The sequence below is a fragment of the Gobio gobio genome, assembly GCF_949357685.1.
Source record: "Gobio gobio genome assembly, chromosome: 12".
Classification (NCBI taxonomy): Eukaryota; Metazoa; Chordata; class Actinopteri; order Cypriniformes; family Gobionidae; genus Gobio; species Gobio gobio.
In genome coordinates this window covers 46,666,247-46,738,335 of record NC_137105.1, presented here as the reverse complement: position 1 = coordinate 46,738,335, position 72,089 = coordinate 46,666,247, and the positions used below count along the sequence as shown (strand labels likewise).

The 72,089-nt window shown below is 39.4% G+C and overlaps 1 protein-coding gene across 4 annotated transcripts; it reads left to right on the top strand.

Moving 5' to 3' along the window:
• The first annotated feature begins 32,084 nt into the window (after positions 1-32,084).
• On the top strand, positions 32,085-65,141 carry map3k7 (mitogen-activated protein kinase kinase kinase 7). Of its 4 annotated transcripts, none has more exons than XM_079830608.1 (17): positions 32,092-32,844; positions 33,266-33,376; positions 33,450-33,515; positions 33,640-33,685; positions 36,974-37,112; positions 42,943-43,067; positions 45,694-45,822; positions 45,937-46,067; positions 46,158-46,239; positions 47,819-47,925; positions 48,010-48,160; positions 48,803-48,883; positions 57,000-57,067; positions 59,455-59,518; positions 60,100-60,161; positions 60,590-60,705; positions 63,323-65,141. In XM_079830608.1, the coding sequence occupies exons 1-17, from the start codon at positions 32,758-32,760 to the stop codon at positions 63,501-63,503; spliced, it is 1,746 nt and encodes a 581-aa protein (XP_079686734.1). In that variant the 5' UTR covers positions 32,092-32,757; the 3' UTR covers positions 63,504-65,141. The 4 variants fall into 4 exon arrangements, with proteins under 4 accessions (XP_079686736.1, XP_079686734.1, XP_079686735.1 ...); XM_079830609.1 differs by having other exon boundaries at positions 32,171-32,844; positions 42,943-43,071; positions 45,698-45,822; XM_079830610.1 differs by lacking the exon at positions 48,803-48,883 and having other exon boundaries at positions 32,085-32,844.
• The last annotated feature ends 6,948 nt before the right edge of the window (positions 65,142-72,089 follow it).

The following is a 72,089-nucleotide window of genomic DNA, read 5'->3' as shown; positions in this document are numbered from 1 at the left end:
GGTATAATGCAATTACGGTTAGACTGCAGTACTTCACATATTTTACTGCAATTATGGTTACTCTAATTATGAGCGTAATCACATTAACATAATTACAGAATTCTGTTTATACAAGCTTAATCGTAATACTGTCTTAATCGCATTATTAGTGTAAACGTATCTATACTATCAGGTGTGCTTTCCTCGTTAGATGATGTGTTTATGTATATTTCACAGATGCCCGTACATATGGCCGTGTGCTGTGCACCTGCATCGAGAAGCATCCGGTGTCATGCCTGCCTCCTCCGAGGGTTTTGTTAGCATCTGGTGTCAAACATGCTAACTGACTTTCATACTCAAACCGGGCGTGCATTTTAATCCAAACGCACCTGTTTACAAACAAACAAATAAACTAGCCCAAGATAAGTGTCCCTAGCATTAGCCTCTGGCATCCGACGAGAAAATGCAGCATGCGTGTGAGCGAGCGAGTGATAGAGAGAGAAAGAGACAGGAGGAGAATAACTTTATTTGAGATATGATGGCATGTGTCTCTCAAGCAAGCAGGCTGCTCATTACAGGCACTTTCTTTGACTGGCTGCTCAGATGTCAGCTGTCACAGTTCATCATGGTGTGCTGAGGTGAAGAAAAAACAAACAGCTGCCATCTCTCCCCTGGCAGGAACCATGCAGGTAAACACTGAATAATAGTCAATTCCCCTTCACCGGTGTGAGACTCCACAGATCCAAATATCTCCACACTGCACTGACTCCATTATTTTAAGAAATGAAATGCTTTTCAGAGAGGGGAAAATCAAGCGGTAAGCGGCCTCTCTGAATCCAAGCTTTTCTTCAAAATGGTGGACGACATTGCTGTGAGGAAATGAGGAATCCCTTTGCACCTACATTATACCACGTTCAAAAATACTATAGTAGGCTAGTATAGTAAAATTACTCTAGTAAATACTACAGTGTTTTTGAACCATACTATAGTAAATATACTACAGTAAATTGACTAAGTGTAGTAAATACTATAATATACTGTACTCCGTAGGGTAAAAGGCTCCTTTGATTTTATTTTCCTCTAAACCACTAGATGACACAAAAACTTGCCTCAGCACTTTCCAAAACAACGGCTTTTCAAGATGCACGTAAAAAAAAGCATAAGCTGCGTCCAAAATCGAATACTTCTCTAATATATAGTACGCGATATATAGTACATCAACAAAGCTATGTCCAAATTCATTCGAAAAATAGTAGGCGAAAAGTATCCGGATGACCTACAACTTCCGGCGAGATTCTGAAGTGCGCACACGATGGACACTTTACTGTCCCATGAGGCCACGGGAGACGATTTATGAATGGGGTTAATGGGCCGCAACTGACACTGGTAGGTCACGTGATCATGACAATATGGCGCATGTAGTACGTCCTGATTACATTCATACTATATTCATTCATACTATATAGAACGTACGCATATATAGAACGTATAATGGGCGTTAAGTTCGTTCAAATTCAAATGTAGTACCTACTCACATAGTATGCGATTTCAGAAGCAGCCATAGATTGTAAAAAAAAATATGGACGTAGTGTCCGTTACGTCAACTGTTCTTAAAGGGTTAGTTAACCCAAAAATGAAAATTGTCATTAATTACTCACCCTCATGTCGTTTGACACCTGTAAGACCTCCGTTCATCTTCGGAACACAAATGAAGATATTTTTGTTGAAAGCTGATGGCTGAGAAAGGCTTCAGATAGGCCGCCATTGGCATTCAGTACATTTACACTCCCAAGACCCATAAAAGGCACTTAAAACGTTGTTACAAAGTCCATCTCACCACAGTGGCTCTACAATAATTTTACGAAGCGACGACAATAGTTTTTGTGCGCAAAAAAAAAATCAAAATAACGACTTTATTCAACCTCTTCTTGTCTTCCGTGTGTGCCTCCATGACGCATGCGCGAGAATATGACGTAGCGCCGGGGTTCGGGAATCCATGAAATGCACACTTTAGCCCCATTTTGAGCACTACGCCGAGACCTAAAGCACGATCAATGTAGAATTCAACAGCTTAGATACCCGCGTCTTCCTCTGATTGTAAACAAATCGCTTCTGGATCATGTGTCCGAACCTGGATCTGCGTAATATTCTCGCGCATGCGTCGTGGAGGCACACACGGAAGACAAGAACAAGTTGGATAAAGGCGTTATTTTGATTTTTTTGCGCACAAAAACTAGTCGTCGCATCGTAAAATTATTGTAGAGCCACCGTTGTGAGATGGACTTTGTAACGACGTTTTAAGTGCCTTTTATGGGTCTTGTGAGTGTAAATGTACTGAATGCCAATGGAGGCCTATCTGAGGCCTTTCTTAGCCATCAGCTTTCAACAAAAATATCTTAATTTGTGTTCCGAAGATGAACGGAGGTCTTACGGGTGTCGAACGGGTGTCGCTTGGTGGAAATTTGTCTGATCTTTGACGCGATCACTGGCAGCAGCGCAAAGTTGATTCTGCGCTCATTTGATCTAAAAAAATTTGTAGATTTAAGTAGCAAATAAGAATCGTTAGAATTATTGAATACATTTTGAAACAAAGGTCTTGTTAATGTCAGGGGCAAAAGGCACCGTATTTAACATGATGATAAACAGCCGGCTGACTTTTCCCTTTGTTGACATGACATGGTTAGATTAAGACTGTAAATATCGTATATTAAGTTGGGTGTCCACCTTAGAGATAATCACCATATTTATAATGAAACCATCATATTTAAAAATGTGATATTAATCATATCATATAATTAAATATAATGTATTGTTACTACTGTAAATCTTTAAATTATTATGGGATCTCCTTCAATGCTCTCAGAATCTTTACTTTTTAAAATGATATTGTTTCTATATTTTTCAGATATATTTATATACAAAAAAAGTTGGGTTGAAAATGGACAAACCCAGCGATTGGGTTGTTTTAACCCAGCAATTGAGTTGTTTTAAGCAAACATTTAACCCATCCACTGGTTGTTTTTAACCCAGCACTTTTTAGAGTGTATTAACATTTTAATGACGGCACGTTTATTGATCAAAAATGAATTCTTTTATTAATCAAAATAAACAGAAAATAGTTCAAACTTTGCTAAAGTGATTGTTTTGAACAAATATTAACTTAGACATTATTTAAAACATATTATTTTAGCAAAATATTTTGTATCAATACTGTCTGCCTTTTGCCCCATGCTGGTGAGGCCCCCCCTCGTCACCTCATACATTTTTAAGATTTTTTAATAAAATAAACCACTTTTATGATTTATTTTCACACAAAATCTGTTGTTCCATAAATGTTTAATACAAACATTTATATACTTCTGTATATCATACGCAACCTGATCTCACCACAGAATTCCGTGAAATGAACACAGGCCCCTTAACTCAAAATCTGTGGCAGTTTCACGGAATCGCCGAAAATTCCATAATGGGTCCACGGAAGTGATGCCTATGTAAGTCAATGACAGTATACAGACGCGTTGGGCATGTTTGTTATCATCATGAAACTATGATTTTTGTCATTATGACATGGAGTGTGATTCTCGATTTAATCAGCCAGCATAATTTTATTTATAATTATTTAATTTTTTTATTTATTTACAGTATTTAGACACGTTTTGAACACGTAACCCAATCCCTTCCCTAAACCGACCCCATTTGTGTATTATAAAACACAGGATATAACAGGCAGATACGACTGCAGGCACAATTTATTCAAAAAGTACAAAAATATTCCAAGTGTTCCGAGGCCAAACGATTAATTTGTGTGAAGAAAATCCCCAAAAGCGATCAGCAGCGTCGAGTCCATCCGCCAAAGATCAAAAACACATTTCAAATTTTACCGCCGGAAGAAACGTTACGTCAGCTTTGACAGCATTGGCTGTCGTATGTCTCGTGACCAATTGCGTCATTATGTCGGCTTTGATTGTAAAATACCATTGGCTCTCGTGACAGATTGCGTCACGCTAAAGAGTCGTGTGTATTATTTGAATGAGATATGATATGAATAAGTGTGTTCATGGAGTGGCGAGATCATCATTTTAGCGATTAAAACATTAAGATCAACTCTGTTCTTTACATGAAGACATCGTGTGACTTCAGAAGACTTGGAATGCAACATGAGTTAATACTTTTATGCTGTTTTGTGTCAGTTTTTGCAATAAATACCTGTGACTGTACTTGTATTTTCCTGTTATGTGTTTTATATTGTTGAGAGTGGGTAGGTTTAGGGTAGGAGTGGAGTTAGTTGCTCCAAAATATAAAAGTAGCCTATAAATATTCATAAAATCATGTCTACTTTTTACTGTCATTGACTTACATAGGAATCACTTCCGTGGATCCATCACGGAATTTTCGGTGATTCCGTGAAACTGCCACGGATTTAAGGGGCCCGTGTTCATTTCACGGAATTCTGTGAGACCACTATAGGAGTAGAGAAAAGCACATTTTTCTTAAGGTGTGCCTTTAGCCCCGTTGTACTACAATTTAATGTAGTGTCTTACTATAGTATGGTTCAAAAAAACTATAGTAATTTTTTTTAAAGCGCCTCTCGCAGTTCTATAGTATTTACTGGAGTAATTTTAATATGTGACCCTGGACCACAAAACCAGTCATAAGTCACACAGGTATATTTGTGGTCATGGATGCACTTTTTTGGGCTTCACATTTTGGGCTGCCATTATAATGCCTGGATTAGCCAGGATATTTTTTAAAGGGGTGATGAATTGAGAAATCAACTTTCCCTTGAGCCTTTGATATATAAAAGTTAATCGTGATATAAGAATATCCTGTAAGTTTCAGAGCTGAAAAAATTTGCTTGTTAGTCAAAGAAAAGCTTTTATTGACACCAGGCCCAGAAAACGCTCAATCTCAGAATATGTCGACCGTTGACGTCATAGAATGCAGAAGCGCCGCCTAAACAGATAAATATGTATGCCTGATTCTGTAGCCCCGCCCACCGACTCGTGGAGCTAAACGGATCACGCAATAAACATGCCGGTTCCAGCTCACATGTGTAAGACATTGCGCGTTTGTACACTTCATTTCACCGCAGAACGGTGCACACACTTATGTGAGTAAAACATGTTTTTTATATGTGATAGTATTGAATTGTTACAGATCGTATTGATTATGTGTACGTGTCTAACTTAACATACCTTAGCACGCTGTCACAGGCTGGAGAATCCTTTATTTGGGGTGTTAGTGGTTCATTCGTGATCAGACTCGGACATGCTGGGCCAGTGCTCGCAAAGCCCAACATCCCGAGCCCATGTGTTTTTCAGATGGGCTACCAAAACGTAAGCCCGGCCTACCGATGGGTTATCTTACATAGTGAACTAACATTCCTTTCTTGCGCGTGTGTGTGTGTGTCTATACGGGTCGCGGTTATTCACAGATCGGGCCAGCCAAGTAATAAAAAAAATAACATTCCAATCAATCGCGGGTGGATCAGAGATGAATCATTGTGTTTGTTTGATAAAGATATTTTGCGATTCTCCACGCGCTTTCAAAACAATTGACCTATCGGTAAGCCCCGCCCCCCATAGTTACTGTTGCTAACTCGGATAAACAACCGGAGTTGCTATATCTTACAATGTACAGCTGCCAGTGTGAAAACCTTATCCCAAGATGTTTGTGGATCAGATTGTAGCGTATATCCCGTCCGAATGATGGCCAAACTTAACTGATGATTTATCAAGTTTATTGCATCGTTATTCACTCCAAAAAATCATCATAAGAGTTGAACAAACAAGCATAAGAAGTGCGCATTAACGTCTCATTCACAAACTCTCTCCGTTGCATTTCCATTAACATACACAGCAAATTACACAAAAACACTCAAACAACTAACAGTAAACAAACATATACAGACCGAATGCCTTTTCGAGGGTGCAGTTAATAACTGGTAAACTTTGTATCTGCAAAACAACTCCGATAAACTGTGTGCAAGCTCTTCCTTTCGTTACCCGGAGACTATAATACCCATCAAAATAGGAGTCCTCCTTAGTAGGACAGATAATGTAGACCTTAAACATATCTAAAGTGAAATTAATTTACATTTTAGAACCAGTTTAATATGGAGAGGCACTGAAATGTAGACCTTCATGTTTTTGACCTACAGTGTTACATGACGTGAGAACAGTTGGTAGGTTTTTATGTTAGCAGGGACTTTAATCGTAACTTAACGAGAATATGACAAACACAAAATCCTCTCAGGATACCTGGAATCAGTGTTACAGTACCCCAGGCACGACGTTTTAGCATTTTTGTAGCATAAACACCATCAAACCGATGAGAGCTTCGGATTTTCCAATGCATCTCTATGGCGCTGAAGCCTAAAGATGTCCGAGTTCCGGTCCCAGCGCAACTGATACTCAACTGCTATTGGCTCATCTGCGTATGAGGGGAGGGGCTTACCAATAGGTCAATTCCTCATGCACTGACAGGGGAGCAGAAGCTCATTAAATATGCAAATCTTATCCAATCCTAGCCGTGGGCGTTTACTTCCAAGTCTTCAGTGCAGCACGACCATAAAAACGAGTGTGTCTTGAGAGAGCCTCAAAACCAGGGCAGAAAATAGCCTATTACTTATTCATTATGAAGTTTTTGAATTTAAAAATCACGCGAACGTCATAAGTTGACCTCAGACCCAGTATACATTTTTGACCCCTTTAATATAACTCTGATTGAATGTCATGTACACCTAGGATGACTTGAGGGTGAGTAAATCATGGGATCATTTTCATTTTTGGGTGAACTAACCCTTTAAAAATACATTCACAAATCTATCATTTCTTATCAGGCACAAAATAAAGTTAAATAAACTCTACTCCAAGGTGTCCTTGGACTAAACACCTTTATTATTACATTTGTGTGCTCAACCAATAAAATAAAAAAAAAAGATAGACAGAAGTAGTCATAAATCAGAGCCTTTATTTAATGTCCCAGCTGACAATCTTAGAAACAACCTTCAAACTCTGACCGACAGAAATCATTCCCATTGGTCACGCCGAGGGCCAAGCTTTGCCTCCAATACGTTCAATTCAGTGCTGGTCAGCTGTATAGACTAAGTACTAACAGGGTGGCCCTAATCCCACAAATCCCCCAGTTTCAGGCACACCTGACCCAGTGGCATTGAAGAGAAATGAGCTGTTCTGTACTCCGAGCTGATGTCTTCAGCCATATCCTGCCCCACAGAAGGCTCCTCTTAAAATCTCCTTTGAGTCGTCTGCCTTTTTTATCACTCCATTCCTCTACAGAAAGTAGGAGAGGAGATAGCAGGAGGAATAATCACAAATAACAAGAATGTCCTTGATCCCTGTCTGTCTGGTGCAGCCGACAGCCTATGGAGTATGAGAGAGAGCTCTTCCCCTCTCTTTCCCTCATAGCGGGGGTTCTGCTGCAGATGCAGACATTAACCGACAGACTCTCCTTTATCCAGAGGAGCCAGACACGACTCTCCTCTCTTCTTCTTTTTATTGCAGTTTTTCTGCGGTGAGTGCTCTCACCCTCATTATGAATGCTGCTCTCTTCTCATCTCAGAAATGGACCTATGCCTGAATAAAGTGCCAGTGACCACAAAATCCGAGGCCTTGGCAGGAGGACGCATTTCAGGCCACTCTGACTCCAATGCGCCCGGGTTTGACGGACAGCATAATGAGGGAGTAAGAATGTCACAGAGGAAGGCAGAAAGTGACACATTAGTGCCTGGATTTTGTCTTCCATGTCTTCACACTGATAAATTTCACACGGGCACATATGGAGCCTGAAATAGCCTGAAAAACTGTTCGAAGATGTTTTGGGTGGGATTCGATAGTGTGTGACCAGTGTTTAAGGGATTGAGAGTCATGTCATCATTTATTCACTCTCATGTCGTTCCAACACAATAGAACAGTGGTTCTCAAACTTTTTATACCAAGTACAAAATATTTGGCTTTCCAAGTACCACCATAATGACCAACATTAAAATACAGTAACGTTGTAGGCCTAACTATTCAGCTACAGCTCTGCACAGTTAAAAAAACGAGGCAGTTTATTCCTAATAGGATTATTTTTTGTTGTCAACCACTTTAACATTGTAAATACACTGTTTGTACATTAACACTGCACTGTGCTTACATACAGGTAAATACAATAATACAATAATGATTACATTATTGTTTAGTTCACCCAAAAATGAAAATTCTGTCATTAATTACTCACCCTTATGTCGTTCGACACCCGTAAGACCTCTGTTCATATTCGGAACACAAATGAAGATATTTTTGTTGAAAGCTGGTGGGTGAGAAAGGCTTCAGATAGGCCTCCATTGGCATTCTGTACACTTATACTCCCAAGACCGATAAAAGGCACTTAAAATGTCGTTACAAAGTCCATCTCACCACAGTGACCCTACAATAATCTTACCATGCGACGACAATAGTATTTGTGCGAAAAAAAATCAAAATAACACCTTTATCCAGCTTGTTATTGCCTTCCGCGTGTGCCTCCACGACACATGCGCGAGAATATGACGTAGCGCCGGGGTTCGGGAATCCATGAAATGCACACTCTAACCCCATTTTGAGCACTACGCCGAGACCTAAAGCACGATCAATGTAGAATCCAACAGCTTAGATACGCGCGTCTTCCTCTGATTGTAAACAAATCGCTTCTGGGTCATCTGTCCGAACGCCGGATCTGCGTCATATTCTCGCGCATGCGTCGTGGAGGCACATACGGAAGGCAGTAACAAGTTGGAAAAAGGTGTTATTTTGATTTTTTTTGCGCACAAAAACTATTGTCGTCGCATCGTAAGATTATTGTAGAGTCACTGTGGTGAGATGGACTTTGTAACGACATTTTAAGTGCCTTTTATCGGTCTTGGGAGTATAAGTGTACAGAATGCCAATGGAGGCCTATCTGAAGCCTTTCTCAGCCATCAGCTTTCAACTAAAATATCTTCATTTGTGTTCCGAATATGAACGGAGGTCTTACGGGTCTCGAACGACATGAGGGTGAGTAATTAATGACAGAATTTTCATTTTTGGGTGAACTAACCCTTTAAAATGTGTTGTACACACAGAGAAAAAGGGTGCCAAAATTGTACCTTTAGGGGTACAACAGCTTGTCACTGGGGCAGTACCCTTAAAACGACATCTTTGTACCTTTTTTATTCCTAAAAGGTGCATATTAGTACCAAAGTACAAATACAAATACGTAAAATATGTACCTTAAGGTACTACCATGAACCTTTTTGTGGTAAAAAAAAAAGATATACAAAGATGTCCTTTTAAGGGTACTGCCCCAGTGACAAGCTGTTGTACCCCTAAAGGTACAATTTTGGCACCCTTTTTCTCTGTGTGTACAACACATTTTAATTTAATCATTATTGTATTATTTTATTTACCTGTATGTAAGCACAGTGCAGTGTTAATGTACAGACAGTGTATCTGTTAAAGGTACAATTTCGGCACCCTTTTTCTCTGTGTGTAAAGTTAAAATAAAACTGTACTGTACTTAAATGTAACAACAACAAAAAACTTTACTCAAATAAAGATTAAATTAAAATGTATGTGTTTTAACATTAATTTATTAAGTGATTTCTCTGAGTACCACTAGAGGCAGCCTGAGTACCACTAGTGGTACTCGTTAGCCTGGATGCCAGCCGAACTTAGCCCCGCCCACAACATTTTTACTCGGGCAGTTCGGTCTGGAATTGATCGGTAGAGAAGTAATTATGCCCGAACAGAAACTGTTCGGACCAATGAAATTGTCAGGGCGGGCTTTAGACGATGATGGACAGATGATAAACAGTAACGTAATCCTCCACGTCATCAAAAGCCGCTTGGGTTGAGTTTGTTCTAATCCTAAACGGAGAACTTGTTCGTATATGCATTCACCTTTACTATTTCTCTCAGAAATGATGATCGTGTTGGTAAGTACTCTGTGTATCCTTAAATTATTTTTTTACAACACCGGCAAAGATCGTTTACACTAATCTTGTTCTTCTAACGTTAGGCTACTTATTCCAGCGTGCAGACAGGGTTGCCAAGTTTTTACAACAAAACCCGCCCAATTGCTAACGTTCCTCAAAACTAGCCAAAAACAAGCCCAATAGCTTTCCAGGGGGGGTTCTCCGGGGGAAAAAAAGGCATTTGGGGGGTAAAATATGTGTTATTTTGGCAGGGCTGGCAGCTAAAAATCGCATTCCTGGGTTTGTATATCACATAATTTACCATTTACCATTCAACCCGCGGACATGGCAACACAGTGCAGTTGAGTTCTGTTGACATTTGACAACTAACGTTGTGCGTCGCTCCGTTGCTCTGATTGGTTGTAGGTCTATCCAATTGAGATCTTTCCTGGTTCGGTTGAAACACGCCCCATAATCACAGCCCAACGGAGTGGTCTCAGACTCATATTCTGACTAGAATTGAGTATGACGACGTCAGGCTAGGTACTCGTACCACACATTGAGAACCACTGCAATAGAGAGAGAGAGATCTCGTTCGTGAACGAATTGAACGAACTGCTACATCTCGTTCGTGAACGAACTGGTGGTACATCTCGTTCATGGAAATGGATGTCGGTCATTTAGCATGTGAATCAGTCTCGTTCAGCAATAAGCAGAGAGCGGATTGGCTGCAAAGCGCAGTTTTAGGCTACGCTTGTTTATAACTCCACGTTCGTTTACCATAATCCCAGATATATGAATGTGTAAATGTCTGACCAAACAATTAAATGTTAATCATGCAAGAAACCCTTTGTGCTTTGGTCATCTGAACCACTTATTTAGACTTATTTTATTTAATGATAGATTATGCACACATTTTAATAAAGCCAAATAAATTTTTTTGTAAGTAAATACGTTCGTTGACTTAAGAAATAACGCATAAGACACTCTTTTTGCCACCTGCTGGGATATTTATGGAATATAAAAAAAATGGTCACTGAACGAATCAGTGAACGAATCTGAACAAATCATTTTGATGAACGAACTGAAAATGAACGAATCTCTTGAAAGAATCGAAACTTCCATCACTATATTTCACACAACTCCAGTGGGTTAATCCAAGTCTTCTGAAGTAATCTGTTCACTTTGTGTGATAAACGGCAACATTTAAGTGGTTGTGCATTATCAAATAAAATTAAAACATTGATCAAGTCGGGTATAAAACCCAAATTAAATATGGCGCATTTGAAACTCAGACAAAAGACAAAGGTACAAGACTGTGTACTTAAAGGAACACGCCGACTTTTTGGGACTTTAGCTTATTCACCGTATCCCCCAGAGTTAGACAAGTCCATACATACCATTCTCATCTCCGTGCGTGCCATAACTCTGTCTGAGCGGTGGGTGCGTACCCACCGCTAGCCTAGCTTAGCACAAAGACTGGAGATAAATGGCTCCAGCTAGCCTACTGCTCAATAAGTGACAAAACAACGCCATATAGTTACATCGTGTACTAAGACTGACGGAAAATGAAAAGTTGAGATTTTCCAGGCCAATATGGCACTATACTCTCATTCCTGCGTAATAATCAAGGAACTTTGCTGCCGTACAATGGGTGCAGCTGCGCAATGATATTACACAGCGCCTGAAAATAAGCTAACTTCCGTCAACATAACCAACGTGACAACCTGCTTGCACAGGGAACGTGCTGGGGACTATTTTCAGGCGCTGTGTAATATCATTGCGCCGCTGCACTCATGGTACGGCAGCAAAGTTCCTTGATTATTACGCAGGAATGAGAGTATAGTTCCTAGCCATATCGGTCTAGAAAATCGCAACTTTTAATTTTCCGTCTTTCTTAGTACACAATATAAAATGAAAATGTTGACGTTATTTTGTCAATCAAGTCTTTGGGGTTGGTAAGGTTTTTCCATGAGCTCCGTGTCCCTCAAATAAGCAAGGAGTAAGCACCTATGGCGATAGAAATGATTATAAATGAGCATAAGCCCTGTAACGGTCCGCCATGCTTTGTTTACATCTAGCTACCACAATTCCATGCGCTCAGGCAGTTTGGCGTGACTTTGCCTCGAACACTAAGTCGTGAGTCGTGGTTTGAAATCGTGACTTACGCGCTCAAAAACCTGCCTGGAACATAGCATTATTGTAAAGTATTTCACACAACTCCAGTGTGTTAACCCAAGTCTTCTGAAGTAATCTGTTCACTTTGTATGATAAACGGCAAAATTTAAGTGGTTGTTCATTATCAAATAAAATCAAAACATTGTTCAAGTCAGGTATAAAACCCAAATTAAAAATGGCACATTTGAAACTCAGACAAAAGACAAAGGTACAAGACTGTGTACTTAACAGTTTTAATGTGGGAAAGAACTACAACCCCTTTAAAGGATTAGTTCACTTTTAAATAAACTTTTGCTGATAATTTACTCACCCCCATGTCATCCAAGATGTCAATGTCTTTCTTTCTGCAGTCGAAAAGAAATTAAGGTTTTTGATGAAAATATTCCAGGATTTTTCTCCATATAATGGACTTCAATGGGCTCCAAACGGTTCAAGGTCCAAATGACAGTTTCAGTGCAGCTTCAAAGGGCTTTAAACGATACCAGACGATGAATAAGGGTCTTATCTAGCGAAACGATCAGTTTCTGCGAGAAAGCGAGCAGTATTTATGCTATTATTTTACCTCTTATCAGACGAACGCAATCATCTCTGAGCTCCACCATAACTTCCGCTAAGTGAGGTCAAAATACGAGCATGGTCATAGATATATCGATCGTAGACATCTATGACCACGCTCGTTTTTTTCATACTTTCATTTTTTGAAGTGCAATAATCTTCTGAGTGTCCAAATTTAGTTCTATATTCCAAAGCGGAAGCTACACTCTAAAAAATGCTGGGTTAAAAACAACCCAAGTTGGGTTGAAAATGGACTAACCCAGCGATTGGGTTGTTTTAAGCAAACATTTAACCCAACCGCTGAGTTAAAACGACCCATTTACTGGGCTAAAACAACCCAATTGCTGGGTTAAAAAAAACATTCACTGGGTTGAAACAACCCAATTGCTTGGGTTGTTTTTAACCCAGCATTTTTTTAGAGTGTAGATATTTTACATTATAAAGTTTTAAATATGGATATTTTTCTTACACAAACCCATCGGTTCACTTCAGAAGGTGTTTATTAACCCCCCGGGGCCGTGTGGAGTACTGTTATAATGGATGGATGCACTTTTTGGGCTTCAAATTTTGGGCTGCCATTCTAATGCTTGGATTAGCCAGGACATTTTTTTTATAGAACTCCGATTGTATTCATCTGAAAGAAGAATGTCATATACACCTTTATGGCTTGAGGGTGAGGGTAATCTTCATTTTTTTAAGTGGTGAAAGGTTTATAAATAATGGTTCAAAATCTGTTCCACTGTGGAGAAAATGATCAGGATTTTTACTTGCAGAGCCCCTGTTGCACTCTATTGGTTCTTGTGTCACATGACTTAATGTCATGAGGCCACCAATAAGGCTTCAGAAGATAATTTTATGCTATACTTTTATGTCCTTTTTGGAGCTTGACATTTTTGGACCCCATTGACTTTAAGGTTATGGACTAAAACAGCTGAAACGTGTTCTGCAGATGAAAGAAAATCATTTTAAAATGACACGCACAGTGCTATAAAATCAAACCACTGATCAAGAGCTCTTTAGATGAGGACCGAATTTTCGTTTTTAGCCGAACTATTCCTTTAATTAGTTATTTTAAGTGTCACAGCAAAATTCAGAGAATGCCTCAGCAACAAATCCCTTTATTCATAGCTACTGCAACCCTTATGCTACTACAATCACAAAGCGTCATTTATTCAGAGATGGTGTGACCCTGGAAAAAGAAAATGGCTGACCTGTGGGTCCCGAAAAAGCGAGTGTTTACTGGGCTGAATCCCTTGGAGACTGCTTTAAAGAGCTAATCTACTACTCTGGACACCATCCACATGGCATAAATCACTTTTTAAAATGATTGATTCTCTTTGAAATCAGATGTAGGCACTGCATAACAAATGGAGTGAAACTAAGAGAGAAAATAAGCAAAGTGTGTCATAAAGAACAGAACGCCGTGACTCGCAGATATTGAGCAGGCCTCTTTCTGTGCCACTGCTGATAATGGTAAAGCTCTGGCCCCTAGAGCTCATTACCAGACAAATACCATTCCTTTGGTGCGCAGCATTCGTCTAAATTCATGCTCTCATGAGATCACTGTTATTATTTTGTTTATTTTTGCACTTTTCCATTGCATCATTATGAGATACGGTTGCAGGACTTATACCTTGGTTTCGGATGCAAATGTTGTGCCTTTGGCTATAAATTCCAATGGAAATTCTTCATTAAAGGCGTGATTTAGTTTGTAAGATTGTTTTTGAGGATAAATGTATTTACACTTTAGCCAATTTTACATCGCTTATTTCCTGAGAGAAAATGTTAGCGCTTAATAACGTTTCTTTTTTTACCACAGACTTACAATTTACATGACAACATTGCATCAGATTAGAAGTGGAACTCACTCCTTTTTTTTTTCTGATGAAAAGGTTTCGGATAGTCATAAACCAGGGCACTTGAGGATAACGCTCTCATCTACTTAAATGAATCTTTTAAAGATTAATAATGTCTGACGCCTTTGATGAAAAGGCCCAGGTCTAAAGTGGAGATGCAGCAGCCGCATCAGACAGAAAAGGTCAGTCGCTTTGCTTGTTTCTTCTTTGACAGACAAATTACCACAGGATAAAGACAATGGAGGTCTTATCACTGGGATCTGCGTGGTCTAAGCGAAACATCGGTGCGGTTGCAGTACAATCTCGGCCCCTGGCGACCCCCCTTCTCGCTTGGCACTACTTATCAAGCACAATGTCCCCCAGCTCGGGTGGAACAATTCGGAAAGGTCAGTCTCAGCTGGTCCCCATGCTCAGCAGTTGGTCTCTTTGGCTGTGCAGTCAGGCTCCAGCTGAGAGCAGCTGCAGTAACTCTGTCACCCAACACCCTGCAGGGACGGCTGAGCTCAAATTATGCTTTACAAAGAGCGAACAGGCCATTTATTCAAATGTTGTTATGAGCATTCAAAAACTAAGTTTGCGAGATCATGTGATACATCATCATTTAGCTCACACTGTAAAATATGTTCTTTCATAAAATGAAAAAAAGTTTCTTACAAGAGTATATTATGCTCTATTTTTAGAGTCTTTCTGAGTGAGTCATTTGAATCATTTATACAACCGATTGATCAAAAGCACAGATTTATTCGGGAACAAACAAAAAAAACTGCCTTTCTCTTGGTGAGAAATTTAATCATTCACTCAACCGACACGTTCATAAACACTGATTCATTCAGGAATTTGAAAAAAATGATTCTATATGAATGAGTCATTAAATAAATTCATTGAATCGATTAATTAAAAAGCACTGATTCATTCATGGACAGAAAAACAACTGCTTTTATGAGTGAGAAATTGGATAATTCACTCAACCAATACATTTGTATACACAGATTCACTCAATAAATTAAAATAAAAGTTATTCTTTATGAATGAGCCATTGAATCATCTGGACTTAATGGCTGGAACTTGACATTTATAGCCCCGTTTCAACCGATATTACCTGGAAGTTGTCCCAGGTACTTTTTTACCCCCAGACCTGTTGCTGTTTGCATTTCCATTACGGTCTAAAGTACCGCGAAGATTAGTCCGGTGATGTATCTGCGCGTGACTTTCCACTTCCCGCTGGATTTCGTCCTCCGCATATAAGCTTTATAAAGCCTGAACCTCGTTGTTGGTCACTCGGTCGTATTTTTTAAACTCCATTGTTGATTCAAATAGCAAACAACTCTTACTGTACCGCAACAGACATAAAAAAATGGTGGTTAAAATAAAATGCTGTCAACCTATCAAAATGCTACATGAACTCAACCAATCAGCATGTTTAGCGCCCAAGTCCCATCCCCGAAAGTTCCTGAATTTTGAAAAAGTACTCCCTCACAACCAGGGACTGTTTATTTAGACCCTGGTCCCTATGGTCGAAACACACCGAGTACCACTGCAAAAGTTCCTATACTGGGGAAAGTTCCTGCGGTGGACACACGGCTTATGTTTATGTTAATTAGTTAGTTCACCCAAAAAAGAAAATTCTGTCATTAATTACTTACCCTCATGTCGTTCGACACCCGTAAGACCTCGGTTCATCTTCGGAACACAAATGAAGATATTTTAGTTGAAATCCGATGGCTCAGAAAGGCCTCCATTGGCACAAAGCACTTTACACTCTCAAGACCTATAAAAGGTACTAAAGACGTTGTTACAAAGTCCATCTTACTACAGTGGTTCTACAATAACTTTATGAAGCGACGAGAATGGTGAATAAGTCGTAAATAACGACTTATATAGTGATGACCGATTTCAAAACACTGTATCATGAAGCTTCGAAGCGTTATGAATCAGTGAGTCGATTCAGCGGTTTGCATAGCCAATCACGTGATTTCAGCAGTTTGGCGCATAGATATACATAATTAAGGCTAAATATCTCGTCCGCGCTGCTGGCCAATGGAGGTCGACGTCCGCACCTGGCGGCCATCTTGTCACAGGCAGCTCGCTCACTCGTAACATTGTTTTCATGGTGCTTGCACTTTTTAAATAACTTGCTCAATTCTCTACCGATTTTCAAACTGTTCGGTTTGTTATAAACGTCAGAGATGTAGTTATGACACTGCATACTAATGAAAAATGATTCATAATTTGTTCAAGCATCCATAATTATAGCCACGTTAATAACGTTTGTAAGAAACCAAACCATTTGTAAATCCGTCAAGATTTCAGTGAGATAAGAGTATTTGTGTTCATGCAGATCATCAGGTACCACAGAGCCCTGCCTGTGACAAGATGGCCGCCGGTGATGACGTTAGAGACTCCGCCGTAAGACATCTAGCCTTTATTATGTATGTCTATGGTTTGGCGGTTTGACACGCGATCCGAATCATGATTCAACTCACTGATTCATAATGCTTCGAAGCTTCATGAGGCAGTATTTTGAAATTGGTCATCAAAAAAAAGTTTTTGTGCACAAAAAAACCTAAATGATGACTTATATAGTGATGACTCATCACTATATAAGTCGTTATTTAGGTTTTTTTTGCGCACAAAAACTATTCTTGTTGCTTCATTAAGTTATTGTAGAACCACTGTAGTGAGATGGCCTTGGTAATGACGTCTTTAATACCTTTTATGGATCTTGAGAGCCAATGTGCCAATGGAGACCTTTCTGAGCCATCGGATTTCAACTAAAATATCTTAATTTGTGTTCCGAAGATGTACGGAGGTCTTACGGGTGTCGAACGACATGAGGGTAAGTAATTCACACCTGCAAACTTGTCGCTTTTCGGCAACAATCGCCGTTTTCTTGATCAATTGGGTCATTTACGTGAATCGCGTAGAACCGGAGAGTTTTGGGGGGTTTTTTGGGGGGGGGGGTTTGGTGCACGCGTGTAACGTTACTGCACGGTTTCCGAGTGCAATCTTTAACATTCGGCTTGTTTTAAGCGAGGAACACACTTCAATCCGAGTTCCCACACGAACATATTAAGTATTCAGTCCATTTTATCATGAAATTCAAATGATAAATGCCGTTTTGACGCTCTATGTGGTGTGACTGATCACAGTTCAAGCGGCCATGCGTCAACCCGATCATCTTTGAAGGCGATCGATCATCTCTTCCAAAAGAATAAACATGAATGACCATCTGAAGGTAAGCTGAGGATACATTACAACTTACTGTCACGTATCATATGTGGTGTAATCGCTCAATCAATGTTTCAACGGTGGAAAGACGTCAACATATCTGCTTGTAAACTAAACAATGTCATGTAAAGTTAGCATCATTTACCTCAGGCAGTCATTCAGTGTCAACAGAATTATATTCACTAGAGAAATCAACTCTTTCACTAAATATATGACCTATATTAGCCTATATATTCATTATATTCTACTTAACCTGTTAGGGATGTTTTGATTATTTCATGCATGTTAAATAAACCTGTCATGACAATGACAGACACTGTGTATAAAATATTATATTTCAACAACGAATTGGAGAAAAAACTATTTTATAATTAGATAATATTAGAAGTTATTAGAAGTTAATGCAAAAACTGCCTTATGTGAAGTTTACATGTTTGCATAAATGTGTTATTTGAGTGTTGATTATTATACCTAAAAATAAATAGCAACTGAATTTAGGCTAATAGTTTGGGCTCTGTTGTTAACCTTTAATATTAATGTGCAAGTAAGGGCTCCCTATATAATTTACAGAAATATCTTCAATAAACTTTTAGATATAATTGAATACATTCAAGGACAGACACTTTTTTTCTTCTTCAGTAAACCACTGTTAAATATAAAAATAAATAAAAAACAATTTTGTAAAACTGCTGTACCGAACTCAACACTTCCTTGAGTTCCAGGCGTTTCCGTGTTGTAAATAAAATCATTTTTTAAATATTAAATGTGTCATTCTCTTTCACGCTCAGAAATTTGTAATTTGTATATTAAAATCACAAAAAAATCGAGCCGGGGGAACGCCAACCCCCCGCAACACTGTCCCCTTTTTTACTCTGAGGAGTTTGCAGGTCTGGTAATTAATGACAGAATTTTAATTTTTGGGTGAACTAACCCTTTAATAGGGTTGTGTTTAGGGTGTGGCTGGACCTTCAAGCTCCACCCATTACGTCCAGAGAGGAGAATATATCAAGCTCCACCAATTGGCAGTGAGCAGCCTCTCTTTATGAGTGAGAAACTGAAATATTCACTCAACAGATTTGTTCATAAACGCTGATTCATCTGGATGTAGCCTACATTAGTCACGTTGTCATTATCATGTGACCTATCAGCATCATTTGCATTGCTTCACTGCCATTCAGAAATTCTCTCCCGTGGCCTAGGATAGTAAATTAGGATAGTACGGCCCTGTATCAAATGGCACACTTCATGTGCAATTGTCCGTTAAGTCCACAAGACCGTAGCGGATCTCATTTGTCATTTAAGTTTTCATAAGGGTTCTCGTGAGCACTTCCTTTGGCCCGATATGCGCCTTTGATGCGAACTGAAGCGAGCTCCGCAGCAGGAGCTGAAGCGGACAGCAGACTTCTACCCGACAGGGAAAGATGCATTACGTCACAAAGGTGTGGTCTTGGAGGAAGATCACGAGGGCTTTGGGTTCCATTTCAGGACAGGGCCTACGATATCCATTGGATGCGCACTTTGCTCATCTGGTCATTTTTGCCTACTGTTTTGTGAGTATTGGGCATTCTTACATACAGTATTGCTCTTTTCATATACTGATTTTCACCTAGAAGAATGCATATGAGTGAGTGAATCACTGAATCATTCAACTGATTTGTTCCAAAACTCTGATTCACTCATGAAAAGAACACCTCTACAGTATCTGCTTTGAGAAGACACAATGGTTCATTTAGCTGCCTTCCACTATTATTGGCACCCTTGGTAAATATGATCAAAGGCGGCTGTGAAAATAAATCTGCATTGTTTATCCTTTTGATCTTTTATTTAAATATTGAACAAAATTCGAACCTTTCATTTGTGATTCTTTGTTTATTAGACATTTAAAATGTTCAACTAAAATGTTCAACTAAAATGTTTGTCCTGTCACTTTATCCACTACAGTAAAAGACCTGGGTGTTATATTAGACCGCAACTTGTCTTTCGAAAATCATATTTCATATGTTACAAGAACGGCATTTTTCCACCTTAGAAACATTGCTAAGCTACGTAACATGCTATCTATTTCTGATGCAGAAAAGTTAGTTCATGCATTCATGACCTCGAGACTAGATTACTGTAATGCTTTATTAGCTGGTTGTCCTGCATCCTCAATAAACAAGCTACAGTAAGTCCAAAACGCAGCTGCTAGAGTTCTTACTAGCTCAAGAAAATATGATCATATAACACCAATTTTATCATCTCTACACTGGTTACCTACTAAGTTCCGTATCAATTACAAAGTATTGCTACTGACCTATAAAGCCCTAAATGGTTTAGCTCCAGTGTATTTAACGGATCTTCTATCGCCCTACAATCCATCGCGCTGTTTAAGATCACTAAACTCGAGGCTTCTGGTCATTCCTAGGATATCTAAGTCCACTAAAGGAGGGAGGGCATTTTCACATTTAGCTCCTAATCTCTGGAATAGTCTTCCTGATATTGTTCGAGGTTCAGACTCGCTGTCCCAGTTTAAAACTAGATTAAAGACGCATCTCTTTAGCCAAGCATTCACATTATAATTACCTTTTATACTACAGTTAAATCGGATCAAAAGCATTAATATTCTGAACAGCAGCTATGCTAATTATTTCCCATCTGCTTTTCTGTTGTTATCTCGGGACACTAGTCCCGAGGTAAATAGTTCGTCAGCTCCAGCTTGTATCCAGCCTCTCATGGAGACTTCAGATGCCCCAACACCTGTGATGAGACGACTCGACACCTGTGATGAGACGACTCAACGCCAGTGAAGAGACGACTCGACACCTGTGATGAGACGACTCGACACCTGTGATGAGACGACTCGACACCAGTGAAGAGACGACTCGACACCTGTGATGAGACGACTCGACACCTGTGATGAGACGACTCGACACCAGTGAAGAGACGACTCGACACCTGTGATGAGACGACTCGACACCTGTGATGAGACGACTCGACACCAGTGAAGAGACGACTCGACACCTGTGATGAGACGACTCGACACCTGTGATGAGACGACTCGACACCTGTGATGAGACGACTCGACACCAGTGAAGAGACGACTCGACACCTGTGATGAGACGACTCGACGCCTGTGATGAGACGACTCGACACCAGTGAAGAGACGACTCGACACCTGTGATGAGACGACTCGACACCTGTGATGAGACGACTCGACACCAGTGAAGAGACGACTCGACACCTGTGATGAGACGACTCGACACCAGTGAAGAGACGACTCGACACCTGTGATGAGACGACTCGACACCAGTGAAGAGACGACTCGACACCTGTGATGAGACGACTCGACACCAGTGAAGAGACGACTCAACGCCAGCGTTGTTATGGCCTAAATTAATACATGATTGATTAACTTTTTCTAACATTTTTCTTTAACATTCTCTTTCTAACATTTTTCAATGTACATTTATGAAATGCACTTTCTGTAAAGCTGCTTTGAAACAATGTGTATTGTGAAAAGCGCTATACAAATAAATTTGAATTGAATTGAACTATTTACAACAAAACCCAATATCCGCCCACAATCATAAGATATAGAAAAAAGAATTAAAGTTAAAATATATAAATACATTTTGCAAAATAAGTAAATAAGTGCCAAAAACCAAAAAAAAGGACCAAAACAATAAATATAAAGGATATCCAGTACATCTCAAGATTTCAAAATTTTTGATAGAATCTTAATAAGGTCCAACCAAAATTCTATTGTCCTACTGGTGGCACTGTGTACTTTAGCTGTGGTACACTCCAAGAGGGCAATGTCCAGCAAATAGGACATCCAAGTAGACATAGCTGGGGTAGATGGTTCCAACCACAGTTTCAGGATAACTTTTTTAGCAGCAATAAGGGCAGCGGACAGAATCTTCTTTTGATTGACAGAAAGTGATAATGAAGAATCATCCAACAAGAGAAAAACCAATGGGTCCTTTTGGATCGGGGTCCTCAGAAGACCTGACCATAAGTCCTGGACCGAAAACCAGAACTGCTCAATTCTGGGACAGTCCCAGAACATATGCACATATGTATACCAGGACTTGCACTGCTACACAGATGACAGAAAGGATCAGTCTTTCTTTTCATTTTATATAATAAACAGGGAGTGGCATATGCCTTGTAAATTAACTTATAGTGAATCATTTGATGAGCCGTATTTTTTTAGGTAGCAAAACAGTTACCCCAGACAGTGTCCCAATCAATCACGGTATTAAGTTCTCTCTCCCAGAAGTCCTCAGTTGGAATGTTTGAGTACTGTCGTACCAAAAGTGATTTGTAAATTAAACTCACAATACCTCTAGAAGCCATACTGGAATCTATCCAGATTATCATAGGATGAGGAGATACCATAAGCTTTCAACGAAGATCTCAATCTTAAATACAGAAAAAAGGAAAATCCCGGGAGGACTTAAGCCCATTATCATTGTACAGATCTTTTAGGGTATAAATACCACACTCAACCCAGCAATTGGAAACAAACGGTTTGTTACCCGTGCAAAGATTACTATTATGCTAAATGAGGGTGGACTCACTGTAGGAATCTGAAGCTCCCATGATCTTTTCTGCCGCTTTCCAAGTTTTAAGAGAATGGCATATGATTGGACCAAACTTTTCCAGAACTTTCTTAGATATACCAGTAAAGGGACGCAATGGCTAAATAATATTATTTTCTAAGGCCCGCCATGGCACAGGGGAGTCAACATCAATCCAAATCCTAAGCGGTCTCATTTGGTACGCTAAATAATAAGACCAAAAATCTGGTAGCGATAAGCCACCATGAGGTTTCAGCCGTTGCATAGATTTGAGACGAATTCTAGGCCGTTTATTATTCCATAAGAATTGTGTTACTGCTGTATTAAGCTCTTTTCTAACCTTTCATTGATATAAAACAATTGAAAGTGGGGGAAAATCTCATTATGAAGTAAATGTTTTTTCTCTTACTTTGGACACAATTATTGCAACGTCCTTTCCCCAAGATAACAGCTCTGAGTCTTCTTCTATAATGCCTGTTGAGTTTGGAGATCAGAGCCCATTCCTTCATCCAGAATCTCTCCAGATCCTTCAGATTCCAGCTCTTCTCTTCAGCTCATCACTCATTTTCTACAGGGTTCAGGTCAGGGAACTGGGACAGCCATGGCAGAAGCTTCATTTTGTGCTCAGTCATTTTTGTGTTGATTTTGATGTTTGTTTTGGATCATTGTCCTGATGGAAGATCCAACCACAGCCCATTATCAGATTTCTAGCAGAAACGTCAGGTTTTGATTTTTTGATCTGTTGGTATTTGCAAGAATCCATGATACCATGAATCTGAACAAGATGTCCAGGACCTCCAGCAAAAAAATAGGCCCACAACATTAAAGATCCAGCGGTGTATTTAACCGAGGGCATGGGGGACTTTTTTATCACTGTTTGCACTAAAGCCATCTCGTGTGTTTGCTGCCAAAAAGCTCTTTTTTTTTGTTTGATCTGACCACAGAACCAGTTCCCGTCTGAAGCTCCAGTCGTGTCTGACAACTAAATATGCTGGAGTTTGTTTTTGGATGAGCAAGGAGGATTTTTCTTGAATCCCTCCCAAACAACTTGTGGTGATTTAGGAGCTGTTTGATAAATCAACTAATCTCTGCACTTCTCCAGCTGTGATCTTGGAGAGTCTTTGTCCACTCAAACTCTCCTCCTCTTGTCCATATAGACACACGTCCTCTTCCAGGCAGATTCATAACATCTTTAGTTGATTGGAACTTCTTAATTATTGCCCTGATGGTGGAAACGGGGATTTTCAATGCTTTAGCTATTTTCTTATGGACACTTTCTTTTTTGTGAAGCTCAACAATCTTTTGCTGCACATCAGAACTATATTCTGTGGTTTTAGTCATTGTGATGAATGATTAAGGGAATTTGGCCTTTGTGTTTCCTCATATTTATACTCCTGTGGAACAGCAAGTCATGACTGGAAAATGTCATGCTCAGTCACCCTGGTGTGCTAAAAAAACATAAATATGAATGGGAATATACTTCAGAGCTATATTACTCATAAAAAATGTCTAGGGGTTCCAATACTTGTGGCCAACGTGCTTTGAAGAAAAACATATGTGAGTTTCCCCCCACTTTCAATTGTTTTAACTTCAATACATTTTTTTATTTTGAATGAAAGATCAAAAGGACAAACAATGCAGATTTATTTTCACAGCCGCCTATGCTCATATTTACCAATAGTAGTGGAGGGCACAGCACAACTATCTTCACCCTCACAAATTAAAAAGAGCCCTACGCATGTCAATCTACACTACAGATACAGTGCATTTATTTTGCTCTAAGCTTATGCTGTATATAAAATATATAAAAAGCAGCCACCGCACTCAGTGAGTGTAGAAAGTGCTCACGGGGCTCTTTTATGTGGGTGCTCACTGTTACAGCAGCAGTAGACTAGTACTAATCAGCTTGTTGGGTTTATTCTTCAGCTGATTTATTTTAAGTGTCACATAAATCCAGAGCGAATGAATGGAGCATTTAGATAGAGTTAAAATTCTTTAACAAAATGACTGCACACAGTCCCCTGATGCTCTCTCTGTTTTGCTTGTCTGGCTGCAGCAGAGGGAATTGTTCTACTTACACAAAATGATCTGCATGAATATTTACAAAGAGCAGCCTTTTCTCGCACCCCTACCCCACACGCACACACACACTCTTCCTACTCCAATTAAACATTGTTTGTCTTATTTGGGACATGGATATTCATAATGCCAAGCTTAAGAGCTCGCGGCATCTAAAAAGCCATAAACGAAAGACAAATGTTTGTCAGCTGCAGAAACATTATGCAATCAATCAACTTAAAAAAGGCAAAAGATTATTTCCACTTCAACAGAGTGCTGATACCGGCATAAGGAAATTAATGAATTTATTCTAATTGTATCGCAGCAATGCATATGTACCTACGATGTGTTCTGTGGCTGCTTCAACACTTTATCATAGTGAAGGTAATGGAGCGCTTTCTGCTGACGTCAACGAGGTGGAGCACTAGCGCCACCATGTGGTAGAACTACTAAGTGAATGGGATTGCTTTTCACATCTCTCTATTAGTCCTTCAAAGAAAGCACCTTATAGAGTTAATATAGCACTAAATAAAGCACAAACTAGTCATGTTGATGGCAAGGTGCGCAGATGGACTCTCACTGAGGTTCTTGTTAGACAGAACGAAGCCTGTTCCCACGCCTTACAAAATAACAAGCAGATGAGGGCAATGCTGTGCGTCTAAGGGCATTCTGGATGAAGACAACCTAGCAACACAAGGTGAGCAAATATCATCTGTTCAGAGCCAGATCCCACACCATATGCCTTCCCTTGTACTCTGTCTCAGACGAACGTGGTTGAGCACTCTAATGAGCCATTTGGCTTTATCATTAAGCCTAATTATTACATGGGGATATAAATGGTACCTGTGTGGCCACAATTCAATATATCTGCTCAGCCTAATTACTATCACTGCATCATCATAATGGCATTATGTTTAAGATAATTGGAAAGGCTATTTCTGATATTTATGAGGAGTAATTCTCTCCCCAAAAAAAGTTCATGTGAAAGATTAATATTAATATTTAGTTATCTGAGGAACACTATTTTGTGTCAAATTTAAAATGTTATTTAGTCTTTTATTATTCTATGTTGAAAACCAATTACCCATTAGAAACTGTATCATTTTTCGGTCACATTTTAGTTTTTGGGTCCAATTCTCACTATAACTACTATTAACTATGACGTTTGCCTCAACAAAATCCTAATTACAGCTTATTAAGTTAGTAAGGTAGCTGTTAAGTTTAGGCATGGGTTAGGTTAAGGGATGTAGAATAAGGTCATGCAGAATAAGGCATTAATATGTGCTTTATAAGTAATAAACAGCCAATGTCATAGCAATATGCGTGCGAATAAGCAAATAGTTATAGTGAGAATTGGACCCTAAACTAAAATGTTACCAGCAGTATTTTCTTTTAGTAGTCCAGACATTAAGGTATGTGCAAATGGGTTCAAAGTTTGACCTCTAGCCCTGGTCTCTCCCACTTCCTGCCAGTAGTACTATCTAAAACGAAATAAAAGAGACAGGCCTACATGCACCATTAGAGAAAAGTTTTTTATTTATGAGCATTTTCTGTTTATTTATTTGACTAAGTCTTAATTCCTCTAAAAATTTCCATAAGAAAAGTCTAGAAGATTATTAAATAGGGGAGACTGGGACTAGATGTCATAAGCAGGGTTATTATTGTTAACTAAAAGTAAACTTAAAATATAATAACAATATAACATATACATAGTTGAAAAAGTATCAAAAATGAGAAATTTTGCCTTGGCAATAAAATGAAATATGTTGAAGTTGAAGCATTACATTTATTAACTAGAAATAAATAAAAATAAAAATAAATCAAGCCTAAAGAGCAATATTTAAAACAAAAAAGTAATAAAATGACAAAAGCACATAAGGAAATTACTAAAATTAATCAAACTATAATAGCACTAATCTACATCTGAGAAAATGTAAGGTTACATTTTTGTGCTGTTTATTTAATTGTTGTGTTTCATAACTGTATATTTAGTTGAAAATCCATGACAGTATCTTGTTTTTTTCCCACTGTGCCCGCGAAACCAACAAACCAAGCAAGCAAGCAATCAATCAATCAATCAATCAATCAATCAATCAATCAATCAATCAATCAATCAATCAATCAATCAATCAATCAATCAATCAATCAATCAATCAATCAATCAATCAATCAACCAAGCAATCAAGCAACCAATCAACCAATCAATCAATCAATCAATCAATCAATCAATCAATCAATCAATCAACCAACCAATTGATCAAGCAACCAAGCAATCAAGCAACCAATCAACCAAGCAACCAATCAATCAATCAATCAATCAATCAATCAATCAATCAATCAATCAACCGCTCAACCGAGCAAGCAACCAATCAACCAACCAATCAACCAATCAATCAATCAACCAACCAACCAACCAACCAACCAACCGAGCAACCAATCAATCAATCAATCAATCAATCGATCAATCAACCAATCGATCAAGCAACCAAGCAACCAATCAACCAATCAACCAATCAACCAATCAATCAATCAATCAATCAATCAATCAATCAATCAATCAATCAACCGCTCAACCGAGCAACCAAGCAATCAAGCAACCAACCAACCAACCAACCACTCAATCGATCAACCAATCAACCAATCAATCAATCAATCAATCAAGCAATCAAGCAATCAAGCAATCAAGCAATCAAGCAATCAAGCAACCAATCAACCAACCAACCAATCAACCAACCAACCACTCAATCGATCAACCAATCAATCAATCAATCAATCAACCAAACGACCAAACGATCAACCAATCAACCAATCACTCAAGCAATCAATCAATCAATCGAGCAACCAATCAACCAATCAATCAATCAATCAACACATTTTAAACATTTAAAGCATTTAAATAAATAATGTTAAATAAAGACAAATGGTCAGTAATAAAATAAAAATGAATGAACAAATTACAAGCAGCACAAATAAATTCAATAGAACAAAAATATGAAATAAACAGATTCCAGGGACACTCACAAAAAAGTAAGCCTATTGTTAAGATTTACGCATTTCAATTAATAGTAAAATTCCATCAAATTGAATAGAATAATCCTTGCACATTTTAATTGAATAATTGAAAAATCCATAATCAATTATTCAATTAAAATATATAGGGATTATTCTATTCAATTTGATGGAATTTTACTGTTAATTGAAATGCGTAAATCTTAAATAAAAGAAAAGGCTTAAAAATACAGGGCTTAGATTAAGACAGGATTAGGCATTAGTTAAATTAGGACATAAGTAGCTTTTATAAACATGCCTTAGAAAATATGCCTATAAATATTACTGATGAGAATCTTGAGACAAAACAATGGCACTGACATATTTGAAAATATCTGCAAAATATATGCAAGTTGCTGTCAGTTAGGTCATCTCCAACATGCATTTTAGTCTTGGACTAGGTTTAAGCCTTGTCTGAAACCAGAGGTATAATATATAAATTAAATATATAATCCTAAAGAAGTTATTCAGTCAAGAGCCGGTTTGAGCAGAGTTTTTTTTCTTTAGTTAACATTATATGACACAAGACATCAGCAGGTGTATTAAGCTACTGTCACTTTAAGAACAAATGCATGGATATGACAAACATGAGATTTTCCCCCAACTGTAACGTTCATTAAGACTTTTTATTTGAACTCAGTTAAGACTGCAAAAACTGTAAGAACTTTAAGAGCAAACAGAACTCAGTTTGGTAATGGTGGCTGTCTGAGGGTGCGTCTCAATCAGCTTCCTATAGTTCAGTAGTCCGGGCTCTGATCAGGGAGTCGGCCATTTTAAGGGATGTCTCAATCGCAGAATCCTTTGCAGTGTACTGAAACGTTCGCTCCCTAAAAATTCCCACAATGCACTGCAAAACCCAGGGTGCATCGATGCTCACTTCGCTCCCTTAATGGAAGTGCTGAAGCGCGAAACTTCACGTGAGCCAACTCACTACATAACGACACACGATATGCGTTTTTAAAAATAGAAACCATTATTTTATTATATTTCAGCATAAACATACATCGTTGGACAGGTAATGAACACAATCTAGCTAACATTTATAATTCATTTAAGGCTGAAATGTTGCACATATATGTAACAAGCAATGTATTTATAATAATGTACTTTAAATAACATTACAAGTAATGTCAGAAAGATATCAACACTTCTGTTGTTCATAAATACCAGTAGTGATGTTGTTCAATGAGGATGTTGTCACGTCGCCGGAAATAGAGTCAACAGTGTCCCAATGTGTGTAGTGAGCCAGCGTCATTTACTGTCCTTACCAGTGCCCGAATTTTGTACACTATATACTGATTCACAAGCTCGGGAACTAGGGAACTGAATTAGACGCACCCTGAGACTCAGCTCTCTCTGTGCGCACTTTGTGGCTGCGTCCGAGAACCTAGGCAGCTGAATCAGGCCAAAAAATTATTACGATAAAATCGTTTCATATCAGTCGATATCGATAATTATCACGATAAGTGTAAAATATTTATTTAGTTCAAATTTAAAGGCAGATTTTTGCTCCTAAGTGAAAGTTATAGAAACCAGACTGTTACTTGTGGTTTAAAACTACTCTTTTATTGTCAGAATATGACACACACTTCACGTTTTTGAATTCCTTACACTTTTCCAGTCATTTTTCCTTAAATTTCTTAATAGAAAAAAATGTATGTCTTAGTTTCTGATATTGAAACAGGTTTGTGTGGCCTGACTTTGGCATATACCTTCAGCAGCAGTATTAATATTACATGTTTTGTCTTAGAAATGCACATTTGACAGTGAGTTGACAGTAGTAATAGCATGCAGATTTATGTTCATCAACAAAAACACGGACATCTGTAAAAATTGTAACAACCTCATTTTTATATGGTAAAAATATTAATATTATGACTGAGCTTCATTAAAATGAACCATTGGTCTTCCATAGTATCATAGATTTAGATCATGATAACCACAGTTAAAAACACTCATATAGCTCTTCACTAACATGGTACAACGTATCTAGGCTATGTGGTTTCTATGGGTTTTGTGTGAAAAACACTAGCCTAAAAACATTCAGTAGCCTATATGCACAAATTCTAGCTAAATAAAAGATGGAACATCCTTCTCACTGGCGCATAGTGTTTCTTCTGTTTGTCAGCGCTGTTCCATCTGGCTTTAAACTAATTTAAATCACAGAGACATTTGTGTTTTTGGCTGAATGCACGCGCTTTTCACTGGATCTCACAGCGCTGTTTAGTGTTTGCGTGACCGATCAGAGTAAATGGATCTTGACCCGAGCCGTCTGTGTGATCCGGTTCAAATAAGTAACAATTCGTGCTACCTTTTTTTATCAACAAATTCGTCGTCTTTGGATAATAACTCAAGGCTAGTTTCAAATTTGATTTAACGTTCGTCGCCGATTCCACTTATTTTTTCGAGTTTTCTTTGCCAGTAGAGCGTGTACTTTTGATGTGCAAGTTATAAGCTGCACGCTGACTGTTGTCGCGTTTATTTCTGATGTGTGATTGGGTGTTAGAGTAATACATATTGAGTAAAAATGTCCAGAGCTTATCATCGTTATCGACATGAATTTTATCGCGATTCGATATGATATCGTTTATCGGCCCAGCCCTACTTGATGCCTTCCTTCCTTGAAATGTGCCCCCGAAGGCAGCATTTTCCAGGTTTTTCGGACACAGCCTGTTTGTATGCGCCAAGTGTGCCACACACACACGTCCTGAAAAGTGAAGCCAAAGAGTCTCGATCACCCCCTAGGTGGTTGGTGCCAGTATAGCTCATAAACCCCGCCCCCTCCATGTATTCTAATGGGACGTGAGACAAACTAAACAATCAAATTACACTTCAAATAATTTTTTCCCAAAGATGGTTTCTGTCATTTTAGGTAGTTTTCATCACTCTGATGTAAGTTCAAGTGTTTGTTTTTTTAAATAAGTTTGGTTTTAGTTAGTTATTTAATGCAAAAAAAAAAAAAAAACGTCACGTCACGTCATGATTGACAGCTTTTTTCTGGATTTTCGGGAGGAGATTGGAGCTTTAGCTTTAATTTCTACATTTCCATAACTGTTTATTTCACACCGACATAATGAATTGTTCTGCAGTAAACTATACTAACAGATACTGCGGAAGTGTGGACGGGGTTTTTGATATCCCGGCTCTACTTCCTGCTCACTATTGCACAGACGCAGGTTCCAAATCAGCGCAAGATATCAGCAATATTGGGACATTGGCAGCTTCCCTTTTCTACATTGTAAAATGGTGAAGGGGAGTCATACATCTTTTTTTTTTACAGTCTATGGGTTGGACTTTCTAGCTCTACACAACTTACGCCCAATTGTGGGCAATAGCAGTGACATTTCTTTCATAGTATGTGCCTGTACAGAAACTGAATAATAAACATACCCTGAGAAATATTCACCAGGGTAAAGCGTTTGACAACTAGCCCCGGTCTCCTCCACTTCCTGCCAGTGCTATCTAAATTAAACGAAGGAGACAGACCTGCACCATTACTCACTGCATGGAACCCACAGTGGAAATGATGTCACCAGTTCCCTGGAGAGGACAGCGCACCGCTGGAAAGGTTACTTCATCTCAGTAACCTTGTTTGCATATGAACGAATGTTGTTTATGTTTTTCCAGCAGTGTTTCTTTCCAGTGATGAATAGGGATCATTTTCAGCTGTCATGAAATGATGTTTGAAATGCTGGGCTTATATTTAGCTCACAGAGGGCATGTGATCAGGTTGCTCAGCAAATTTGATTTGTTTATCGGTTTGATAACACAACACTGTACAAATAGACTTACACAGGTAGGGATGACAAAGGCTTTTTAGACAGGAGTTAGTACAAGGGAAAACAATTTCCACAATTATACAAACACCTGTATAAAAATATCGCCAGACATACAGTAGGAATCAACAATAACATACTGATTTGAGACTTTAATGTGATAAAATTATGATTATTTATCAAACAAGCCAAAGGTGAGGTCTTGATCAAACTATTTATATGAATAAAATCTGGTAATATTAAAGTCAGCATTCATCCTGATAGCGCTTTTCCCACATTTTACATGCTGAGTTCAAACATCACACCGGCTCAGGTAGATTTTAGTTTTCTAATATAATTTCAAGCAATTGAGCTTTTCATTTTTGTGTCACAAGTAGGCTATGACATTAACTCTGTCATATGAATTGTATAGAAACTGGGAGTTTTAGATAGTTAATAGTGATGTGCAAAATCTTACATGAATATGGTGACAATTAAATAAATAGAGCTGAAAATCATTTTGGTTATTCATTCCTTAATGTAAGTGAATTCTAGATATTTGTGATAATCTTGTCAATATTTTTCCCAATTTTATATCTGACAGTGTTGACTAAATGAGTGAGAAAAAAAATAAAAATAGTTTTTTGAGAAAATAGAAGCAGTTGAACCCAAACCTTTAAAAATACTGAACAGATTAACACATAAAATGACAGTTTTTCATTCTTCAGAGAGAAAAAAAGGATGGTATGTATTGCTTTTCGATAGGCCTCCATGAAAGTTACCTGGTGCAGTAAGGATGCTACTCAATCAGGATAATGAAACTGATTCGTTTCTTATTCTCATTAGCAAACCACCTCCAGAAAAATGATAAAATTAAGACGAATCCCGTTATAACGACTGGAAATGATTCTGGCAGGCCTTGCTTGACTCCAATCTTGGAGACGTTTCAGTTGGCATGGACTCGAGGGGGCACAATACAAGAGAGCGCACACTTCCTGGAGCTTAAACAACCCCCACAGAAAACAAGAAAAACAAACGAGCCCATGGAGGAGAGAGCTGTAAAGTTCTAGTCCCGCATCCGATGGCTCGGATGCTTTGTCCTGGTCAACGGGGCACGTAAAGCGGGTTTTATCGAGCGGTATTTTCGGGCACATAGAGAGGCCGATGTGCGGAGCGGCCGCGGCGGTGTGGAGTGAGCGCTGCGCGGAGGGGAGATCCATCAAGCTAGCGGCCTAGCGCTAACACACACAGCCAGCGCTTTTATATCGATGGGATACCCTTAACTATACTCCACAGAGACCTAGGGCGTATTCCCCTTTTGAATGACAACATTTTCCGTCGTTTGGCATGCCTGACATACTTTAATCTGGTTCGGAGCCTCTTAGCCGCTCGGCTAACGGATTAGATTGACAGGTTAGCTCGTTAGCCGCTAAACAAGTTTTTAAAGTGACTTATCATACACTTCTATTTGTGTAATGCGGGCCGTGCTGAAGGAAGAGGTGCTCCAGCTACCATTTTTATTCTGAAACCGCTCGGTTGTGAAGTTTTAAGACTATAAAGACAGTTGTTTGTGTATTAATGATTAGCTGGCTAGCGAGCTAGCGATGTCTATGCCCTCCGCCGATATGCTGGAAACACCGTCTATGTACCCGTTCGAGGAGATCGAATATGCCGATATTGAGGTGGAAGAGGTAAGTGACATGCCACGCAAGTGATAAAGTTAATAAACACGCTGACAGGAGTGTGGAAATGTCCTGCAAACATTCCCTTGATAGCTGTACTATAACTGGGACACTTGACATTGCATCTCACTACACCTAGTCTCTATTTTTAACTTCATTTTTATGTTTTTCATAGTCTTTGTCAAGCCACAGTGTGTTCTGCTGAATTAAGTCATTGCCATATGTTTTATAAAACATTTTACACGGTTTTAGATGTGATTCGGTGTACGTTAATGTTTCTGAGTTTTATATGTTGGGTTTGTTAACTTTTTCCAGTGCTGTGAGTTTGTGAGTGTGTACATTCATTCAGTGTGATGTTCTCCTACGTGTGTGTGTGTGTGTGTGTGTGTGTGTGTGTGTGTGTGTGTGTGTGTGTGTGTGTGTTTTGTAGGTGGTGGGCAGAGGGGCGTTTGGTGTTGTGTGCAAGGCCAAGTGGAAAGGAAGAGATGTGGCCATCAAGACTATAGAGAGTGAATCAGAGAGAAATGCTTTCATTGTTGAGGTACTGTCATATTCCGTTCAATAAGTTAGTGAAACAGACGTTTGGTCTAATTTTCTCCAATCTCTCTGTCCAGCTTCGCCAGTTGTCTCGTGTAAATCATCCCAACATTGTGAAGCTGTATGGTTCCTGCAGTAACCCTGTAAGTCTCTACAACATGTTGCAATTGAGTGGATTTTGATCAGGAAACTTTGTGTTTGCTGTGATCCAACCTTTTTATTTAGTTCCTCGTGAAAAACATCACAAGGTTAATGATCTTATTGCAGGTATGTCTGGTGATGGAATATGCTGAAGGGGGGTCATTGTATAATGGTAAGTAATTGTTTTTTGATAAGTTACTTTGCAACACTTTTGAAAATGTACACAGAATTATTTAAATCATAAGGTCAGCTGGAAGTTTAGCAAATATCTGAAATGCTTTCTTAACGACAGGTAAAATACATTAATCAAGAGCGATTTAACCATAGGTTTTGTCAGTGTAAATACATTGCTCTTGGGAAAATTAGATTTTTTGTTTTTTTTAAAAAAAGAGCAAGGATGCATTAAATGAATCAAAAGTGACAGTCAAGACCTTGTTCTTTTCTTTAAAGAATACAAAAAAAATACATCACATTTCTCAAAAATATTAAGCAGCACCGCTGTTTTCAACATTGATAATAGTAAGCAATGTTTCTTGAGCAGCAAATCAGCCAATTAGAATGATTCCTGAAGGATCACTAAAGTGGGGTATATTAAAAACCACACTAAAAGTCAGGATTAGACTGATATTACTGACACCATTTTTTTTTTTTTATTAAAACAGAAGTACCAGAGGTATGTATCAGCTTGGATAGGAGGGCCTTCGAATATTGTCTAGGGGGGCCGTGGGGACAAAAAGGTTGAGCAACACTGGTCTAGACATCTTTGACTTAACCTGGGTGCACACTGTGCGATTTTATAATAGTCCTTTATGATTGCTCCTTGTCAGACTGTACGAACATGATCCCCGCTGTAAGCCATGTCACACTGTAAGATCTATGTTGTCATTAATGTCAGACGCACGCAAGAACTTGTCTGGAGTTTTATATCATCAATCAATGACGCGTTCGGTGACAGTGAGCTGCATTACACACGGGATTGAAATGGTGGCTACAAAGAAATCTCTAGTGCTCATTTTGGTCATGGTTTGTCTTGAAAAATGAAGACAATTTGACGGTCGTCCTAGGAGAAGTCACACTGCAGGATTCTGCGGCAAATCTTCTGTCATTGCCAGAATTTCGTCTGAAGTAAAATTTGATCGCACCGGTCATTAATCGTCTGTCGGTGAACATGTCGAACTGACGATCAAAGACTTCAGATTTTAGCCTAGGATCTGAGGAATCTTTTAGGATTTGCAAAATTGGTCTCAGACGGCCAAAATCGCACAGTGTGCACCCGGCTTTAATTACTTTAAAACTACCGGAGTGAGGGTAAAAATTGGGCTTGTTAATTAAGGACTTTTTAGACTGCCTTTGGGTTTGCAGTCATAAAATGAAATTAAATAAAATGAAATTAGTTTTGTCACTTAAATAGCCTCTAGTTGTTGTACTTGGACGAATCAGATCATCATTTCTTGGTTCTGTTGTAGAATTAATTTACAGAAATGTGAAAATACTCTTCTGTGTATGTATACAAATATACATACATGCTTAGAGCATCACATCCGATTCTATTGTGCAGTATATTTTTTTTCCAGTACAATTTTACGCGTTCTTTGAGTCTATGGAACTTAGCATTTGAAAAATAGTTAAAGGGGTGATTCCGTGTTTTGTTTTCTAGGCTTGGTTGTGTTTATGGGGCGCAGTATAACATGTCTTAATACTTGTTCTTTTTTAAAACGCCATATTTTTCTTATATTTTACCTTTATTCCACACCGCTGTCCTTTGAACGGTTCGTTTGTGTGTATATATATATATATATATATATTTATTTTATGTAAAATTCCACACCAGCCTTTTCAGAAATGGAAAAGTTGCAGATATAATTGTCTTCTGTAAAAGTGCAGGTAATGTTTAAATAGTGCAACTGCGCTAAAAAACATCACACAATACAAACAATAATAATTTTGAAATCAATGACAAGTTTTACATGTAAACCGATTCTGTATTTATTCATACACTCATGCTGCAAACAGAGGTAAAATAGCAGAAACAGCAAAAGTAATTATCCCAAAAATGTCTTCAGATTACAAAAAAGTTGAAAATAATGATTTAATTATAGAATTTCAGTAATTTGAGTTGATAAGATAATAATACCACGAATTCTTCTACTAATAAAAATAAACTGCACTAAGGAATAATGAGCTTCTGGGTTCATGAATATTAATCACGTTGTCAGCGCTCATTCTAACTGATTTGCTGAAATCAAAACGGGCACCGTAATAGGTGCACGCCAGCCAATGAGATTCCCGTTTGTGCATTCGTTTCTTCCTGTTCATGAAAGGCTGAATAATTCCAAATAAACGCCATTATTTTACAGGAAAATACAACAAAGGATATTGTTTACATGTAGCACGTCAATTCTGTGTGGTATAAGACTCTCTTGGATATGTAAGACTCTCTTGCTCTCTCTTTGAGTGTGTGTGAAACACTGAGCGCTCTCAGTCACGCGCCTCACACTAGTGTTTAATGTGCGTCAAATACACTGCGCATTCATTGAGATGAACAGAAATAGTGTGCTTTACCGATCGATTGAGACAGAGCAAATCTGTTAAGCGCTCAGTCCAAGTGCTCAGCGAGTGAAAATACATCTGTATGTACAGGTTCAGATTGCCCTCAGGTAGCCCCTCGTTTAGCAATGAACTCTTCCGCAGCTTCCGCTATAGTTGTTTTGGATCTGCACGTGAGATTCGGATTCAGTGCCGCCGCTCCCATTGCGCGGCGCTTAGGACACCGAGTGCTGCGGGGGGCACCACAAGAAAATTCTCTCTCCATCCCCCGTTCAGCGATACAAAGTCACGAACGCAGCCACCGCAGCCATCATAAAGTAATAACTCTTATGGAATCAAGAGACGGCCAGCGGTGGCACGGTGCGGATGGGTCGCGCTATCAACTAGGCTTTATCGTTATTATCGCGGGAAGACAAATTCTTATCGGGGGGAGAATTTTTACCGGTATATCGCAAACGATAAAATATCGCCCATCCCTAGTTCTGCAACAGCTCTCTCTCTTTCGTAATGACTGTGACGTGGCCTCGCCCACTTTGTTGCGTGTTCGCGGGGGCAGTGTTTATGTTAATAGCAAGGGTTTATGATGTCTACAACCCGGGAAGAAGCTTGTTGTAGTCCACCCGGACGTTTTTGTAGGCAATAAACTGCCATAACTTTAAAAGACAATATCTCCGTTTGCATTGAACTTTCAGCGCTGTAACTTTGCAGATACTGTTTATGCTCAAGCAGCAACATTACACACTAACTAAAGTTAAAAAAGTGAAATCGCATGCAACCACCCCTTTAAATGTATGCCTAATCCCAGGCCTATAGTAGTAGCAAGTGCTAAAGTTCAAGTCAGCGTCCAAGCACGTGAGCAAGTGAATGATATTGTACGTGTGCTGGTATTTATGACTGTATTCTGTGTTGACAGTGCTGCACGGTGCAGAGCCTCTCCCTCACTACACCGCATCTCACGCCATGAGCTGGTGCCTGCAGTGTTCTCAGGGGGTCTCGTATCTCCACGGAATGAAACCAAAGGCTCTCATTCACAGGGACCTCAAACCTCCCAAGTATGCTCCTCCATGGTTTCTCTCATCACACTGTCTTACCTCATGTCACTGGAACCCGCTGAGAATTCCTTTTCTCCTCACCCCTGTGCTAGTTAAAGTTAAGGCTCCGACATACTCACTAGGGTTGCAAAGTTTCCAGAAACTTTCCAGGGCCCGTATTCATAATGATTCTAAGAGTCCTCTCAGAAAACTCTTAATTTAACTTAAAAACTTTTACTGAGGAGTCTTAGCTTAAGAGCTATTCGGGACTGATCTGAGAGCAACTCTGAGCAAGGAAAATACAAAAACTTTTATCTTAGTGAAGAGGCGGGGCTGACCCCGTTGCTACGTATGACACAGTCTTTTGAAGACTGTGATTGGTTGGTTGTCCAAAAAGTGGAAAAAAAGCGCTTTTAAGTATAGGGTCTATTCTAAGCCTTCACTTTGAAATTACAAGCGCAAATTGTCCTCACACACACACACATTATATATATATATATATATATATAATAAATATAAATAAATAAATAAATATAAGGTATTTGATTGGCTTAGAATTATAAACATTGTTCCACTCTTTCCAATTACACTGATTGCTCGCATGTCTATTTAATTGGTGATCTGAAAGTTGGGTTTATTGCAACAAACATGATCCCTGCCCGATCTAATCTATAGCGTTTTATTAAGTCACTGTCATCCATTGTCTGCAACACATTTCTTCTCCCTCTTCGCTTTCTGCCATTTTCTCCGCTGCTAAAGAAACTCTTAAGCCTCTTAAAAGTCCTCGTCCGTGCTCCTAACAAATTTGACCTTAAGACCTCTTTTAAGGGTTAAGATGCTTTCTGAATTACTTTTTTCTTTACTAGGATTTTTTAGTTAATTTTAAGAGTAAACGCCCACATTTCAAAGAATTTTGTCACTAGGAGCTACTCTTTGCATTAAGATTCTTTATGAATACGGGCCCAGGAGTTTTGGAAACTTTCCAGAATTTTTCAAGTAGTCCTCGCTGCAGAGCATCTGGAGCGCAAGGGTGGAGCTTAGTCTGTTTAATGGGTGGAGAGATAGGGTTATGGGTAGGGTTAGAGTGTGGTTAGGAGATGCAGCTCCACCCATCATGCCCACAGTAGGTTAAGAGAGGGGGGCTGGAGGTAATGGCTCTGCATTGAGTAGCTTCTTGGAATTTTGGATATTTTCCAGGATTTTTGGGAATGTTTATAGATATTTGCCGAAAATGTTCAGCCCCTTTGCAACCCTAATGCTCACAGCAAAGTTATTTTACATTCTTCTTTTGGGGTAGGGATGTCAATTTACACAAATTCCCTTGATCGATCGTCGTTTAGATTAACAATCAATTAATCGTTACCCTTAATACTGCAATATGCATCTACAGCAGTGTCAAGCCAACAGCATGACCGGGTGTGTACATGCTGCTCAAAACGCCATGTTCCTCACCAAATGAATGAGAAGTGTTTTTAGCCTAAATAAAGGGCTGGATTGTAAAATGAGTCAATGTGACTGATCATTCATTAAATTACTTATTTAATAATCAAATATAACCACTAATACAACGTGTCACCAACGCCGCCTCAGATGCGTGCTGGTCAGAATGTGTAACGCGCAATTCACCCTTTGCTGGGAGTTTGATTGACAGGCGATCTGACCAATCATAATCCGCTATCCGCCATTTTTGTCCGACAAAGCAGTCAAGCTGTGTACTGACGTCTTTCCACGGTTGAAACAACATTCCTTCTGAAGTTCATTCATGTTTATTTGGTACTAAAAATTAACTAGAAGGAAGAGATGACCGGTTCATGAGCAGCTTTAACTGAGGCGCTACAGCGACCTGTCACCACACATTAAAGAGCCACAAAACTGTGTTTATTGGTTACATTTCTTTAAAAATAATGCCTAGGTATACGTCTAGGTATACATCCCGCGCACAGTTGAGCACGTATACTCCTTTGACCGTGAGCGCGAAAAGACTGTGGGCTTTGATTTCAAGCTCTCGAGTCACTTGCACATGCGCTGTTGTACGTGCACTGTCCATGCAGTAACAAAAATTGGGCTGCACACGGACGTTCCTGCTTGGCAATTTCCCCGTAGCCCTTTCCAGCCTTGTGGAGGTGTACAATTTTGTCTCTAGTGTCTTTGGACAGCTCTTTGGTCTTGGCCATGTTAGTAGTTGGATTCTTACTGATTGTATGGGGCGGACAGGTGTCTTTATGCAGCTAACGACCTCAAACAGGTGCATCTAATTTAGGATAATAAATGGAGTGGAGGTGGACATTTTAAAGGCAGACTAACAGGTATTTGAGGGTCAGAATTCTAGCTGATAGACAGGTGTTCAAATACTTATTTGCAGCTCTAGCATACAAATAAATAGTTAAAAAAGCATACATTGTGATTTCTGGATTTTTTATTTTTTTTTAGATTATGTCTCTCACAGTGGACATGCACCTACGATGACAATTTCAGACCCCTCCATGATTTCTAAGTGGGAGAACTTGCAAAATAGCAGGGTGTTCAAATACTTATTTTCCTCACTGTATATCACTTTATACAGTAGATATCCTTAAATCAAGCAGCTTTACCGTATTAAACATTAAAAACAGTGTCAGTGTCTCGTGACATCTGACCTTGACCGACTGAACCGAAGAAATTAAGTGGAAAAGATTTTCATGTGAAAGAAGGCGGACCCTCAGCGCACACCTGCCTATTGCGTAATCGCCACGGGCCAATAGTAGTACAAAAGTGTTTACCAGCCAGAGCAAACTTTTCTGAAGAGTTCGCTTTGGCAAGATGTTTCAAATTCCAAATGAACTTCGTTTCGGCCTGATTTTGTTCAAAATGACATCACATCAATTCTTTCTTCGATTTCGTTTGAAATATATCGGGGTCTTTAGTCCTTGTCATACAAGTTCTCCCTGACCATTTTATACAAAGATAAGGTTTTTAAACGCACATGGTTACATTTGAGTCTTGCCTGACCATTTGCGATCTGATCACCTGAGATTAACATCAGGTGTAAGCTCATGCGTGTGCTGACTGTATTCTGACTGATGATGGTGGAAACATTACTGGATCATTCAGGACTGCCATCGCTCATAAATGCCGTCTGGTCCAGGTGTCTTACCCTGCATCACTTACATCATGGCAGTGTATGGTGTTTTCCAGGCCAGGGCTGGTTATTTATGAGTCTCTGTTTGTAAAAAGCCCTGGCAGCACACCATGAAACTGGTCAGCTGGCTTCTCTCCCAGACACCTAGAATGAAGTTCTCTGGAAGAACTGGGTTATTACTAACATTTGATACATTACAGCTCACTAAAGTTGGCATCATGATCAAACCCCCATGAACAGTTCACAAGTGCTTAAACTGTGTTTAATAGGACTAAAGCATAGTTGGTGACTGGTTAACTGCCATCTGTGTATACCTGTATTTCTGCTCAAAATATTTGCCAACTGAAGTGTATTTTAAAAATGTGTGCTCTGTTAATGTGCTCATGCTTTAAGGCACACACACCACTTTTACTTTCTCTTTTCTTTAACCTTTAAAGCGGACACTACCTAGTGCTGGGCGGTATACCGGTTCATACCGAATACCAGTGTTTATTTTTGATATGATATACATTTTTATTATACCGCAATATGTCGCTTAAACAACGTTTGGAAGGCGGCGCAGCGCGACACTGTTTGAGAGGGGTGCCTTTTCACTGTTGCACTGTAGTGAGGACACAGCTGAGATAGCATTACAGCGGACAATTTAAACAACAGGTGGCGTGTGCATGAGAACTGTTTCTGCATGGAGCGCCGCGATGAGTTTAACAACGCTCACCAAATGGATCCTATAGATCAGAAACAGACCGGAGTGAGCGCGTTTAAGTTTTTATGGACCTATTGCATATACTCTAGTGCTCTAAACATGAACCAGCACCGTGTATCGCACATTTAATCGCGTCTTATTCAAATGAAAGGTATGTGCAAACAAGGACACTGATACTACAGCCGTACGTGACACCATGGATTATTTTACTACACCGAAGACAATGATGTAGACTGATAATTCAAAGAAGAATGGGCAAAAAAGTAACTGCTTTATTCTTTCTGTGTTAAACTGATGTGTCGTTTGTTCAGAGACTGTAGTGCTCTTAAATGTACTGAAAATATCCTTAGACCTTTTAAATGTTCTTCCAAGTTTCTCCCTCGTTTTGGCAGTTTGATGTTTTATAGGGTTAGATTTTTAAAATGCTTAAAGATGTACTATGTAAAAAATTGCAGTAAAATATCCAAAAACCACTAGGCCAGTGTTATATATTTTGTTCAGTTGAGTACTTAAAATATCCCAAATGTTTCCAACTATTTGTATATTGTGAGAAATTTGCTATTTTAACCAAGGAACCGGGTCTGTCCATGACGTCGTATCTGCGTTCCCCTCGGTTTCCGGTTTTATTTTGCAGAAACGCCTTACTCTCACTGCTGAGCGAACGCACAGAGTAACGTCATAACATAATTTTCAACACACTCAGATGTGTCTAATATGATGCACAGAGCTGCGTTACCTCATACTCATGATCGGAAAAGCGGAAGTGGCGGCGGCAACTGTGGCATAATAAAAGTCCCGCTGCTCGCGAGGCGTGTGTTGCGTTCATCTTATTAACAATCGCTCCAGCGGTTCCTCAGCTCCACAACACTCGGTCCTGCTCTGCTTCAGACTACAGTAACGTTAATAATCGCATCCATGAACATGATTTCTGCTCGAGTCCTATCCCGATTCTTTTCCACCGGCTGTGAGGTGAAGACCACATGTCCCAAAATTCTGCGCTCAAACTTGCCATCATCAAACTACGCCTTTGCTTTGAATAGGCGACCTCTAGTGGACAGAAAAGTTACATAGTGCACCTTTGCGTGTGGTTTTCTAGCTGCACTGTAGCGTATAAAAAACAGCTTCAGAGGGTCATCAGGACTGCAGAGGAAATCATCGGGTGCCCTCTCCCAACCTTGGAGGACCTACACAGTTCCCGCTGCCTCAAGAGAGCTTACAGCATCATAAAGGACACATCTCATCCAGGTCACTCTCTTTTCAATCTGCTACCATCAGGCAGACGGTACAGATCAATTAGAACCAGGACGAACCGCCTCAAAACAGTTTTTATCCAATAGCAGTGCAAGCTCTAAATTCCACCTAACAAATGTTACATTACCAATGTATACACAGGTATGCAATCAAATGTCTGCACATATCTGCACTTTACTGCACATATCTGTCATATTTGCACGGGTTACTTTTGTTTAATTGTACAGTTTCTTATGTGTATGCACTTTCAAAAGGAGACAATTTCGTTGTACAGCTGTACAATGACAATAAAGTTTTCTATTCTATTCTATTTAAGGTGCCCTAAACTTTTTTTTTTTTTTTTTTCTCTCTCCGTGGTCATATGAATATTAAAATATGTCTGTAATGAGTGTGTAGTCTGTTTTATTAGTTGTTGCCTCTGCACAGCATAATTTTGTGGGGCTTTGCAAACCTGTATTAATTCTATTGTGGAATTTTTCTACAATATTCACTCGTCATGACAGTAAAATAGGGCATTCTAAGTCAATCTACAGCAGTATTTCCTCTCTCAATCAATAGAAAATGAGGTTAACACCCGGTCATGCATGGGGGAAAAAATACCGTCATAAACTGGTATAATTTAGAAAAATACCGTGATATACATTTTTGGTCATACCGCCCAGCACTAACACTACCATTCACTACCATTTAAAAATTGTTGCAGAATTTTAATGTTTTGGTAATGAATTTGCTTTATACTTTTTTGGAATCTTTTTTCTTATTTTTTTCCCCCCTCATAGTCTGCTTCTGGTTGCTGGAGGTACTGTACTGAAGATCTGTGACTTCGGGACAGCATGTGACATCCAGACGCACATGACCAACAACAAGGGAAGCGCAGCCTGGATGGCCCCAGAGGTGTTTGAAGGCAAGTTTCAGGAACTTTGTTTGAACAGTCACTGGCTTATCATTGGCTTGTTTTTGATTGTACCAGAGGATCAAAACTGACTTGCCGTTCTCCTTTTCACATTCTTTCTCATTACTTGTCTTCTCATAGGCCACTTCTGTCTTCACTATCACTTGTACAAATATTTCCCTAAAACTGTTACTGGACATTCCTGGTCTATATGATGGATGAAATCATTATAATTTAATGCATGCGTTTGCAATCAACCGCTAATGGGTTTCAATTTTACCAAACACATTCAGGGGCACTCGGCTGTCAGGGGGGTCGGAGGAAACCTCAATTAGGAGCAGGTTGTTATCTTGTTTGTTTAGGGAGGAGCAGAAATCCCATGTTATTACACCACTAGCGCTGCCAGCAGAGGAGACGCAACGCTCCTCATTTGCCGCACTGACAACAGTATTATCAGAAGACCAGAGGAAGGCAGCGTAAAGACATACAAGTGCGAGGCGCTGTAATTTAAGGATAATAAGAGCAGCAATTAACGCTCTCCAGGGCAGCATGAGTGAAAATTAGCTCATCTGTTCAAAAAGGGCCGACAAGATAAAGGCTCTGCAACCCTGGACGGCAGAAAATGAGCGTTTGGGAAATAGCTTTCAGTCTTTGGTGTGTGGTATCATTTGCTTCTACGTTGGTATTTGGGGCAGCTCGTTGCAATTATCCGCTATAACATAGAATAATTCATTATTTATTTACCAAATGAAGAAAAAGACTTTAAACATTTTCATTTAGGTCTATATATATATATATATAAATAAATAAATGTAATTGTTTATCCACCACACATGACTAACAATGACTAACCTTGTGTGGTTGATGGATAATTCCAAATAATTTTTGAAAATGCATTTTCCTTAATTTATACTACAAGAATTTTTATTTAAAAGAACCATATTTATTATTTGTTTTAGTGCTGTCCTGTCAAAGGTCTAGAAGTTTATATCAAAGTTTATTTCTCACACTACCATTCAAAAGTTGGTGGCTAGTAAGATGGTTTATTAAGTCTCTTATGCTCAACAAGGCTGGTCAAAGGTACGATAAAACATTATGGGAACGCTGAATTTTCAGCATCATTACTCCAGTCTTCAGGCTGTGTCCGAAAACCTAGGCAGCTGCCTCGCTGCCATATCAGACAATGACTTGTAAGGCAGCGTTTGTGCATGAAGGCACCTCACGAAACTAATTTCGGACAGACTTCTTAGGCAGTGCAACCGTTTAATGATCTACAGCAAAATTGAGAGAGCTTTGGTGGGAACTAAACAAATATTTAACTACTACATTAGTAATATCTCGCTAGAAATCACATCAGAAGTGGAAAATGTTGGTAAAAAAAAAAAGTGTTGTACATTTACACACACATTGACCTGCGAACGCAACTTTCGGACGCCATATTTTTTTCCCCAGCTCAACTCACAGAATGGAGTCACAGAATGGAAAGTACATTATTGTGGGATATCAAAGGCAGTGAAGGATACATAAATGCTGCCTTCAAAAATCGATCAGATGAAGGAATCTCAGGAGACAGGAAGTGAAGCTAACATTAGATTTGAATGTGCCTTGATGCCTTCCTACCTTGAAATGTGTCCCCCGAAGGCAGCATTTTCCAGGTTTCTGATGCAGCCTTCAGTGTCACATGATCCTTCAGAAATCATTCTAATATGCTGATTTGATGGTCAAGAAATATTTCTTCTTATTATTGTCAATGTTGTAAATAGTTGTGCTGCTTAAAGGTGCACTATGCAACATTTCTGTCCACTAGAGGTCGCCTGTTCAAAACAAAGGCGTAGTTTGATGACGCCACGTTTGAGCGCAGAATCTTGGGACATGTGGTCTTCACCTCACGGCCGGTGGAAAAGAATCAGGATAGGACTCAGGCAGAAATCATGTTCATGGATGCGATTATTTACGTTACTGTAGTCTGAAGCAGAGCAGGGTCGAGTGTTGTGGAGCTGAACAAGGCCGCTGGAGCGATTGTTAATAAGATGAACACAACACACGCCTCGTGAGCAGCAGGACTTTTATAATGACACAACTTCCGCTTTTCCGGTCATGAGTATGAGGTAACGCAGCTCTGTTTATCATATTAGATACATCTGAGTGTGTTGAAAATTATGACGTTACTCTGTGCGTTCGCTCAGCAGCTGCTATGACACTTGTTCACACTGCAGTGAGAGTAAAGTGTTTCTGCAAAATAAAACCGGAAACCGAGGGGAACGCTGATATGACTCCATTGACAGGCGACTCCCTCAAACATCCTGGTTCCTTGGTTAAAATAGCAAATTTATCAGGATTTACAAATAGTTGGAAACATTTGGGATATTGTAAGTACTCAACTGAACAAAATATATAACACTGGCCTAGTGGTTTTTGGATATTTTACTGAAAAAATGTTACAGAGTGCAGCTTAATTTTTTTATTTATTTATTTAATTTATAAATTAACTTTAATTTGAAGTGGTTTAGAAGTGACAATAGCTGTGGTTCATGGAAATGTCTTTTTCAGGCTCAACCAGAATGTGGACCCAATTCAGGAAACTAGGTACATGTAGGTGATTACTATCTGTATGTGTGTGTGTGTGTGTGTGTTGCAGGCAGTAACTACAGTGAGAAGTGTGATGTGTTCAGTTGGGGTATCATTCTCTGGGAGGTGATCACACGCCGGAAGCCCTTCGATGAAATTGGTGGCCCTGCTTTCCGCATCATGTGGGCTGTGCACCGCGGTGAGTTTTGTGTGCTTGTTTGTGCCCCATTCAAGACTTTTTATCTTGATGAGAATCTGCTGAGATCGTCTACAGGTTCAAGATCAGAAGCTTCAGTGATCTCTCTTTCTGTAGGCACGCGACCACCCCTCATTAAGAACCTCCCGAAGCCCATAGAGAGTCTGATGACTCGTTGCTGGTCCAAAGACCCATCGCAGCGGCCTTCCATGGAGGAGATAGTGAAGATTATGATCCACCTCATGAGGGTAACGCCTAATCCTTCCAATGTTCCTGGCGGTCTTATTTTGCGTCTAAATCTGTCTCTTCAGTCTGATCCCTCTCTCTCCCCCCTCTAGTATTTCCCAGGATCAGAAGAGCCTCTTCAGTACCCTTATCAGTATTCAGATGAAGGCCAGAGTAACTCTGCCGCCAGCACAGGTACAGAATAACAAAATAGCCATGAACAAGTATTTATTATTCAAGCCTATTTCATTTGATTTTATTCAAATCATTTTCTTATGATGTAGGTGGGAAACAAATGGTTTAGACTAAATTCTTCCGTTCAAAAGTTTTTTTGTTTTTTTTTAAATCACTTTTATTCTATGGAGGACAACCTGCAAAAACAATAAATAAATAAATAAATGTGCAAATAAATCCACATATTCCTGAATAAATAATTAAATAAATAAAACGAATGTTGGGGGGGGGGATGTTAAAGGAAATGCTAAACCTTTTAACTGTTTATTCATTTTTCAATGTAGCTCGGTATTTATTTTTCCTTGACCTAACATGCTAATGAGGAGAGCATCAACAGCCATCAGCCAATGGTGGCATAGAGACTGCCTTCTGATGTTTGACCTCATTAGCATGTTAGTCCAAGGAAAAATAATACTGAGCTACATTCAAAATTAAATAAACGGTTAAAAGTAAAAAGGTAAACTTTCAGTTTAGCATTTCCTTTAATATTTTTTATTTATTCCCCCAACATTCGTTTTATTTATTTATTTTATTGTATCTTTGTTAATGCAGGAATATGTGTATTTATTTATTTATATATTTATGTAGAATTTTGTGTATTTATTTATTTATTCATCTGTTTTTGCAGGTTTTGTCCTCCATATTCAGAAATGCTGCATTAAAATGATCAAAAGTGAAAGTAAAGGCTTTCACATTGTTAAAAAAGATTTCTATTTCAAATAAATGCCGTTCATTTGGACTTTCTATTTATCAAAGAAACAATAAGAAATGTTGCTTCCCACTGCAATTGCAAATTGAAGTAAGAAATATAAATGTAAACCATTATTTAATGTATACAAATAATAAAATAAAAAACATCACTCTTTATGGAAAATTGTGTTCTGAACAAATAGAAAAGTGTCCGTTTATATGAATTGGACTAAAAGGGCAATACATAGAAAAGGGAAAGGGAATTTACCATGTGATATGCATTTTACAATGATTCATATGTATATTGTATATTTATATTATTTTAAAAGAATATATGGTCACACCACCTGACATTTTCTGTGTGGTAAAATTGAAATCTTACTAAAGGCCAGAAAAAAAGGCCAGAAATCTTGTTTAATAATGAATTAATGCTTTCTTAAAAGCTGTAAAACCAATATGAATCAACACCATACATTTTTTGGACATAAAAATGTATTTTAAAACTTAATTATTATTTTTTTTTATCTTAAAAAAAGTATTATTTTTCTTATTTGTCATTGACCCATATATATGTATATGTGTGTGTGTATTTAATAATTTCTGAAGGATTGTGTGACACTGAAGACTTAAATTACAGGAATTTAAAAATATTTTAAATTATAATATTTCACAATATTACTGTTCTTACTGTATTTTTGGTCAAATGCAGCCTTGGTCGGCATAAGAGACCTCTTACAAAAACATGAAAAAATGTACAGAGCTCAAACTTTTGAACGGCAGTGTATGTGGATTTTTAAAATTTTTTAAATGTTCTGAATTCCCATTTAAATACCATATCTCTTTAATCCAGGCTCATATATAGACTACACATGTACCAGCAACAAGAACGACATGAACATGGAGCACACCAACTCCCCTGGCAGCAACGACACCATCAAGTTCCCATACAAACCAAAGGTAACGCATCAATAGTCTACATAACCGCACAAAGACTGTGTCCTCTTAGAAAGCTCAGAAGTGGAATCTGTATTTGTGTTTCAGGGCGACCCCTTAAGGCCTGGTCACCCTCTCTCCAGAGGCAGCAGTGTAGAGAGTCTTTCTGGCAGGTCACATTGTCTGGCTTCATCCGACAGCAAACGAATGAGCGCCGATCTCTCCGAACTGGAGCACAGATTACCCTTTGCTCCCGCAGGTAACATGCTTCCTCAACACCCGTCATTAACTTTCATACCTACCCAGAAATTCATTGCGAGACGATGACATTTTACAGTTTATACATTGATTTGTTAATATGGAGCTCTTTTCTCTTTTGCAGTAGACACAAATATTGACATATTTGTAAACTCCACACTTTTCTATTCCTGTTATCAATTTTGTCCTCAGGTTGATATGTTAACAAATACACACCACTAACAATGTCCCTTTTATAGACATTGACCTCACTTTTCTGTACTTGCACTGGCTATACAGTGTGTACACTAGTACCCAGTGTACCGCTGACTTCAGCCAGTGCACCCAAACACACATCAGACACAAAGAGCTGCATGGCACCTCCATTCCTCCTTTGATCTGTCCTTCTGCAGTCACTAGTTCATCAAGGCTTCCTGCCACTGCACGAATGTGTGTGCTACGTGTACGTGTTTGTATGTATGTTGCATGTATGTCTTAAAGCAGCTGAAGAATGGAGTGACGCCCCTTACCCAATCTGCTTTGATGTCTGCACCACACTCTTTCTGTCTCTCTCGCTCTCTCTCTCTCTCTGTCTCAGTACACACATTGTCTGCATGCTTGTGTTCGTCGCTACATGCGCGTGTCTGTATGTGTGTTTTTGCAGCACGTCCACAATATAAGCGAGGTCACCGTAAAACGGCATCACATGGCACCATTCTGGACATTCCCAAGATCATCGTCACAGGTACCGGGAGTCCAGGCGCTCCCAGCAAACAGCTCCTAATCAGAGAAGGGCGTCACTGTGACGCACGAGCACGCATTGGTTGTTACTCCTGAATGTCATATATCCCCCGTCAACCTGACTTTCATTTTAAGGAGAGTAGAAGAAAATCCTCATCTGACCATTGGAACTTATGGTAGTAACTCTTGATCAGGGGTCGTAATCTTATGGTTAGTAATTAACCCATGTACTCCAGGTGAACCACAAGTGTGCTATCCAGTGGATTAATGAATAATTTATATAAAGTAGTTGATTTAATAATTTATGTGGTAATTTATTTTGGCCTACTTTTTGCACTTAGAATAATACTTAAATATTCATGAGATTTACAGGGGGCAGTGTTTTAAATGCGTGATTCTTGACATGCCGCACACAAAACACGATGGTGACACAAGATCACATCATTTAGGGAAGAAGAGGTGCACTTGAAAGGTACACTTTGTAGCTTTTGGCCCTTTAGCAGTTCAAAAACAACTGAATCTCAAGCTGACTAGCTGTCGTGTTCTCTTGCCAGAGACTCTCCTCTGTTCTGTTCAACTAACCTATGCCACTCCCTCACCATACATGCATCAAAGTAGCCGGAGAAACTTTTCGTTATTTATGGATATGACGAGACGCACGGGCGGGTGACGTATGTACGCAATTTCCTGTGAAAAGCATTCAGCTAGGTCTAAAATATAAACCCGTATAATACTGAATAAAGGCCCATTCGCACCAAGAACGATAACTATATTCGCGTTCACACCAGTGGATGATATCATTCTGTTTAATCTATCGTCATATCATAAACTCTCAAACTCAATGGATATTGCTGTACATTTTTCTTCCATGTTTTAATTTTAACAGTAAAGCATGTTGTTTAACAAAAAAAGTTTGTTTAATTTCATATGATTAAAAGATTTTGTCTTCATTTGATTACCAGAAAATACACAACACAGAATTTGTGGGGGAAAATACTATTTAAATACTTATAATATATTAAATACTAATAAAAATACTATAATGGTTGTTTTTATGAATTCAGTTAATTAGACATGCCTTTTGATCATTAAAATGTAATTATTCCATTAAAATGGAATCCAGAAAACTTGAAACAGAAAAGAGAATTTGGTTAAAAAAAAAAAAAAAATCAGAGGGCTCTAAACGTGTAATTTCTGTAAAACTTTTAATACATTGTTGTTAAATTGTATGTTTTATGATTCAAATTAATTAGACATGCTTTTTGATTACTAAAAATGTAATGTAATCATTAAAAATGGAGTCCAAAAAACGGAATATAGAAAGAATTAAACGGATTTGGGGAAATATAAAACCGATTTCATAGGGCTCTACTATATGCAGTCTTCGCAAATGACTAGAAAAATCTAATAAATTCATTAGTCAAAAAGTGTGGGACAAAACATGCAGAACCAATAGAGTAGTGCAGGTATGACATCACTTTGAAGGCCAACCGGCCTTTAGCATCGCACTGGTTTCTTTGAGAAAAACCCAATAGGATTGTCCCATAGGCTTTTGGATTATCGCTAAAAGCAAGCTCTGTGATCAACACAAGTTTATGATACTTGCACGTTTTGTCCATCAAGATAATTCTCACAGATGAACACAACTTTTGTTAATTTTGAAGCCTAAAGTAAAAGGCTAAAGGTAGGCAATAAACGACTTCAACGTCACCATCACTAAGCTTCCGACAACTCTTTTTATCCCAGAACGTTTGAGTTAGAATAGTTTTATAAGAGCACAATTATGAGCATTATGAGTCTGTAAAAGCAGACTGATCTTACCTACTCGGTAGCCACGTTTACATGCGCACTTTTTTTGTCATTCCGATTGAAAGATTCGGTGGACTGTTTACATGAGACGTTATCTAAACCGATTTGGTGTTTACATGTGCTGATGCTTTCAATCGGAATCTTTTTGTGACATGCGCGCACAATTTGTCTGTCGCATAGATTCGAAACCAATTATAATAACTGCGACGTTCGTGGATCAATAGTTCTGTGTTGGTAATTTTTATATTTATTTATTTTTCTGTGGGTGGACATGCAGTAGTTTAACCTCATTTATGTCCTATACAAAGGCTATTTCAACAGATGTGAATGATGAATGCGGACTCAATGAATTAAAATGCACCCAAATTATTAATAAAACATAGGATATACGGTGAAACATGAATGAAAGCAAATAAAGACGTGCTCAGCATCATTACTAGTAACATTAGGCTATAGATACATACTAAACGCATAAATATTTCAGATGATTAAGGAAAGATACCGTGATCACGGAGGTATAAATATTAACAAAAGAAATTAAAGTAGACCGTGGGTAATGTTACTTAACCAATTTGAAGCAGTTGTTGAACTTTTTTTTATATATATAACTTACGAGAAACCGAGAGAAATGTCGACACGTCCTCTCCAGCAGCGTGAATGTTCCCCGTTGCCATGGCAACTCTCAACGGCCACCAGGACATGTACGGTTTTATAAAAGCTATTTATTATTTGTTGTAAAGTGTAAGAAATGCCTCCGAAAAATAAATTCTTCTGTCAGGCGCAGTTGAAGCCTATAGGACAAACGCTGTCAAGATGAGATGCTCTAGCCAGGCAATGTCTGTCATTATTCCCACATTGTTCATAACATGTTACGAAATAAAAAAAAAGTTTAATACCTCAGAAAAATGTACTTTCCTCTCTTGTCAACATTAGCCTGGTGTGAGCGCGGCGTGCGCTCTTCAGTTGTGGAGGTGCGCGCGCTGTATATCATGTCACAGAAGGACGTGCACTCAAATGCTGCGTCCCAATTCGCCTACTTATACTACGTCCTAAAAGTATGTACTCTTTTTGTGACGAAAAAGTACATACTTTTGAGTGTGTAGCAGAAGAGTATGCAAGCTTTGGGACATACTACTTCGTCATCTTTAACGGACTCTGTTATGTGCGTCCCGTCACCGTTTAAACTGCCCTGTCAATCATCGTCACAGTTCACATCCTCCACATTCAATTTCATTTCCTACCGTATCGGAGAGAAATGTAGTCGCACGTTGATCTGCCATTCGTGGGTCTTTAATGCAGAGACTCCTCTCATGTGTTTGCAAAGTTAATGGCCAAACGTATCAGTACAAAAGTTCACAATGCTGCTACAGGTGAAATATAATGTGGCTAACTTTGAATAAATATCTTTTTGTCTGATAATTGCTCACTCAAACCCCTTTATCCAATTCTCTCTACTTAACCGTCAGACTCGCGTAACCGTCATGTTTGTAGTTTTTTAAACACTTTTTATCCGCGTTTGTAGTTCTAATCGAATCCTCGTCCATCTCGCAATGGGTTGTGGGCAATATCAGCCGTTAGAGTGCGCATCGATCTGCACTTCGAATTATGATTGGAAATAGTAGACCATCCGGGAATCTTTGGAATACTCTTTTCAACATACTACGATTTGGGACATACTAATTCTTTTTTCGAATACTATTTAGTACGGATAGTATGCGAATTGGGACGCAGCGAAAGTAATCGGATCAGGTCGTTTACATGGTGGAATTTTTCGTTTGATCGGTTCATGAAAAGGTTTATCCCACCCCTCTCAAACTGATTACAATTTCATTCGATTTGGCCATTTTTATTCCGATTGAGGTGTTTATATGGAGCATTTTCATTCGGATTGGACTTTTAAACCGATTACAGTGCTCCATGTAAACGCACCTAGTGTGATGACGTTTAATCTCCTCGACAGCCTCTGTAGTCCCGTTTAGCCACTTGTTAGCAACCGCCTTTTTCAAGACATGTAACAGCTTTACGAGTGGGGTAATACTGATGTATTTTATTTCGTAGAATAAAACGTGAAAAGTATCTTGAGCTTGTGTTCACCACAGACCTAATTTCGGCCATTTCACCAAAATACTTCAGGATGATGGAACCGGAAGTGCTAAAATGCTAACTCTCTTCCGCGCTTTGGCCTACAAAGTGATGTCATACCTGCACCACTCTATTGGCTTGATTTGTTCATGCTGGGGTGCATGCTGGGAAATACTCCAGTAATGAACAAATAAAAAAATGACTTGTATAAAAAAGGTTGGCGACCCCTGCTCTAGACGTGTCCTTATTTTGAATCCAAAATCAATCAGTTTATTGATCTTATTTTTGGCTAATATTTTCAGCTAGTTTTACCCCTCCAAATGGTCAGATTTGACGGAGGTTAGTGATCCTGGAGTAACACCCATTCTTTTCTTTCTCTCTCCTGTTCATCTCTCTTTGCTTTTTTGATCATAGTGTCCGGCAAGCAATGATTTTCACCCCATCCTCATGTCTGCCTCTGACCATTAGAGGCACCTTTTATAAATGCTTCAAAAATAAATCTCTTAAGCAGTGATTTAAAGCATGCGTGTTGAATGAGGGTGGAGATGGGGATGTGGATTGATATGCCGGCCTCAGTCTTCCTGTTTGGCTTTATAACAGGTGAAAGAAGATCAGCCAGCATGTGTGTTTTTCTGTCTGTCTTTCTTTCTTTCTCTCTCAGTGGTCATACACTAGCTCGCCCTTGTCTCGCCTGCAGAAAGGATGTCGCCAAATGCTCTGCTTTTTGATCTTCCCTCCTCCATACACACAAGTTCATTAACTTGTTCATTAATTCAGTGGATGTGATAAATCTCCTTCACATTTAGGGTCATAGCTATTATTATCATCATCTCTAATAATGCTGAAGAAAATGGGGACATTGAAGGATTGCGGAGTGGGGGGGGGGTTAAAAGCAGGAGTCGCATGATGAAGAGGTTATTAATTTGGTGTAACAATGAGAAAATCTGATTGGCATTTGAATTGTATCCCTCCTGCATGCATGCTGTTAACCTGTCAATCATTTTTGTTATTCTCATAATCATTTTGACATGGAATTGACCTCATCATTATTAATAAAAAGAGTTAGGGCCATATTCATCAGAGTATTGTTATTGGGGGTTTTTCTACCGTTTTTGTTGTAACTTTATTTTTTTTAAATGTATTGTTTGCTTGAATGGGCTGATTTTGTGGTATAAGAGAGATTAGATAGACGTTAAAGGAATATTATTTGTTAAATGCAAATTAGGATCTATCAACAGTATCTGTGGCATGCAGCTGATGACTACAGACAATAATTATGACTCATCCTTCAGGTTTTAATATGCTTTTATAAACGTTCAATAGAAGCCTTGCAGAAAATGTCAGCCTTTTTGGTTTGTTTTCTTTTAATTGTCTTTTTTTTTTTTTTTATAAAGCACTTGCATAAATGTAAGTTCAAATTGAGATGTTAAGTTGTCTACATCTCTTTGAAGTAGGGCTGCTTGTCTAAAAGTGACGTTAAACCAAGGTCCTGACTCTCTGTGGTCATTAAAAATCCCAGGACGTCCTTCGGAAAAAGAGTAGGGGTGTAACCCCGGCATCCTGGCCAAATTTGCCCATTGGCCCCTGTCCATCATGGCCTCCTAATCATCCCCATATAGTGATTGTCTTCATCATTCTTCATTCTGGCACAATATGGCTGCCTGCCGTCGCATCATCCAGGTGGATGCTGCACATTGGTTGTGGTGGAGGAGATTCCCTCACTTCCATGTAAAGTGCTTTGAGTACCCAGCAAAGCGCTATATAAATGTAACAAATTATAATTATTATTATTATTATTATAAAAGATTGTTACCAGCATAACTGCTTAGGACCCCAGAAGTCTAGGACCAGCACTGAAAACTCCAAACAAAGCTTTGTCAGGGGACCCCTGTCAGTGCGTTCGTAAAAACCCCAAAATGACCGCCAACCCCTTAATCTGTTCTTGTCAGTGACAAATAAATTAGACCTAGAATTTCCTTGTTCTGCTTTTTAAAACAAATGGTCCCACGCAATGTTCAAGACATGGTTACGGCCTTGTGTTAGGATGACAAAGTTTTAGACTGGTCTGCCTCAGCAGTCTAACAGCGCTCCTCACTGTCAGAATGAGCGAGATGGCCAATCAAACCAAAGAAGGCGGGGTTTAACTGTTAGTGCAAATTTCAGCAGTTAAAGAGTGCGTTGTAAGATGTAAGTAGTTAAACGTTCAGTGAACGTCAGTAATATCCAGTGATGCAAACTACTCAACATTTTTATGAAATTTCACAATTTTGAATTGAAAAAATGCCATTATTTACATGATGCATGTAAATCATAATTGAATTTGATGTGATATATATATATATATATATCTGTCATTTTCTTCTCAACACAGGTTTTTGTTGTTGATAAAGATACAGATACAAATTAAATAATTTAGACTACTAAAGATAATGGCCTACTTTAAAGAAATTGAATCAAGTAATCAAAATAAAACCGTGCATAGTCTTCACAGTATGAATTAAATATACATTGATTCTTATTAAAGTGAATATGCAAATGAGCCCCGCCTCCACTCACTCACTCCAGCTCAGAGACCCACTCGCTCAACCTTTACTCAAGTTACTGTAGTAAACGCTGCACAAAGGTATCGCTCTTTACAATGTCAGACACATAACAGGAATTAATATGATTAGCCTTTAGCTCGACTACGTTATCAAATAGCTAATAATGTGTTGCTAATGTTACACAAACCATGTTCCTGTTCGCCATCTCAGTCTGTCTTCAGTATCAGTCAGCATCCTTAGAAACGCTTTGAACATCATAGAACGTCAGTGGAGAAAGGCATATAAGGGCATCATAATATACACAATTCACCCGCTATATTGCTAAAAGTACCATATTTTTCATATCAACAGAAAAATTCCAGTAGGGCTTCTCTTGAGACTCCCCTGCTTCACAGCAGTTAATGATATATTAAAGCCCGCCCAGGTGTTGACGTGATTGGTTACAATGTAGTTTGTGACATCAGAAACACAGGCTTTGGTTCTCTGCAGTTTTAAGGAGAAAATACTCAGCAACGGTGGTTTGTCTGAAAGCATATTAAAAACACCACATAGACATACAAACAACACTAAAAACTTTAGTTTATTTTTACAATTTTCACCACAGGGGGTCTTTAACTGAAAACTTGTGGATCGTGCACACTGAAGGCCGCCTGGGGAACAGCGTCTCTTTCACAGCTCAATACTAAAATTACTAAGAACTAGAATTCTATTAAACGCACAGCCCTTGAAATCCTCTTTGAGAGCAAGGGTCCCTCTGGTGGTTTGGGGCCCTGTGCAACTTGCGCACTTTGTGTATAGGGAGGACCCTCTCTGAGAGTTTTGCTTTACAAATAGTTAGGTCGCATTCCTTTGATGTATCCTCAGAGGAATAGCAAGTGAAAGTAATCAGGAGGACTTTTTTTTAGCTAGACACAACATGAGGGAAAAGATTGAATGCCACTTTGCCTAGACCAGGGTTGTAAGCAATGCTGTCACACCGGTTTTATGTTAACAGTGAACAATTTCCATTTTATTTGCTTTATTATTTCATTACAAACTTCAGGACAAAGGTGTTTTTTCGATTGCCTGCCACAGATAAAGTTCATAGAGCTCGAGTTGCATTAACCTGGAATATTCCACCTAATCATTTGCATTATGTATTTTTCTGCACATATAATAAATCATATTTAGCAAGTCACCGTCTATTGGTAATGGTGGCATTTTCATTTCTGCTGGTACTATTCTAGATGCTTTACCTGAATTATAGTTTGCCTATAAAGTGATTTGTGTGAGTGTTTGCTTAGGCTCTCTTTAGTAAACTTGTGTTGCCTTTTTAAAAGAGTACAGCTCCTATCATCGTTGCTGCTTCATTTTCCATAAATAAACACTAATCAACTCCCAAAACCAAAAAAACATTCATCGCACCATGATAGGAGCTGTCCAATCACTGCGGGCTAAGCTGCCTGTGTGATTCTGTAGGTGTGGTCTACTGTTTTTGGTGTAGTGTGTGAGTTTTGTTACGATGGCCTCATGAGGGGTTTGGCCATGTGAAGGTCACGTTAGAGGAGATGCTGTCATGGTAGTGAGTTGGGGATTTAATCGGTGCATCTGTCATCCCTCTTGCTCCAGCCCTTGGACGAGAGCGCATACACTACCAATAAGACTTATCAGATCTCTCTTTTCTCTATGTCTCATCTCTTTTTGCAGCGACCTGTGACCCTAATAGACGCAGATCAGTGCAGGATCTTCCTGCCATTGGTACGGAGTCAAGTCAGGTAGGATGCTTCAATTTCACACTTTTAGTGGTGCGATTATGTAACTCTGCATTCACACCGCCACCGGCAAGAGCGTCAAAATTTGCTCTGGCTGTCCTGCCAGCAATGCTGTAGAAAGATTTGTGGACGCGCTGGCGCTCTGACGTAGATCGAATGCTTGGCCTTTTTTTTTTTATACTATATTTAAAGGGGTCGCAAAGCAAACTATCATGTTGATCGGTATTTGTGCGGACTGACCACAAGTAGTGTACAAGTTAACCCCTAAGTAAAAAAAATTGATCGATGGAAAGAACTTAACAAGTATAATTACATGTTTGCTAACGAAATAAACCAATTAAAAGCCATTTGTGTGGTGTGGCTTTTGTGTTCATGGTTAAGTGCTAGTCTAATGTCAACATGCAGTTTTTAGGAGACGTTTACTAGCCTTGGTCTTTAATTAACATTAATTTGTGTGCAGCCTACATTACAATAACTGTCCTGGTTGAAGTGCAGCATTAACTCAATTGGTCAAATCTGTGTTTTTTGAGCAAATTGATGAAAAACAAGCGTTCTAGAGCGGAAAAATTGCCTATAAATAGTGTTGCGCGCCTTATCAAACCCGCCACAGCAATGATCAACCTCTCCTCCATTTTGCTTGGGAACTAATGTGGTCGGAACCTAAGTTTACAGGACTGCGTTCTCTGGGATCCTCTCAAGCGGAGCACTTCTACATTCCCATTGGTTGCCGGCGAACTGCGTCATAGCTCATTACCATAAAGTTGACCTGAACTCTCCTCGACGCGCAAATCATCCAAGACGCGCTGCGCCGGAGCTCGCCACCGGCTCACATTTGAAAATGAATGACTTCCGGCAACTTTGACGCTCTCGCCGCCAGCGGTGTGAACACCGTTAGCAACTGGGAAGAGTTTAGGTGCGACAAACAATCTTCACAACAGCATTTTATACCGCCAAGTAACACAAATGTGTGCCATATCTCATGTGAAATAAGAGCTCTCACATCTTATGCTCTGGGAGGACACTATAGATTATTAAATTGTTATATAAGATCTGTTCTGCTCTGGGTGTGTGTTCACTGTGTGTGTGTTCAGTGTGTGTGTGTGTGTGTGTGTGTGCTTGGCCACACGTCACTTCACTTTGTAATAGGAAATGTTGGTGTTGTGGGTCTAGATCAGGGGTGTCCAATCCTACTCTTGGAGGGCCACTGTCCTGCAGAGTTTAACTCCAACCCCAATTAAACACACCTGAACCAGTTAATCAAGGTCTTACTAGGCATACTTGAAACTTCCAAGCAGGTGTGTATAAGCAAGTTGGAGCTAAACTCTGCAGGACAGTGGCCCTCCAGGACTAACTTTGGGCACCCCTGGTCAAGATTCAACCAAAAGTTTAGTCAGCACCAACTTTTTTTTTTTTTTCAGGATTATCAAATGAATAGAAAGTACAAAATGTATTTGAAATATAAATATTTTATAACATTTATTAAAGTCTTTGTCACTTTTGATCAATTTAATGCATCCTTGCTGAATAAACGGCAAACTCTGACCCCAAGCTTTTGAACAGTAGTGTAGTTGTAAAGATTGTTGCCAAATAATGGCAAAATGATTTGGAAGTATATTGCTTTTTTGTCTTGAATTCAAACTTATGTCAACTTGTGTACTAAGAAATGTTAATTTAAAAGGATAGTTCACCCAAAAATGTTAATTAGCCCATGATTTACGCACCCTCAAGCCATCCTAGGTGTATATGACATTCTTCTTTCAGACGAATACAATTGGAGTTATATTAAAAAATATCATTGCTCTTCCAAGCTTTATAATGGCAGTGAATGGCAGCCCAAAATTTGAAGCCCAAAAAGTGCATCTATCCATTATAAAAGTGCTCCACACGGCCCTGGGGGGTTAATAAACGCCTTCTGAAGCGAATCAATGCGTTTGTGCATATTTAAAACTTTATAATGTAAAATATCTAGCTTCCTCCAGACCGCCTTCCGTATTCAACTTGCGCAGAAAGTGTAACGCCTCTCGCAGTTCAAAAAGCTAAGTCCGACGTCATGGTTACACCGATTACGCTTGTTTTATCGTAAGTTGAATACAGAAGGCGGTCTGGCGGAAGCTAGATATTTTACTTTATAAAGTTTTAAATATGGATATTTAGTCCAGGTATGATCGTCAATAAATGACCTCTGCGTTCATAAAGTTGTAAGGATGATGCGCTTGTGTGATTGTAAACCGCTATATTGCTTCTTTATGGTGACCACCTCATGAACACTGTGATAGAGAGGATCTGTAGCCTCTCCGTCCTGCGGTGCTCTTGATGGGTGCAAAAACAGCATTTTGGAATCAGCAGTATTATCAAGTTTTTTAATCGACATATTGTTTGACCAATCACAGGATAGCAGAAACAACAGCAGGTCATCCAGCCCCAGTGTGAGGATGATTACGCCAGACAGGACAGGTAGAGTTTTCCTTCTAACCACCACACACTCATGCTCACACGGAGTTCCTGTAAGAATTGTACTGGTGTAAATGCACACACGCATACCTACAGCTAAAAATGTATTGTGTGTGTGTGTGTGTGTATATATAAGCTTGGATTATAGTTGATGAATTATTATGAGCCTCATGCACATGTTTGGAATTACATCATTGTGGCAATTTGTGAAGATATTTCTGAACACTCTGATGTTCCCTCAGTGTGACCTCAAAGTTCACGTCCTCGGCGTGTTTGTAAATCTGTATCCGTGACAGTAAACGGCTCAGACATTACGTAAGCGGCATCAATGATTTAGGACGCTTTTCTGTCTGACAGTTGCAGTCCTGAACTGAGATGAGACCGGGCTATTTATTGCTCAACTCTTGCCCTCTTTCTGCCGATTACCACAGTTTACTATCAGCATTACTCAACAAACTAAAACAAGAAACGCTTTGTTTTGCGCAGGGGGGCTGCTTCGCTCTTCATATCCAAATAACTAGCGAATACAGACTCGATTCATGCTTTTTGGATGTTTACTCAAATGGTTTTCCTCATTCTTGTAGATACCAATGGCTCCGATAACTCCATTCCCATGGCCTACCTGACCCTGGACCATCAGTTACAGGTACACACTTTAAATGTGATACAATAGGTAGATTTTGGTATGATTTAGTCAATCACTTCACATTTTCAGCTTATTTTTGGTCAAGTACTATGAAGTACGACTGCACGTGCATGGAAACTGTTGAGTCTATATCTGTGGTGTGGATGGTTTTGTTTCCAGAGTGCTGTGGTGTCACTCCTCTCAGAAAAGGTTCCCAAGATATAAAAACAGCCCTTTAATTAAATCAAGTCTGGGTTACAGTTTGACCAGGCTTTTTTATCCTATTTATATGGTGTAATTCAAGTTATAAATACATGGCAGCAAATTAAGAGTGAGGCATTTTGATATTTTTGGCGTTCAGACCACGACTGGTATAAATATCACTTTTGCATTTCAGATGAATTAGCCAAAAGGTGACATTTGATGAATGAATCTGTGTTTGTTTGCAGCCTCTAGCCCCGTGTCCAAACTCCAAAGAATCAATGGCAGTGTTTGAGCAGCACTGTAAGATGGCGCAGGAGTACCTGAAGGTGCAGACCGAGATCGCTCTTCTCATACAGAGGAAGTAAGTCTGAGGAATCCGAAATCATCAGTATCAACCCTCTACACCAGGGGTTTTCAAACTTTATGACGCCAAGGACCCCCAAATATGATCCTTCCTAAACCCCCTTCCTAAAATCCATCTATTTTTATGCACAAAAAACATTTAAACTGTAGATAAATAGTAATGGTGACATTATAAATACAACATATTGTTTCCCAACTTAAATTGGCTATTAATGTTGGATGTATAAACCTGAAAAAAAAAATATAATAATTTGTATAAGCAACTTTCACAATAAATTTATGTAAGCAGCTTACGTACTGCGTTAAGAATACCACCTTACAACCCCAGTGAGCGAAATAAAGGGGACTATAGTGAGAAAAACAAACTAAAGATACAAAGCAAACATATACAATTATGTAATGTATACTGCAAGAAAGGAGAGAAACAGTTAGAATATTCAGTAGATTTTATCCATTTTTGCTTTCTTTGTATTCTCTGAAATTTTCTGTGGACCCCTTAGAACCTTCTCTCCAGAAGGACCCCAGTTTGAAAACCCCTGCTCTACGCGACCTTAGCAATAGAATCGCCATTGGCTAGTTTTTTTTGTTTTGTTTAGTCGCCAGGCTGATATACTTTATTATACGTATATATAATTGTAAAATGGCATGGCTTTTTAAATATCTGAACATACACTCTTCACATCAGTCAATCACGCATTATATTATGATAATCAAGCACTATTTAGTAATTAGAACTAAAACTTGGTATGAAAGCATATTTGTCATTTTAATTAAACTTAGTTAGGACTGGTGGTAGTGCTTAAGATATTGCTGGTAAAAAATAGATAATAGTAATTATTATTATTAAAAAATTTTCAGTAAAATATCCAAAAACCACTATGCCAGTGTTACATATTTTGTTCAGATGAGTACTTACAATATCCCAAATGTTTCCAACTATTTGTAAATCGTGAAAATTTGCTATTTTAACGAAGGAACCGGGATGTGTGAGGGAGTCGCCTGTCAATTGCGTCATATCTGCAATGTATCTACCTCAGATGTGTCTAATATGATAAACAGAGCTGGGTTACCTCATACTCATGACCGGTAAAGCGGAAATGGCGCCGGCGACTGTGGCATAATAAAAGTCCTGCTGCTCGCGAGGCGTGTTTCGTTCATCTTATTAACAATCGCTCCAGCGGCCTTGTTCAGCTCCACAACACTCGGTCCTGCTCTGCTTCATACTACAGTAACGTTAACAATCACATCCATGAACATGATTTCTGCCCGAGTCCTATCCCGATTCTTTTCCACCGGCTGTGAGGTGAAGACCACATGTCCCAAGATTCTGCGCTCAAACGTGGCATCATCAAACTACACCTTTGTTTTGAACAGGCGACCTCTAGCAGACAGAAAAGTTACATAGTGCACCTTTAAAAGATGATGATAATTCTACAACTAATAACAATATACAATGCACTAAGGATTGATGCGCTGCTGGGTTCATGAATATTAATTATGTTGTCGCCGTTCGCTCAAACTGATTTGCTGAAATCAAAACAGGGACTGTAATAGATGAGCGCCAGCCAATGAGATTGCAGTTTGCACATTAGTTCCGCCCGCTACCGGAGAAACCGGCATATCTTCAGTTTGTTCTTAAAAGCTGAATAATTCTAAATGAACTCCGGTATTTTGACAGGAAAATACATCAAAGAATATTGTTTACATGTAGCGCGTCGATTTTGCGTGGTCGCGCTCGCTCTCTCCTTGCGTGTGTGTGAGAAACAGCGCTCTCAGGAAAGCGGCGGCGAGTTGTGCGCCTTCACACTAGAGTTAACGGTACCTCAAATACAGGGACGCACGCATCCGTTGAGCTGAATTGAAATTGTACAGACTCAAACTCAAGTTAAAATATCTATGCTAAACTTACACTTGGCCTCTAATACACACATTGGCTAATAAATTCCTAGATTTTACTCGCCTATGGCTAATGATAGATATTATTTAGTCGCATATGCGAGTGATTTACTCACATTGTAGAGAGTTGAGTATGTACAATAGGAACTAGGGTTGCCCAGGGTTATCGTTAGTAGTTAAAGGGATGGTTTCCCCAAAGATTCTGATATTTCTGACTCCTGTTGTCCCAAAACCTCTATGCACAAAGAATGTTAGCAACCAAACCGTTTTGTTTTCCATTCAATGGAAGTCTGACTATCCTTTTAATTGAACAAATAAAGAAAGAAAACCGAGTTGACGCAAATAACCTAAAAACACTAGAACAAAGATATGTGTCTTTGGGCTTGAAGCATTGCAGGTATCTAACAGAAGTATCAACTGTTCAAATAGACATTTGAAAAAGATATATACAAAGCTATCATGTACAATAAAGCTGCTGTATTATATTACAAAAAGACAACGGTCTATAGTAACAGCCATTGAAAAGCATAACAATGTAATGTGTCCGTTACTGTTACTCAAACTCTATTTAAACGGGGGGGAAAACGTGCCAGATCCAAAACAAATGCTCCAAATGAGTCAAATGCGAAAACGCCCTAAACCAACAATACCAGATCAACTGGATTCCAAAGCACTGGTACTTTTCACACCCCTAATATGATCTACGTACATCTCTACAGGAAAGAGCTGATAGCAGAACTGGACCAGGACGAGAAGGATCAGCAGAACGCATGTCGCCTCGCCCAGGAGCACAAGAAGCTCCTAGAGGAGAACAAGAGTCTGTCCACCTACTACCAGCAGTGCAAGAAGCAACTGGAGCTGATCCGGGCGCAGCAGCAAAAGAGGCAGGGCACCTCATGAACCCCTTTCATTATGAAACAGAGCCAGAATGACTCGTATAATCACAGTCCCCGTTATCTCATCCACCCCGATCCAAACATTGGGGCTAGCTATAGTTTGGCCCAGAAACCCCCTCATTCTGCCTAAAAGCGCCCCGCCCATGCTCATGAAACCTGAAGACGGTAACCGTATGACCTATACTCCACAGTGACCATGGGCCATTTCCACCCATGCGACCGGTTCGGACTGAACTGCACAAGCATGCTGCGTTGCACGTACCCGGCAGGATATGCAACAGCAGAGACACAATTAAGGCCCGGTGGGTGTAAAACACAACCGTTGGCCGTGACACATGCAGACAGTTCTTCAGAAATCATACAAGAGCCAGCAAAACCGACACGGCATCTTAGCCCAGGGATTTTAAAGAGACCATGTAAAAGGAACAAATGAGATATTTTCCCCCCCTCCCTTCCCAGAATTCTCTGTGGGGTTTGCCTAATTCCTCTCGATTAGGTGTCGGTCCTCAAGAATGTGAAGACAAAGCTTTAAGTTACATGCAAAAGCTCATTTTATCATTTTTAAATCTAGGTTTTTATTTTGTGTGTACTTTACATTTGAACCCCTTTTATGCAAAAAAAAAAAAGTGCTACAGATGTTTCCTTTTTAATTGTCTGCCCTAAAAAGTGTTATAATGTATTAATTTGAAATCAGGGGATGTATTTTACATTTGCCTTGCATGTCGACCTTGTGTTTATGGACAAACAAGGAGCGATCTCTGTGTGTGTGTGTGTGTGTGTACGTGCGGCCTCGCAAGAAAATGCTGTTTGTAATCTGCTTCCTCTAACATGACGCTCAAAAATCAAACGGACTCGAGTGTATGTGATTGTGAGTACACACATTTTAATCATGACTACAGTATTCATGCGTTTCTTTGCTCTGTTGTGTATCCTTATCTAACTTTGTATGGTAATTTATCCAGGGTTTTAGAGATCCGCTTCATAGATTTTGTTGTAAGTGTGGGAAAGGAGCTTGATTTACGTCTTTTTTTAGTTCACATGATGCCTTAGAGTTGAATTGTTTGCGTTTTACGAGACCGCTCCCACATGAAACATGACCGTTTGAAAAGGCTTGCGAATGCTACATGAAATCAAGAGCGGCCAGTGTTTTGTCTGAATGATCTTGTCAATGCTGCAGAAATCATGAACTGGCAATAAGAGCAGTCAACCCACTCGGGCTCTTTTTAGTTAAGCTCCTTGTTCTGACCACTAGTTCTTCATCCCTGTACTTAATGTAAGATTTTGAAAGGGAAACCCAGCCGTATTGTTACATAGTATGAATTCCTTTTAGATATCACGCTTTGTTTACTCCACCCAGGTTTTTTGCACAATCCCGACTGGTTCTCACTGATTACGAAGAATGCGCTCTGTACCGAGGAACTCTTGAGCAGGGTAAAGACACATTTGGATGTTCAAGATCTTTTAAATGAGTTTCTGTTTAACAGTGAAGTGGTGTATTCGTTTTTTTTTTCTTCTTCGAGTTCAATGTTCAGGAGTTTCTGTACTATGTGCTGTAAATAAGATGTCTGATTTCTTAAGCTGTTGGGAACGGGAATACACAGGTGAAGGTCGCATCTTGAAATAAATCGAACAGGTAAACATGCTTCAGACTGTCTGTGCCATCTCTGCCCTTCAGTTCAGCAGGTTTTTTTAAACCAGGATGTTGTTTGCAAACATTCTTATTTTTCTTTCATACATACATGCATGCAACAATATTATGACCACTGACAGGTGAAGTGAATAACACTGATTATCTCCATCACGGCACCTGTTAGTGGGTGGGATATATTAGGCAGCAAGTGAACATTTTGTCCTCCAAGTTGATGTGTTAGAAGCAGGAAAAATGGGTGAGCGTAAGGATTTAAGCGAGTTTGACAAGGGCCAAATTGTGATGGCTAGACGACTGGGTCAGAGCATCTCCAAAACTGCAGCTCTTGTGGGGTGTTCCCGGTCTGCAGTGGTCAGTCTCTATCAAAAGTGCTTCAAGGAAGGAACAGTGGAGAACCAGCAACAGGGTCATGGGCGGCCGAGGCTCATTGATGCGCGTGGGGAGCGAAGGCTGGCCTGTGTGGTCCAATCAAACGGATGAGCTACTGGAGCTCAAATTGCTCAAGAAGTTAATGCTGGTTCTGATAGAAAGGTGTCAGAATACACAGAGCATCTCAGTTTGTTGTGTATGGGGCGGCATAGCCGCAGACCAGTCAGGGTGCCCATGCTGACCCCTGTCCACCGCCGAAAGTGCCAACAGTGGCACATGAGCATCAGAACTGGACCACGGAGCAATGGATGAAGGTGGCCTGATCTGATGAATCACGTTTTCTTTGACATCACGTGGATGGCCGGGTGTGTGTGCGTTGCTTACCTGAGGAACACATGGCACCAGGTGCACTATGGGAAAAAGGCAAGCCGGCGGAGGCAGTGTGATGGACAATGTTCTGCTGGGGAACGTTGTGTCCTGCCATCCATGTGGATGTTACTTCGTCACGTACCACCTACCTAAGCATTGTTGCAGACCATGTACACGCTTTCATGGAAATGGTATTCCCTGCTGGCTCTTTCAGCAGATAATGCACCGCCACAAACCAAAAATGGTTAAGGAATGGTTTGAGGAGCCCAACAAGGAGTTTGAGGTGTTGACTTGGCCTCCAAATTCCCCAGATCTCAATCCAATCGAGCATCTGTGGGGATGTGCTGAACAAACAAGTCCAATCCATGGAGGCCCCACCTTGCAACTTACAGGACTTAAAGGATCTGCTGCTAACATCTTGGTGCCAGATACCACAGCACACCTTCAGGGGTCTAGTGGAGTCCATGCCTCGACGGGTCAGAGCTGTTTGGGCAGCAAAAGGGGGACCAACACAATAACATGCCATGAAGCGTTCCTGATAAAGTGGGTAACACTTTAGAATAATGGTCATTAGTTAACATTATTTAATGTATTAACTAACATTAACAAAGATTAACAAATACAGCTGTTCATGGTTTATTCATGTTAGTTCACAGGGCATGAACTAATGTTAACAAGATTTGAATCATGCATTAGTAAATGTTGAAATTAGCATGAACTAATAATGAACTGCACTTATAAAGCATTTATTTATCTTTGTTAATGTGAACTACCCAGGTGAAAAAGACGTACTATTAAATGTATTAAAAATGCATTTTTATTATATTGTTCTAAAAACATACTCAAGTACATTTTTAATGCATTTAATAGTACGTATTTTTCACCTGGGTAATGTAGTTAACTAATGACCATTATTCTAAAGTGTTACCATAAAGTGTAACCAAATCATGTGTAAATGTATATTGTTTGTGTATTGGGCTTTGCTTGTGAAATAGTAACGTCTCGCCATTACTGTAACCAAGATTTTGGCGAGAGAACGAGGGAAACTACTTTTTGGAGGGTGCTCAACTGTATTCCGCCGATTGGGTTTAGTTTGTACTGAACCCGGAATAATTCCTTTAATGTTGTGAGGATGTAATGCTCCTTTAAACCAGAAGAGGGCGATAGAGGTTAAGCTGGCTCTTCATCTAAGCAAACCCTTCCTCTCTCAAACAAAGGAATCTGGGGTGATGCTGGCCTAAAAAGAAAATAAAAAAAACACCCAAATGACTCTGATAAACACAACAGCATGCATCAAAATGTATTCATAAATAAGTGAACCAAAAGAAAGTAGTGAATTAAATATCCAAAAATATCTTCAAATAAAGGAAAATGAGGGAGGTGGTGTGTATTACACCCTAGAATCACACGCATTGTGCAAATTAGGGTTAAATGTTACCTGCGCAGGGCAGTTGTTGTCACGCCATGTGCTTGAGGTTGACGCCACCTTGAATCGAACTCATTCAATCCACATGATGTCATTCCCTTTGGTGAAGTATTGTGGCTTCTCTGGCCAGTGTTAAGTGTTCAAGAGGTTGAGAAAGGGACTGAGGGTATTGTTCAGGGGCCGTCGGATGAAATGCTGTCATCCCGTCCTTTTGTTTTTTGTTGTTCGACGGTGACGGCGAGAAATGAGAAACAGACTATGGAGGGTTTAGGGTGACCGGAGGGACCCAGGGCTTTGATGAGGTCACCCAGGAACGGTTACGCATTACAGAAACTGCAGGGCGGTCGTGACATTTCCGTATCTCTGTGTGCCGGGTTACAGTTTGTGAATGAACTGTAAGTTAGAAGCTGACGCAATAAAATCCTGCGAATTGTTAGTGTGATGCACTACACAGACAGCTTTTGTTTTGCACGCCGTCAGCGGCCCTCCTTCGAAATACTCATTTTAAATGCATCATCATTCTCTTTTTTTTTTTGTTGGTGACAAAGTTTCTCTGAAATTTGTATTAGATCTCTCTCTTTCTTCCTCTCCCCCCTCTCTTGCTCTTCCTGTAACCATGGTAACTGCCTGGAAATAGGCTAGGAATGGTAGAGGTGGTTGCAGTTTTTAGTAATGGCCAGAATGTGGGTCATAATATCTGTATATCAGTCTATAAATTGCACCGTGTTCCAGATAACTTATTTCATTAATCAGAATGATTCCCTGGCCAGCCCTTTTCAAACGTGGCTATGGGCGATTCTTCACATGCTTGCGAGCACAGCTCCTCCGAGACCCTTCAGAGGAGACAAAGAGATCTCACTGCTGCTGGTGCAACAGTCTGAGGTGTTTGATTCAGGGTTTATATATAATATACACCTCTAGCACCTCAAGGATAGAGAATATTAAAGGTTTAGTTCACTTCAAAATGAACATTTCCTGTTATTTTACTCGCCCCCATCTCATCCAAGTCTTTCTTTCTTCAGTCGAAAATAAATTACGTTTTTTTGAGGGAAACATTCCAGGATTTTTCATCATATAATGGTTTTCAATTGCAGCCGAAATGTTGAAGGTCCAAATCAATGTAGTTTCAAAGACTTTGAAGGGCTTCAGAGGCTCTGCACAATTCCAGACGAGGAATAGGGTCTTATCTAACGAAACTATCGGCCATTTAAAAAAAAAAAAAAAAAAAGAATATAATATTAATGAATATATAATGAATATATAATATTTAACTAGGGCTGTCAAAAGATTAATCGCATCCAAAATAAAAGTTTGTGTACATCATATATGTGTGTGTACTCTGTTAATTATTATTTATATATAAATACACACACATTCATGTATATATTTAAGAAATATTTGCATGTATATACATTTATATAATCTATAATATATATAAATATAAATGTTTTATATATAAAAAATAATATTTTTTTCTTAAATATATATGCTTGTGTATGTATTTATATATAAATAATAATTAACAGAGTACACACACATATATTATGTAAACACAAACTTTTATTTTGGATGCGATTAATCGCGATTAATGTTTTGACAGCCCTAGTTTTAACCATAGACTGTAAAAGAAATATGGATGTAGTGGCCGTGACGTCACCCATAGGATTCTGAAGGGCTGTTTTGAAGCGTAAAGTCGGGACGAGCTGGCCGTTGAAAATGGGCAAAGAGGCGGGACGTGGGCGGAGCTGAGGTAACGTGATGACTAACAGACAGCAGACAAACGGCTATCCAACTGTCACTCAAAGTGGCCACGCCCTTAATTATGCAGAACTTTAAGGCTTTATATAATGTAAACAAATGAGTTATAAAACAAATTCACCCCCCTCACAGTTGTCATGAAGGGCAAAATTAGCCGTATAGACCAAAACCACAATTTGTACCAGACTGCAAACATGTTTTTTTCTGCTGTAAAGTTGGGCATTTTAACATGAGCTCAATGAGATTCTGCTCCTTCTGGAGCCTGTCCCTAGCGGCCAGATGATGAATTGCAGTTTAAGTCACTTCCGTATTGGCTTCAAGAGAAACTGCGGGAGGTTGCCGCTTGGTTTTAATCTAAATTGCTCATCTTGCGGCCGCCAGTGATTGCGCAATCACAGTGAGATGTCACACTTAGGCGGAAGCACCGCCCCCGTATTTACAAAGCGCTTGTGTGAAGACTAATACAATATCCCTTTAACAAATAAAAAAAAAGGTAAAACAAAGATGTCGGACGATTTTGAAGTTGAAGATGGAGTGTTTATTTGGTAAAGGGCGAGTCCTCGCACGTTTTGTTGGGGCGGTTCTTTCGCCTACGTCGAACCGCCTTCCCTGTTCAATTTATGGAAAAATTTGTGAAAGTTCCCCTGCCGATCGAAAGACTAACGCGAGCAGGTCCGCACGTCATGGCGTCACGTACGCATCTTGAGTTTCACTTTCAACATTCAACACTTTTCCACAGAAGGCGGTGGGCCGAAAGTTTACTTGATAAAGTTTTAAATATGAATATTTTTCTTACACAAACGCGTCGATTCGCTTCAGAAGGCCTTTATTAACACCCCAGAGCCACGTGGAGCAGTTATTTGATGGACAGATGCACTTTTTATGGACTTCAAAAACAGAGCAACTAGAAATCAAATTCTAATGCTTGGATTAGCCTGGACTTTTGTAATATAACTCCGATTTAATTCGTCTGAAAGTCGAATGTCATATACACCTAGGATGACTTGAGGGTGAGTAAATTATGGGCTAATTTTCATTTTTGGGTGAACTATCCCTTTAAGTTAAAGGGGGGTTGAAATGCTGTTTCATGCACACTGAGCTTTTTACACTGTTAAAGACCTGGATTCCCATGCTAAAACATGCACACATTTTTTTTTTTAAAAGTTGGACGTTTGATGGAATATTTCTGTGCCAGTATGGGCCAAAGTGACGTCAACAAGGGCGGAATGTCCTTGTACGGGCCGTCCGGGCTCTTCTCCCGGAAAGGCTCGCGTGCGCGACCAGAGCGAGAGAGCAAATGCACACCCATTAACGCGCTGTGCTCGGCTTTAGGGATGGAATTGGGCTATTTCAACACTGTCGCCGCGGGCTGTTTTTCATGTCCGCGGGGCGAAGCAACCCCAATTATGTGATATTTAGCCCCGGGAAAAAACATATTTTATCCCCCAAATGCGATTTTTATCGGAGAAGCCCCCCTGAAACGCGATTGGGCTTGTTTTGGGCTAGTTTTGAGTAGCAATTGGGCGAGTTTTGTTGTGAAAACCTGGCAACCCTGTTTAGGGAAGTCATCAGACACAGGACTTCACGAAATCAACAATGTCACCAAAGATGTGTGTTTTTGGTTGTCAGGGCAAGACAACCCTGCACAGCTTCCCAAAGAACCCAGCGTTAAAGGGACCGTGGATGAAGTTTGTTTTTCCGGAGCAGCAACAGAGTTGTGCTAGTGTTTTTGGTTGTTCCCTGAATTTCGGCAACGATGGTTTATGAACAAGCCCCAGTTCAACTCCGGATTTGTAGCCCATCTATTGCTGAAAGATGGAGCGGTCCCAGCGATTAGGGTTCATGGTCGTGACTCGTGTGTTGGGAGCAGGCGGTGAGTAAAACTGCTTCAAATGTCTGTATGTTGTTAGCTATCGACTCGTTCATTCAAATGCGCTACTATTCCATTGTTTTTCTATGTAAACACGCACAAGTCTGACGTGCAAAACCGTTCCGCATGCTACTGCATACAATAGTCCATAAACAAAATTATGTCCTCATAAACCACGAGTAAACACACACAAACGTTGCAAAACTCGCGCATGACAAGCCGCTAAGCAAGTATATAAGTTCTAGTTCCAGTTCCAGTTCCCCCACGTTCAAGGATGTCACAGCTTTCAGACGCTCTCAATGCAATAGAGACAGAGCGACACGCGTCATAATCTGAAGACCACGCCCACCAGGGGGGAAAAACAATCAAACCGTCTCCATTGACTTTGCATTGCAGGAGGCTGCCTCCTTGTCATTTCGGACTTATTACAAAAAACTGAACAATGTATAAAAGCTGATATGTGACAAAGTGAACTGCAAACAAGCTAAACAAAACCCAGAGGCAAAAACCCAGACGTTTTTATAAGCTGTTGACCCAAAAAACGAGCGTTTAAGGACAAAAAAGTGGATTCAGGCCATTGAGACAGAGCGCTACAGGTCATATTACACTGAGAACTACGGCGACTAGAGGGGAATGTAATCAACGACAGGAAATATCATATATAAAACGGATATTTGACTTAAAAGTTAACAGTGACAAAATGTTTACTGCACACATACACATACTGAGACATACTGAGTGTCAGGATCCCAAAATTTACCCATTCATCCTGCTGAAGCGTCACTTCGTATTGCCTGTATCCACTTTTATCTTCTTAAACGTGCGTTTTTTTTGGGTCGACAGCTTATAAAAACTTATTTCTGTGTTTTTTAGCTTGTTTGCTGTACACCTTGTCACATATCAGCTTTTATACATTGTTTGGTTCTTTGTTATAAGTCCGAAATGACAATAAGGCAGCCTCCCGCAATGCAAAGTCAATGGAGAGCGTTGGATTGCCCCCCCCCCCCCGGTGTGGGCGTGGCCTAAATTCGCTCTGTCTGTTTAGCTCCGCCCCCACACGACACGCCTCCAGCCGCTCGTTTTTTTTTTCGGAAAGACTCGGTACAGCCTTTCTTTCTTTAATAAATATAATAAAACTAAAGACGAGATA

Bases quoted from the DNA above. Each gene is read 5' to 3' on its own strand.
- map3k7 (XM_079830608.1), top strand. From the start codon at position 32,758: ATGTCTATGCCCTCCGCCGATATGCTGGAAACACCGTCTATGTACCCG. The intron at 47,926-48,009 runs GTAACGCATCAA...TTTGTGTTTCAG, and splicing joins AGTTCCCATACAAACCAAAG to GGCGACCCCTTAAGGCCTGG. The intron at 59,519-60,099 runs GTAGAGTTTTCC...TCATTCTTGTAG, and splicing joins GATTACGCCAGACAGGACAG to ATACCAATGGCTCCGATAAC.